Here is a 70,698-nt window from a genome sequence, read left to right on the forward strand (position 1 = left end):
GGAGAAATATTGGTATGAATTTATATTCTTGAAGAGAAAACTATTGGATCGACTTTCCACCAATTGTATAGAATTTATTAGGACAACTGATTAGCAGATCGATCTGTAATTTCGACATGATTCAAATTAAGGGCAGCAATTTAGAATGAAAACTAAGTTACCTTTATTATATGAATATTAGCAAATTAAGAATCTTTGGTTTATTTTCATAAACCGTAATAAAGTACTTCGAATTACATAAATAAATTAACATACTTTGAGCCATCTTTTAAATAAATTAAGCCTTTGACAGAGCACCAAATATTTTATGTTTACACACCTTTTCATTATACATTTGTTCTTTACAAAATTGTCTACGTACACACCTTTAAATTGTCCACGCTAAAAAAAGACCTAATAATTACCTCTTTTTTTCTCTCTTTTTTGGTAGCGTGAGTACGTATGAATATTGAGTGTGACCATATGTATTGTTAATCTACTTATGGCTTGATGATGAGACTGTTTTTTATATCGTGCTTATAAAAAGTCGGCTAAGCATGTCTTTTTGGTATTATTTATGTTATATATGTATTGTAATTAAGTTTATTAAGACATTAATTATTACAGACCATATATGAAGAAACTAATATTATTATTATTATTAATATTATTATTTTTCCATTCAAATATAGGAAAAGGTTTACAAGAAATCGTACAACTATAAAGGGATGGGCACACCAACAACAGAGTTCAAATGAAAAAGGCAGTATGGAAACAAGCACAAACACAAACAGTAAACAATGATTTCATCTATGATTCCAGATAAATTATAGACGAGTCAAGCCTTTCCAAGGGCTGCACAAGGCGGTAACAAATAGCAAAAGGACTCGGTGAAGAGCCTTAACCAGTAAAAGCAACAACCACCATGAAGTGGTTGTTGTGGGAGAGATCGATACTGCCGAAAATCGGAAAGGATCCATTGGAGAAGAACGAAAACCTTAAAAATTTCTACAACTGAATCAAACCACATAAAACCAGAGAGACGGTAACCTACAAGCAAAAAACAAGAGAAAATACACAAAAACAATAGAGAAACGGCCACTCTACAAAAACAACAGCACTGACACCAAAGTGGCGATCGAGGGAGATCTGGTAGCGACAGGAAGCTGGGAAGCTGGAGAAGCCAGTGTATGGGTGCGTTGGATGGCGGGGTTCACAAATGAAAGTAGACTAGTTTTGAAAAAAACTCAATCTAAAATCCAAACATAAACTAGGGGAGGCGGAGGCTGAGTGGTAGAGGTTGGGCGGTGCAACATGTCTAGAGTGGTGGAGAGAATGGATGATGGTTGGCAAGGGGGCTAAAGGTGGGCGGTACCAGGGTGGCAGAAAAGAGAGAGAGAAAAAAAAAAAGAAAAAAAAAAAGAAAAAAAGAAAGAAAGAAAGGAATGAGAGGGAAGGAGGATGAAGGCCATACTTCCTCCTCAAGAGGCACTCACAAGGCGGTGGTAAAACACCACGAAGGGTGTCGGGGGAGAAAACTACTAGGGTTTTGGTGAGAGCTTCTCTCGGGAGAAAAGAAGCAGAAGTGTAATTTATTTTCTAGTTGAACGAACTAATGTTATTGAATGTTATTTGAAGGTCCCTAAAATGACTTTTTCTTGGGGACAATATTTTAAGGAACGAAAAGGACAATGTTGGACATCGATCAACTACATAATTTAAGTTAAAAGTGTTAAAAGTATGAAATTAAATCATTAAAAAACTTTTTTATCTATTAAAAAAAAAAAACAAACAAAAAACATAAAAACAAAAAAACACTTTTGGTTTTTTTAACTTTTAAGCTAAAAGATAACAAGTGAAGATTAATATGACTCATGATCGAATAACTCAACAGGTAACGTTCAAAACTAATTTATGAATTTTGATATTCCAAGAGCATAATAATATTGAAATATTGGCAACGAAAGAGGAAAGTTAGTAACAAGAAAATGACAAAGCATCAATAATTAAAGATAGAAAATTAGAAAGAAAAAAAAATAAAGAAGAAAAAAATCAGTAATAAGAACATAATAAAGCATCCATAGATGGGGGCCAAGGGTTGGCAACGGTTGCTGTTTTATATTTCTTTTTAGCCAGGCCACCTGTAATTTGAGACCTAATTTATGCATAATAGTTGTGCAGCTGTTGTACACCTTTATAGATAGAGTAATGATTCATTACCACATTTTTATACAGAATAATGTTTTTTGCACAACTGTAACAATATTTTTTTAAGATTAATCATTGAATATTTATGGCTCATAAGTAAGAAAACAAATTCAATGGATAATTATAAAAATAAAAATAAAAAATTAGTTAAAATTGTGCAAAAATTATATAAAAGTTGTGCAAGAAACACTACTCTTTTATACAACTTTTCACAACCTTACTTATGTGGCAAGGTGGTCCCCACTTTATTTTATTTTTAAAACTCAAAAAGTAGTAGAGGACCACCTTGCCAATGTGGCAAGGTGGTGAAAAGTTGTATAAAAAGTTGATAATGAATTATTACACTTTAGATATGGGGTGAGACTAATGTGGTGAGTCCCACCACATGGGTTCTACCCCATGTCTTTAGAAATCTGCATAACAATTGCACAACTATTGTGCAGAAGTCTTTTTCCCAGTAATTTTTGGGAAGTGATCCTTACACTCACAGTACACAACAATGGCACAACACCAAGGCATAATGGAGTGGGGTCCATGTGTGGGCTCCACTCCATTGTGTCTTGTTGTTGTGTCATTGTTGTGTAGTATGAGTGTTTTAATCATTTCTCGTAATTTTTTCTTGTCAATAAACTCTTTTGAGGGAGGGGGGCCTAACCCCCACGGCCCCATAGTATCGTCCTTGGCCCCACTTTCTAACAAGAAGATATATCATGCATAATGTTGATTTCAAACTACTAACAAACTTTATAAAATCTGAATCCAAACATTCAATAAAAATTAAGAAAATACATATATATTTTGCATCGTTTAATAGTGACGCAAAATGCCCGAAAAACGACCTAACATGATGGTGTTATATAATTATCAGAATAAATGTTATTCTTCACACCAATTTACATCATACATTTCAACTTAACTAACGTAACGTAATTTAAGTAGCTTCTTATATCAACAACTTAAAAGAAAACAAACAAAAGGAAAGCCACATCAACCTGTGAGAAATGAGTATAATAAATAGGTGTAAAAAATAGCATTAATTTATATGTCAAGCTTCATATTGGTTCTTTATCAAGAAAGTTTAAGCTTTATAAATAATTTTAAAGAATTTAATTTGTAATTTTGACCCATCTATTTTAAATAATAACACAAATGTGAATAATGTTTTAACATGGTTATAACATTTTAACTTCTAGATGTTAAGGCCATTGAAGTTAATCCTCTTGTTTGGTGGGGATGGGGTGCACAAATCTCCCACCCAAGGTTAACTAAATACTTCTTGACTTAAATGTGTTACAGTTGAGTGATTGAAATAATTTTCAATATTGGTCCAATAAAACATCACAATTCTAAAAAATGATATTGACCAAAAGAATCAGTAAATCACAAAAAGGAAAAAAGAAAATCAAAATGTAAGCTGGAAATTGGACAAAATATCGATCTAATGTGTTCTGGTGGAATCATCTAGCTTGTTCAGGAGCAGGAGCAGGAGCTGTCCAATATTTCTTCACTGCAACTAAAAGCTTCTCTCTCTGATGAGGCCCATCTTCGTGGTCAACAATTTGACTCTCCCAGTCCATTCTATCAATAATATTCTTGATCTTTATCACTATATCAACATCATCCCTAAAGATTACACTTCCTTCTGGTCTCAAAATTCTGTCCATCTCCAGTAGAATGTCTTCCATTTCACATCTAAAACATAAAAATACAAGTCAGACAACATGTTCCAAACTTGTTTCAGTTCAATGATTCAAATTTTGGCTTAATTATTTACCTGTTCTCGTAGAGACTAAACACAGAATCAGCGTGAATGAGGTCATAGGTTCTTGGATAAGTAGACATGGCTTCACACCTGCAACCAAAAACAACTTGTGAGCCAACGAAGCCTGGAAAAATGAATCAATTATATTACCCAAATGAAAACAGAACAGAAGTATACCAATTCTGGTATGTTCCGATCAATCCCCGTTCATATATAACTCCAAGGGTGTTAACCTTTGCCTCAACGGGAACCGCATTCATCACCCAAAGAGGGTAATCAATGAGAGCGGCGGCGAAGCCACCCAAGTGAGCATTCATGTCCAAAACGTTGCGGTACCTCCCAGATTGTCCTAACTGATTGTTCACAACCTTATAATACGACACCCTCTTCTTCCATAGCTCTACATCTTGCTGGAATACTTCAGCTGTAACGCCTTCCACCGTTCCCCTTCTAATCCTCGGCGGTATTGCATGCAACCTCTCCGGCCACTTTGCCAGCTCCCCGCCCGCCATTTCTTGATTGTTGGAAACTTCAGGCAGGGGTGTCAAACATGTCTCCATTTCTGAATACCTGAAAATTGTCAAAATAATTAACTGACTAAAACTTTTGAGATAAACGATGATGAAACAGAGAGCTACGAGTGTACAAACCAGGCCTTGTCAGGATCTTGAGCAGGGCAGAAAGGCGGAGTCTGGGCGAGTTTGCGGTTGACTTTGCAGTTCAAGTGATTGGTGGGTTTTTGCCAGATGGCAATATCATCCCTCTCGACCAACTTTTTCCAGCAAAGGCTTTTAGCGACACTCTCAATGGTTGTCTGTTCAGCATTCAGATCCTCCCTTGTTCTTTCCCAGCCTTTCCAATATTTCTTCCAGTGGATTGGCGGGCCGGACAAAATCCAGTACCCACCGGGCCGTAGAACACGATCCACTTCAATCAAATAAAGCCCACCTATAACAAAACAAATAAGAATGAAATATATATATATATATATATATATATATATATATATATATATATATATATATATATATATATATATATATATAGTAGGGCCGTAGGGGTATATTTATTTAAAATGGAAATCATATTTTTTATTAATGGGATTTATATATATGTACCATATTGGGCCCATGGAATGAGGCAGCGAGAGCAATGGGCCATGTCGAAAGATCTGGACGGGTAAGGAAGTCGCTTGGAGGCAATGATTCCAATCAAAGCAGGAACTCCTCGCTCCAGAGCAAATTGCACTTGTGCTTCGTGGGTGTCCCTTGGTGCGAATGACATTGTTACTATGTTACGCGACAGAAGATACGCTCCCCAACTTGCAACCTACACCGTCGGATCTAGTTAGACAATATCAGATGAACGGATACAAGAAAATGGGCAATTAAAAAAGAACAGGCTGTGATCAGCTGTACTTTAAAAATAGAAAAATAAATGGAACAGGCTGTTGGTACATGGTACGAGATAATATCTTAGTCAGATCCTGACGACCCCATTAAATGTAATCTTTAATTAATTCATTCAAGCAACCCAATTAATTAATATTAATTTGGAACTTTAATTTTATTGCCATACTTCATCATAAAGTTGACCAATCATCAAAAAGTTTCTATAATATTAAATGTCTCCTAAATTCCAATGAACAAGACAACTGATGTGCGAATTCCCATAGATCAAGAGTTCATTTGAAATTTCCTTTTTGCCGGCCATCTATTTCGTTGACACAAAATTTTGTGGAACAATTTACAAAGACCAAAAACGTTACGCATTCTGATCAATTAATTCCGCGTGCCAAACACATTGATTTTCTATGACTCGCTTAATTGACATCAAAATCAAAGCAATCTTGTAAACCATGGGAAGCTATTCCTATTTATTTATATTTGTTTAATTTTTTTTTTTTATTATATAGTTTTTTGTACTTAACCCAATGTCCAGATTATAGGCTTTTCTATGAATACAAAACTATATTCAAATAAAGGAAAAGAAACAAAGAACGAGGATTAATAAATATGAAAAACAAAGAAAAAAGAAGAAGCTTAATTACCCCACAGCCGGTATCAATGGCGGTCCGAATAGAGCCGTCTTGGAGATTAATCAACCTCCCAATATCATCAATGTACGCATCAGCACCATTAGGGAACATGGTGCCGCCTCCCGGAAACTTAAACTTGTCCCCTTCATATCTGATCCAATTCTGGACCGCCTTCTCCACGGTCAACTCCTTGTGCGGCACGTTCGAGTACCACGCGAGATCCCTGCTCGCCGGCCACGGGAAGGGGTTCTTGTAGCCAAACGGGGCCGGCACGCGACACTTCAAGAGCTCACTCTTCTCCGGGCAGTGTCTCTCCCGGTAAATCAACCTGTCTCTACTAAATCTAAGCGATCTGTTCGCGTCCTCGCATGGCGTGTACTCGCTGTACCTCACGTTGCATGGAGGGTATGTTTTACGGGAGGTGGGGCCGCCTGCCTCGTCCAGGTTGTGGTGCGCGTTGAAGTCAAGCTTTGTGTCGTTGTTCGTGGGGATAATGCATGGGTTCGACGGTAAACTGTTGGCGGCGTTGATTGTGTTCTTGATGGGGACGGTGGAGCCGCCGCCTTGCCAGGCGCCGAGGAAGTAGGAGAGGATGCATAGGAAGACTACGAGAGAGTAGAGGTTGGTGCTTTTCCAGGAGAAGGAGGTGGCGCCGCAGGTGGGCTTAGAGGCTTTGGAGGTGGCCATGGAGGCTAGGAAATGAATGACTGTGTGTCCCTTTCTTTCTTTCTAATGATCCATGTATTTATGGTGAGATTTTTGCCTTACGGGGGAGGTGAGATGGGAGGGGTTGACAGAAATAGTTTTGAATCAAGTTGATCATGTGGGTGTGGTGGGTTTTTGCAATTTAGATGGGTATGGTAGCTACCGGGAAGGAGACGTCGATGTGGGTAAGAGATCGAGAGAAATAGGTTAATTAATTAATATTTACAAATGGAATATTACGTAGAGCCAATGACACTAATTAAATGACATGATTTTGAGTCTTTGACATATATATATATATATATATAAAAAAAAAAATTTAAGACAAAAAATAGGAACGATTTGGGATATATTACAAGATGTTTATCTTATTTACTAAATTGGGATACAATGTTATTAAATTGTTGTTAATGACGTAGGATCTGTGGGCCTGGGGTTGATTATATGGTCCTAGCCTGTCCAGTACGTATATTCCCAGTTAAGTACAAATGTTGTACCAACAAATTGAGGTACATTAATTCATTTTTTATTTTTTTTTACGTCGATTTGAACCAATAGGATTGGAGAGGGCTTCTAATTATTTACACGAATCACGAATTTGACACGAATTCAATACGAAATTAATAAGATAAAGTTGAGGAGTCTGACCCGTTTAATTAAATGCATAGATTAGGTCATGATTGACATATATAATCTTATACTCATGCATTCACACGACCCAAACTAATTAGATACACGACATTCAGTTTTCGATCTCCAAAATTATTTTTCTATATAGCTTTACTCCTGTATATAATTTTATACATATGTCTCAATACCTGACATGCGAACATAAATTGGCACCCCTTAAAAGAATATTTAATGATATTTAATGATATTGAAACCCCAAATTTTTCGTATTAATTAAGAGCCACAACTTGAAAGACTCATAAACAAACTGTCAAACACTAGCGTTGGGTTTGCATTTGCTGAAACTTCCGGTCATAGAGTCAACTCTCTGTAACATTATTATATATAAATCTATATTGATTATGATTATCATCACTATAATTATTATATATATATATATATACTGCGCGCTGTTATCATTTTATAATCGAGTCTACGATGAAAGTACCGATCGATCTAGTGGTGGCCGGTGGCATCTCGGGGAGTTGCTGGCTGGGTGAATAACTATCTGAAGTCGACACATATATAATAGTGTTAACTGTCGAATAATATATAACTCACTCCTCCAGCGCCGAGGAGTAATCAAGACCAATACACAGACAATTTATTGTTGTAGTTATGTACGTAAACGAAGATTTATTTATTTATTTTAACAAAATTAATTCCCATTCACAACCCTAACAAAAGACCTGGGGTAAAAAAAATAGGGACAACAATTTCCCTACTTAATTATAATATTAAAAATATTGGGTGGTATTTCTTCCGGTCATATTGAATCTATAACGTGAGTTAAAACCGCTCTCGCCAAACCATATGAAGCTGAATTTGACTCCTTTATGAAGGATTGAGCGAGTTGATCTCATTAAATATTTGCTGATCGAACAACAATCCTTCTTCCTCTTGTTGCCAATACGTATGTAACGTTGCCTATGCTTCTGCCATAAAATGATCCATATTAATGATTTGGGTAGTGCTATATATGCGTTGTCAATATATTCTGAGGGGTTACTAGTTTAAATCTCTCCTCCTCATTTTATGTGGACATGTAAAAAAAAAAAATCCTGAACAATATATAATTCTTAACCCTATTCGCCCATTCTTTTTTGTCTACGAAGATTAGTTGAAGTTATTGAACAATATTAGTAGATTTTGACTGGCTTAAAAAGAAAAAAGAGAAGAGAGTTGAATTAGATTCATAAATATAAACCCTAAAAGAGTAAAAAAGAGTTGGACTCAATTGTTGAATATTTTTCTGTGATCTTTTCTCGAAAAAGAAGCGTTTTTCATTTTTTTTAATCTCTCTGGAGATTTAATTAATTTGAAATAATAATTAATTTATAATAGCTTGGTCATGGGTCATGAGTGTACTTGTAACGTACGTGTTAACCACTCTTTTTTCTTTTCCATGATCTGGTATCGAACAAATCACGTAGAAGGGAAGAGCATGGCATATTAATCAACAAATCAAGGACTAGTGACTAAATATCTGTCCACATAAGCCTCCGTTCTCAGTTGACCTCACGTACAGCTTCAGTACGTGCCACACTAGGTGTCAGAATCCATCCATTATGGACGGTAAGCCTAAACCCTAAAAAAAAATAAAAAATAAAAAATAAAAAATCCTAAAAAGCTACGAATTAAAGCACATTTATTTATTCACGTACGTCATTAAAAGAAGAAATACAAAACGTCAACGTACGCGAGGATGAAGGATCGTTTACGATGATAACGGCGAAATTATGTGGACTAATTAAGAGAGGTTGTGCTAATTCCTCGAGCTGTTCACTCGGTGACTTCGGTTAATGTGCTGACTATTTTCTTATGGTAGAGTATCAGTTTGAAGACGCATGATATTAATTTAATGGAAGAATGCACCTTCTTTTTAAGTAAACGGCACTAGAAGATATAGAGTAACATGCTAATAAAATAAAGGGGAAATTTCACTTAAGTTCATTGGATTAATTTTTATTATTTTGCAATCCCTCTTTTCAAAGTTTATAAACATACTCTCAATTTAGTTCACGTTTGATTCACGGAATTGATCACTAGAAGAAGAATAGCTATTCTTAAAAGAATAAACTTCATTTTCCAAAAAAAAAAAAAAAAAAAAACCACTCATATTATTTTATATTTTCTCTCAAACTTTTTTTTTTTAAAAAAAAAAAAAAAAAAACAAAATTGCATGAATAGTATATCTGACAAGCCAACCACAGATACAAACGGGGGTTGTGCAACCACCCCCAGTGCATTTGGGGGTAACCTAGGCCACCCCTGATTCTAATCGGGAGTTCTCTGACCACCACCGATGGGCTTTGGGGGTTGCCGCGGCTACCCCCAAGCATCGTCGGGGGTGGTCGACCACCCACCATTATTTACTTTTTTTATTATTATTATTTGCGTTTTTGAAAAAAAAGAAATAATATCAAGTTTTTTTTAGTAATTTTGATTCGATTCCAATTGAAATATATGTATTGTCACCAAACTAAGGAGTAGCCGAGTATGAATAATTATTTCATTCCACTCTTTTTTATTCTCAATAACAAGTACTCCATTTTTCAGTGGAATATTGATTCTGCAAACCAACCGAAGCCTTAGTGTTTCAAACTTTAAAAAAATTGCAATCTCACTCATCTATTAAGATTTAATAGAAAATCCTAATGGATATGTGAAATTAAAAAAATAAATAAATAAAATAAAATTGAAAGATAGATATACTTTCTTTCTTTCTTTTTTCTAACAAAATACTGAGTATTTTATTGATCAAAGATCACGAGCATAAAACTCTTACTTTACAAAAGCATAAAGCTCTGCAAAATCATAGCCACATGCTATGAAGTTACATAGTCATATATAGATACAAACAAAATTCTTACAATAAAGTACTATCTATGACTTTCATCTTTCGCTAACCCATGTACAAAAATAGTTAAAGAGCATATCTGTTCCGAGCAGACTAGATCTAAGCCAATAGTAGCCAAATATCCTAAAATTTTTATTTAAACTGATTATAAGATATAACCCATTATACTGAACTATCTAGGCCGTGAGAGATAACCCCTCACACCTGACTAACCTTCATCCCATAGAACGCCCATGAGGAAATATCAAAAGAGAAGAAAACTCTTATTCAAAGCAAAAACTTAACCAAAAAACAGCAGCAGCAACCAGGAAAAATATGAACGGCACCACACGGATGGATGCATAGCAGAAAGGCCAAAATTGTTTATCTGGTCGAAGAACACCTACAAACAAAAGAAAAAACCAAAATGGGATGGAGAGAGTAGGAGTAAGGACTAGAAAGGGAATGGGAGTAAAGCAGGGAGCAGATCTGCTCCCTCTTCCTCTCAAATCTATTTTTTGAGGGGTGAAGTCTATTATAAAGAGTGATTTGTAATGAAATATAATGCGAAAAAAAAAAAAAATGTTGGACATGATCTAAATGCTTACTGACATTGACACATCAACTTATATATATATATATATATATATATATATATATAAAATTGAGAGTTTTTTAAGCTTATGAGGTAATTGCAAATGTGATGGAAGCTTAGAAAAGTTAAGTGACGTTCCTCCTACATTTTAATTATACTTTCTTTTTTTTTTTTTGAATGGAGAAACTGATCTCATTAAATGTCAAAAGATGTCTCAGAGACTACAATACTTTGGATAGGAGGAGGACACTCCCCCATCCAAACATGATTAACTTGAGAACCAACTGCATATTTTGCCATTTCATGTGCAGCACGATTAGCCTCACGCCTAACAAAATTTACTTCCAACGGTTTGATGAACTGGAAACAGGATCGTTTATCTTCTATAATCTGGCCATAACTCGTCCAGCAAGGGCCATCCTTCCTCAGTGCATTCACCACCACCTGGGAGTCACCTTCAAACACCACATGGGTATACCTCTACTACCAGCAAAACAGAAGGGCATGCTAAGCCCCTAGAGCTTTAGCCAACATTGGATCAGTGACAAAAGGGACACCACCTGGGAGTCACCTTCAAACACCACATGGGTATACCTCTGCTACCAGCAAAAGAGAAGGGCATGCCAAGCCCCTAGAGCTTTAGCCAACATTGGATCAGTGACAAAAGGGACACACACTGTTGAAGCAGCTTCCATTACACCGGTACCATCACGCACCACCAGCCCTATGCCAACCCTCTTGTTTGATATCTCTAGAGCTGCATCCCAATTAATTTTCTTCCAACCCAACGGAGACCTTTCCCATCGAGGCTGTGAGTGAGGCAGTCCACTCTCAGGAGACCGAAAATGAACCTCAGTGAAAGTTGACATTATGTCCCGGGCATGAGAAATCATAGAGGCGGGATCCAAGAAGGATCGATTGAAGATGAAAGAGTTTCGTCTTAGCCAAATTAGTCAGGCCAAGATCAGTGTTTCCAGAATCTCCTCACCATTGAGTCTTACACGCAGTTGTTGCAGAAATCCCCTCCCATTAATTTCCTCCAGAGATAATTTCTACACCCTTCTACATCCTTCTTGCCAAACTGCCATAGAGGAGCTACACTGCCAAAGGATGTGGAAAATATACTCTTGCTCCCTCGAACAAATAGGACAAAAAGGGTTTGCAGTAACAGGCTTTCGAAACAACACTTCTCTGGTTGGTAGGAGATCATGGGCCACTCTCCAAAGAAAATTCTTAAGGGTCCTTAGTGCTTTCAAACTCCACAACCAAAAATCAGAATTCTCCTGCTAAGAGGAGCTTTCCCCTACTGCTTGGTTCTAATGCTGCAACTCTAAATGATAAGCGCTTCTCACAAAAAAGAGTCCACTCTTCGCGCCCCCCCATATTAATCGATCTGGTTGGTTCAGAGGACTCAGAGCAATACCTCCAATTAAATCAACTTCCTCATTTGTGAATAGAGCTTTGAGAAGAGGGTAATTCCATCCCCCCGATTGCCGATCAATAAGAGAACAAACCCTAGTGTCAAGATCTAGCCCCTTTGCTAGATTATAAATAAGCCTTTTGCCCAAATTTGGGAGCCACTGGTCACCCCAGATTTTGGTGCTAGTTCCATTGCCAATCCTCCATTGCAAACCCTTTTCCAAAATACCCTTTGAAGCAAAAATACTTCTCCAAGCATATAATGGATTATGCCCCCAAAGAAGCCTGCATAAAGGAAGAGGTTGGATAATATTTCTCGCACATAATCCTTGACAGCAAAGAATCTGGCTGCTAAATGAGTCTCCAGCCTTGCTTTGCAAGCAGACCAAGATTGAAGGTCTCCAAGTCTCTAAAGCCCATCCCCTCTTTCTTCTTTGCTACCCCCAGACTTGTCCAACTTTTCCAACATGTGCCTCTCTCATCTTGCTTTCGTCCCCACCAAAAATGGTTCATCATGGAATTGAGGGACCGGCAAAGAGCTTTTGGAAGTTTGAAAATGCTCATGCTATACGTAGGTATAACTTGAACAACCGCCTTTATGAGGATCTCTCTTCCTGCTTGAGAAAGAAATTTCTCCTTCCACCCTTCAAGCCTTTTATGTACTCTACCCTTTATATCAACAAAGGAGCGGGTCTTCGATCTCCCAATCAAAGCCGAGAGTCCCAAGTATTTATCAAGATTGGAGGAAGCTTGAAGTCCTGCAGAGGTAGTAATGAATTCTTTGAAATCAGCACCCGTATTCTTACTGTAAAAGATGGAAGTTTTATGACTATTGAGCTTTTGTCCCGATACTTTCTCATACTTCGTCAACACACTCAGGATGTTGTCCCACTCTACTGAGTTCACCCTATAGAAGAGAAGGCTGTCATCAGCGAAGAGGAGGTGACTCAGTTTATAACCCCTAGCTGCAATGGGGACTCCCGATATTAGCCATTCATCTTCAGCTTTTCCCAATAAGGCGGATAGACCTTCAGCACATAGAAGAAAGAGGTAGGAGGAGAGATGATCCCCTTGCCTAATTCCCCTTGTAGGAGTGATCCGCCATGGGGGGTACCATTAATAAGTACCGAGTAGGAGACTGATTTTACACATTGCATGATACGATTAATCCAGGGGCCTACAAACCCCAGTTTATGCATAACTGCCTCAAGATAATCTCACTCCACCCGGTCATAGGCCTTGCTGATGTCAAGCTTTATGGCCATGTAACCTTTTTTCCCTTTCATTCGAGTGTGCATGGTATGAAGCGCCTCATATGTCACTCAAATGTTGTTTGAAATTAAATGACCGGGGACAAAAGCACTCTGGCGAGAGGAAATCACTGATGGAAGCACCTGTTTGAATCTGTTTACTAACACTTTTGCCATAATCTTATAAAGAACATTATAGAGGCTAATTGGCCTGAAGTCAGTAATAGATAAAGCAGGAGAGATTTTGGGAATTAGAGTAAGAAAAGTAGTATTGACAGAAGGCGGAAGAATACCATTATTCAGAAATTCCAGGGCAGCTGTTCTAATCGAGTCTCCAACCGTCTGCCAATGTTTCTGGAAGAAAGAAACACCAAATCCATCTGGGCCCGGGGCCTTCAACGGGCTCATTTAAGCTAGAGCATGGTCTATTTCTTCAGGAAGAAATAGCTTCAGCAGAAGTGCATTCATTTCAGGAGAAACTTTTGGACTAACAGTAGAGAGACATTCATCCAGCCCGACCACCCCTTATGTGGAAAAAAGCTACTGATAGTAGTTTGAAAAGGCCCTCTCCAACCCTTTCTGATCCGCCCACTTCCGACCCTCCAGATCAATAATATTGTCAATGGAATTTTGTCTTCGTCACTGATTTGCCCAAGCATGGAAGAACTAGGTATTATGATCTCCACTTTTGTACCAATTCCGTTTCGCTCTCTACTTCCACCATACATCTTCCATCTCTAGTAGCCCGTCAATCTTCTGCTGCAGAACTTTTATCTCCCTCAAGTTAGAAGGGGTCTCATTAAGTTGCAATATCTTCAACTGCTTTGAGAGCGACCAGATAGTGCGACTTATGTTACCATATCTAAAAGAGCTTTAGCCGATTAAAGCTCTCTGACAAAGCATCAACTTTTGTGTTGTTTCTTCCATGGCACCCTCAGCATCCACCGTAACTTCCCAAGCATCTTTAACAATTTGTAGGCTCTCATCATCCAGGTTCCAGTAGGCTTCAAATTTGAAAGGTCTTGGTCCTCTCCTCTTCCGAAGATTTGAGGCAAAACTAATCCATAGAGGTTTGTGATCCGAGCTGCATGTCACAAGAACCTCTACAAAGACATCGATAAACCTGCTGGTCCAATCCGAGGTAGCCAAAGCACGATCTAATCTTGCCTTTATGAACTCCTCCGAATCCCGTTTGTTACTCCAAGTAAATTTGGGGCCCCTGTAACCAAGATCACCCAAATTGCATTGGTGAAGCATGTCACGAAATTTTTCCGAGTGGCCGTTGCTTCATGTGGTTACTCCCACCTTCTCGCTAGGCTCTGCAATGTCATTAAAGTCTCCCGCACACAGCCAGTTTTGAGGGAACATAAAGCTTAAATGGTGCAAAATTTGCCAAGAAGCCTCTCTTTTGTGCCTTTTTGGATGACCATAGAAACCGGTGAAAAACCATGGCGCAACTGCTCCAGCTCCTGAAATTTTTGCAGAGATATGTCTTTGCGAATAGTTGAGGATTTCCACCTCATTAGCTTCCTTCCACAACAAAGCCAAACCTCCACTTTTACCAACCGGCTCCACAGTGAAGCAACCTTCAAAACCCGTCTTCTTCTGATCTTTTGTAAATACTCATTACGTTTTTTTGTCTCCATAAGGAAGACAAAATTGGGTCTCTTTTCCTTTATCATAAGACAAAGGTCCCGAACAGTGCAAGGGATCCCAAGCCCTCGACAGTTCCAGCATAGGGCACTCATTGGGATTGGCGAGGCTGCTCCACAACCTTCACCAATGAAATATCAACCTCAAGGGAACCCAGATCATACCTCGGTTCCTTGTGGGGTTGATAATCAGGTTGGTCACTGCCAATACCAAGTGAGAAAGCCCGCTTCTCGGGGAGTCTTCGATCCTCTGCATCCTCTTTTTTGTTGGGAGTCTCATCGCTGCGAATTCTCCTCCTCCACTATTTTGAGCCTTGTTCGGAACTCCTTTCTTCCAACGCAGTGATATTGAGCTCTTTTCCTTCATACCTCTCCTTGACTGCCTCCGCCCTTGACTTTTCTCTGTCTCCTTCGTCAACAAAGTTGCTAATCAGAAAAGAGAGAGGTTCTGGTCTATGTCTGATTTCAACTAGACCCTGTCTTGACATAAGAGAAGAGAAATTTGAGGTGATCGGCATGTGGTACAAATTTGGTGGAACTGGCTCTTCCACTGACTTTCCCAATTTGGGCCTAGAGGATTGGCCCACTTTTGAGAATTGGTTGAAGTCCATATTACGAGGCTGACTTGGCTTTGATTTGAAAATCAAACCTGGCGTTAAGGGACCCCCAGCCGTTTCCTCTTTTTAGCGCTCCTCTCCCGCTTTAAAATCCTCAAACTTTCCTTTTCCACCCTTTCCATAACGGCCACCCTATTTAGCTGTGGGATTTTTAATTTTGGAAACATACCCTCTCTTCTTGCTATTAGTCCGGGATACTCGGCTAGGGTTTCCCCTTTTTGAGCCCCTTTCCCGATTTGGAGAAGATTTCCTTACAGGGTCATCCACCATCGAAGGTTCCTCTCTTGCCGCCGGAGTAACATATTTGACAGAACCCTCCGCCTCCTTTTCTTCTTCTGACACCAGCATGTTCCTAGTCGTTTCTTCCGCTCTCAACGATGCTCCCCAGGCCTTAAATCCATCCAGATGGGTTTTCTGATTGGAACATTTTTCTAGACATCTTTTAGTATCATGGAGTATTCAGCCACATCTGTAACAGAATTCTAGGAGCTTTTCATACTTTAGTGAAACCCAACAAGTAGATCCCGTTAAAAGAAGTTCACGTCCCCTATCAAGTGGAGTAAACAAGTTGATGGCCACCCGTACTCGGAGAAAGCTCCCCCATCCAACATCGTCATCTGCCACTGCCACTTGCTCTACACGGCCCATGGTTCCTCCAATCTTCAATCCAATTCCACGGTTCATGCAGTACAAAGGCATATCATGAATCTGAATCTAGATAGGGGAGTATGAGAAATCCATCTGTGAGGGTGGGGGTTTTTGCATCAAACTCATTGAGCACCAAAATAGTGCGATCATAGGACCATGGCCGTCCTTCCAAGACTCTCACTTTATCATTGATGAATGTAAATTCAAACAACCACATATTAGGTTGGAGTTATTTGAAAAATATCTTACCCTCTGCCTTCCATATTCTCGTCAAGATAGAGTCTCTTTGTTGAACTTTTTTGCCACACCCATCTTTCCTACCAAGCACAATTCCCCTTTGGACCGCAAATCTTCTGTTTCCTCATCATTGATGTGGACAACCTGTTGTTCAAGCGTAGTCAACGGAAAGGCTTGACTTGAATCTCCAAACTTCGCTGCCATAATCGCCTCGTCTGAGAAATCGAGAGGGCTAGGAGAGAAGATGGAACCCGAAAACTCCTACACCACAAACGGGACAAGACTACTTCGGCATCCCCCGTTCTCAATGTTGGGAGAGAAAGCGAGGGAGTGGAGTTCCATTTTAATTATACTTGTATGTTAGTCTTTAAATCATTATACATTTATGCTTATAGTTATACATATAAGTATAATTATGATACATATTAGGAAAAACTTCACTTAACATCCCTAAACTTTTATCATTTTCGCAATCTTCCCCTTCAAAGTTCAAAAACTCTTAATTTAGTATATTAAACTTTCAATTTTTTACAATCTCACTCATCCGTTAAGATTTTCTGTTAAATCCTAACGGAGGACGTGAAAATTACCAAAATACTCCTCTATATATATATATATATATATATATATATATATATATATATTTTCTTCAAAAATTTAATTGTAATTTGAGTTTAATTTTGTAATTTTATAAAGTTTACAGAGGTATAAGGGCCAGTTTGCCCTTTGACAATATAATTTAACCCAAAACCTTAACGGGAGGGGTGATATTGTAAAAAATTAGAAGTTGGATACACTAGGCTCATTTTGTTTCGACGTAGAATATTTTATGGAAAATGTTTTATGTATTTTCCGGTGTTTGATGCGACCGAAAATATTTTTAGTTTGACCAAAAAAGTTTATTTAGTTTTGGAAAATAATTTACATTTTAAAATTTTATAAATCATTTTTCAAGTTTGAGTTTCTTCTTTTCAACCCGACCACTACTAAGCCACCACAAAGCTAACACTAGTCCACTATCGAACCACCACCAAGCTAACCCGGACTATCATCGAGTCATCCACAAACTACCACTGAACCATCCTCGGACCACCACCAAGCCACCCTTGGAACACTACCGAGCTACCATTGGACCACCACTAAGGTAACATCGGGCTATCACCGGACCATTACCGGACCACCGATGTGCCTCCGCAATACCACTACTGAAACTCAAATTATTAGGTTATTTTTTGTTTAAATGTTTTTACATTAATATATATATATATATATATATTTGAATAAATATTGAGTTTTATATGTTCATATGATTGAATGAAAACATAAAAAAAAATATTTGTGCTTTTCCATATGTGCTAAACACCGAAAAATATTTTGAGCAAAAAATATTTTCTTGAAAAATAATTTCTCTCAAAACATTTTTCGACGAAAATTTTTTTTAGGTCAAAACAAACGGAACATAAATTAAGAGTTTTTGAATTTTAGAAGGGAAATTGTAAAAGCAATGAAAGTTCAAATGATAGATTAAGTGAAGTTTCCCCTACATATGACCTTATTTGGTAACCACCCTCCCCAACCTTTTTTTTTTTTTTTTTAATTTACTTTTTATATCACATCAACAATTTTTTATTATTATTCAAATAAATAAATAAAGCCTACAACAATACAATTTTTTTTTTTTTTTTTTTAAACTTTATATCACATAAATCATTTCTTACTATTATTAAAAAAAAAACATTCACCTCAACAAGCTTTATCTAACACACATTTAACATATAGTATTTACACATGAGTACATTTACCTATACTCGTATAATATTTACATATAAGCAAATAATATTTGCTCATATTTTGTACACACATTTACATTTGGTGTGGGACCCATGCATGTATAATCCATCTCATATGCATGGGTTTCGCACCGAATATAAATGTGTATACAAAGCGTGTACAAATAACACATCTCTTATATACATAATATATGTTATTCACTATATTTATGCATTATACATTATAATAGATTATTTACATAAATAATATAAATATACTTGATTATAATATTTTGAAAATGTTGGAAAACTAGAAGAGGCATTTTGTTCCTACAAGTTTACTTTTTTGAGAAATGCTATTATTTTTTTGCTACGAGAAATGTTATTTTGCATGATTTCAGCATTCTTCTAGCATTTAAAGCTAACGTGACATGTTTAATTTACCCTTAATTTTTTTTTTTTTTATTAAAATTACCCGCTCTTGTCTTACTTCATACAATTTAGGAGAAAAGCTACCTTATGAGCACTCGTCCTAAATTGCTACCAGCTAGCTCTTGTCTTGTTTCATACAATTATGTCTATTGCATTTCACCCAATTGGAGGAATCTTGTCGTTTTCTTTGTTGGCTCCACTACCTGAAACTCTAAAAGGATCCACTCAAGAAAATTAACGACAAAATTAGGAAAATAATAATAATAAAAAAAAAGATTGATAAAAAGAAGAAGAAAATCAAATGAGGGGCCTCATGAATCATGATGCACTCCACGTTCTTGGTCGGGTGCATATCTTAGTGAGTCCTTTTACACATGCACTCTTCATCCCGCTTATCACCCCTTTATAATAAAAAAATTGATTTTTATTAAAAAGTTATCTCTGATGTGACATCAAAGACAACTTTTTTATAAAAATCAATTTTTTTTAAGGAAAATGACGAAATGACCTTGTACAGGAGTATTTATAATGAAAATTTAGGGAATAAATATAGATTGTACAGGAGTCGAGAAATGGCCTTGTAGTAGTGTATATATATGAATTGAAATAAAGAAAGAAAAATTCTATCATCCACTTCTTTTTGTCTAAATTCGGTTAGTTAATGTTGTTAAAATTATTGAGACAAGAGTTATAATATAGTTTATGCAAATTAATTTTTTTGTTATTAATGTAGAAATATATGAGATGTATAACGTTCAGACTTTCTTTATATAATAGCAACAATTTAGTCCTTAAAATTTTATTTTGTAGATGTAAGTTATAGACCGAACCATATAAATTTTTGTATCTATTTATTTAATCCGCATTTTATTTTATTTTCTTATACTATCAATTTTTTTCTTTCAAAATGCCATCTCTTAAAACATTAATTTTATTATATTAATAAAAAATGAAAACATTAAAAAAAGATAGGGTAGATGGGGTGGACGTGGATCCAAAGAGAATATAGTGAAGTATTTATATTTGGGCCTTAAACAGCCCAGTTGGATCCATTTTAGTTCCATTCCATGTCTCGGCCTGAACGAAACCAATACTCTCATATCAATTTCATTTTGAGGTGTGTTTTGTGTTATTTATTTATTTATTTTTTGTATGTCTGATTTGTAAATTTATTATTGAACCTAAAATACTAAATGTGATTTATAAATTCAATGATGAATTTGTACATATCTGATAATAGGAAAACAAACACCGAGATGTGCAAGAACATTCTTAGTAGATTTATCAAAAAATTGTTAGTTTTAGGTGAGTTAATTTGTTGAAGAATCCGTTTGGATTTGCGATTTCAAAAAGTGATTTAAAATAACGATTTTAAAATGTGGGATTTGAAAAAAATGATTTTTGAAAACGCAGTTAAGCATTTGGCAAAATCGCAGTTTGACCTTTAAAATCGCGAATTTACCTTTAAAATTATGCGTTTTTCAAAAAAGCACTATCTTATCTGCGATTTGAAAAAGCAGATTTTCTGCGTTTTCAATTCGCAATTTTTAAAAACACAGTTCCCAAATGATTTATGTTTTGCGATTTGGTTTAAAATCCCACTTATTGTCTACGAAATCGCAACCCCAAACGCACTCGAAATAATCTAAAATGAGTCTCAGCATTAAAAAATTTTGATGGGTAAACAGTAGTCACCAACAATAGTCAATAATATTCACTCCTAAAAATAATAAAAAAATTATTAATTTTTGTTTTTAAAAAATTTCTCTTTAATACATTAAATGCAACTTTTATTTTGAAAAAAATTATTTAAATAAAATAATAATATTGAATAGCTAAAATTGTGAGGTGTTGAGAGTGTAAGTGACTAAAATAGAGAAAATGATTTTAAATAATTTTTAATGTCGCATTTCTCTTTTGTTTTGTCAACACGGTATTCGCGTGGTACAACTTATAAGGCCACCCAACAAGCATACCGCCGAACAAGACATTTTAGCCGTCAAGTTGTAGTCTTGTGTAGGGTTTTGCAGGCGAAGCAGAAGAGAGAGGGAAAAGTTTCTTCCGCAATCAACAATGGCCGACGAAGATTACAATGAGTTGGACATGGGGTTCTCTCTCTCTCTCTCTCTCTCTCTCTCTCTCTCTCTCTCTCTCTCTCTATACGTATATTCGTATTGTTTTGTAAAGAGTGAGGGTTTTTTTTTTTTTTTGCATTTGATTCGTATTTCTTTAAGCGTCGTTTGGTTTCTGACCAAAGATGGGATAGAAAGGGGAACCGAAATCTCAATTCTTCGTTTTCTTATTGTTTTGCATTCGAGAAAACAAATGCCTCCACTAAAACAGAACCTAAAACAATTATTTTCAAAATTAATATACAATAAATATCTCATGGTTTGAGTTTTCTCAGCAACCAAACAGTGTGTAACTGGATAATCTTTGGGTTCTCTGAACTCTCTCTCTCTCTCTCTCTCTCTCTCTCTCTAATTTTTTGTGGGTTTTCTGTGGGAATTCCTGATTTTCCCCTTTTTACTTTCTCGCTTTATTATTATTACTGATTGAATTGGAGAGAGAGAGCTCTAATTCATGGTGTAATACATGCTGGTTGAATGATAGTTTCATTATGAGTCTTGCTCGGCTGTATCCAAAGTGTTTTGACGGAAACTGTCTAATCAGGGAAGCATAAAATATTAGATTTCTATTTTGAATAGAGACATGCGAAACTGGTAGCTAAGTTTCATGGGGAGTTTTTAGGTACAGTTCAATTCATGATCGTTTGTGATTATTTAGATAGTTTTTAGCTGAAGTACGGCTTGGGGTTCAGTTTAGCGAAAAGGCGGGCTACAAATAGCTGCAATTTCCAAAAATTCATCGAAGGGTTGTTTGACTGTTATATTTGATGATGTCTTCAACGCATGTGGTCGTTATTTGAAGGCAATCTAAGAGAAGTTCTACTCACTTCGCAGCAAATGAATCCCCATATGTTCTATAGTTTTTAGGTTTCGACTCTTGCTAAAAATTTCAAGTCCTTCATAGCTGTTGGATGAGGCTTAAATGGATGTGATGTTGTTGATGGCTTGTTTCTATTATCATTGAAGTAATGCATGATATGAAATGAACATCAAAATACTGACATTACCTTCGAGAAGTACTGCCTGTATTAAAGTTTTCTTTTATCAAGTTTCTTTTTCTCCTGATGCGGACCAACTTCATTGATTTTTTCTCTTTCATACGAAACTAATTAAGAAGCTTTTAGTTTCATAGAAAGAGAGTGAGTGAGAGTGGGAGAGAACAATTGAAAAAAATAAAAATAAAGAAGTATGCCCTGTATTCGGGAAATGGCTGTTAGTTTAAAGTATCTGTGCTTCCTAGTACATGTTTGCCTCTCAATGAAGCTAATCCATTTGCTATTTCACCTGCATCTTGCTTGCTAAGAGTTGCCTTTGTTCATCTAAGATGTAAGAAATCTTTAGGTTCAGATATAGACCATAAGGTATTGATGATGAATGTTACAGTGGTTCGTAAATTCAAAGGATCTCTGCGTTATTTTAATGCTAGATGTTAAGAGTAACTATCTTAAGCTCAGATAATGGAAGCAGCACAAATGCTTGAAAATGATTGTATAATTTTCTGTAGAGAAGCTTGACCTATGAAGCAGCTTTCTTTGTAAGTCAACAGTCAATCCAGCAAACAAAGGTCGTTGGCTAAACGGTGCCACCGTTGCAGCAGTTTTTATTTGTTTTTTTCTTTTTCGGTCTGCCATGGTTGCAGCTGTAGTTACTGCGTCTGGGGTCCAGATAATAGCCTTTAGCCCATTAGCCATTTGCATCGGACTTAACCTGCTTCCTTCTAGCCATCTCATATAGAGATTGGTTCTCCTCCAAAATCAGATTACGTATGCATTGTTGATGATATTCTCTATTTATTACGTTTTCAAGCCTTTGAACCTTAATCTTGGTTGCCAGTTCCCCATTTGGAAGTAGAAAACAATAGCATCTTGCTAAACATTCAAAAATTTGATAAATTTTTGCAGTTTCTTTTTTAAATAGGAACATGCACTGTCCATTGATATAGACATCAGCCATGGGACAAAGACGTCAGTCAAGATCAGAACGCATCATACACAGCATTCTCCTCCTACCATCATAACCAAAAGCTTTCAATGGTTTTACACCGGATTTCATGCATTTCTGCAAAGTCAGGCTTCTCCTCAGCCATGTCATGCCTTTTGGGCTTGCATTGGAGTTTCCTAGGCCTAGTCATATCCTTTGATAGTGGGGATATGATGGTGACCAAAGCATCCCAATAATTGGTTTTATATACCAAAAGTTTAAAAAGCTAGAAATTGGAACCTGTTGTACTACATCAACTTGTAGTTCCAATATAGGTCATAAATTGTAAGAACATGACTGTCTAATAAAAAATTGTGATGGGTTTGGATTGCAGCATTTAAGATATGGATGATCACTCAAATGTCTTTGTCCCTAGAATACTAAATAGGTTCATTGAAATCATTATTACTTGAATTATGTTTGTGCACATTTATATGCTTGTGCATAGGGAGCTTGAGTCTTTGATTCTGGAACTGTATATTTTCAATAAGCTTCTTAAAATGTGCCTTACGAAATGTTTGGCTGCAGATATGAGGATGAACCAGTGGAGCCTGAGATTGAAGTAAGGAGTCATTTTTGCTTCCTGGAAGAATCTGATGAACTGAATATTTTTGGTTTTTTTCCCCCTTTAAAACAGTTGATTAACATATTGGCTGAATGATGAACAGGAAGGTGCTGAGGAAGATGTAGAGAACGAGAACAATGAAGACGTTACTGGAGAACCTGTTGAAGCTGAGGAGAAAGAACAGCAGCAACCAGTAGAACGTCCTCGTAAGACCTCAAAATATATGACAAAGTATGAGCGTGCCAGAATCTTGGGTACCCGCGCTGTCCAGATCAGGTTTTCTTTTCATAGCCTATCAGTCTAAAAGTTTGCTGTCAACTTTGGTTGATTCCATAACATGATATCATTTTCCTTCTTGGTGAGCAGCATGAATGCGCCTGTGATGGTTGAGTTGGAGGGTGAAACTGACCCACTTGAGGTGAGATGATTTAACAGCGCTATCTGATGGCACTTTCCTAAAAAAGCTATGTTGGATGAAATTTTAAAAGCAGATCCTTCATCTCGTTCTTTCTTCTTAGATTCATGCAACCAGACCTTTATTAGGCTGGATAACTCTTGCTGAACCGATGGTTTGGTGCATTCAGACATTGAACCTCATCTCTTTTCCCTGTTAAGGCTTGATATGCATAAAGTTGACATTGTTGCTTTTATTGGCTAACTGTTGGTTTTTTATTTTTATTTTTATTTTGGTGAAGAAAAAGTACAAGAAGTTCTCTTTTTGATATGAAACAAAATAGCATATCTATATTAAAATTTGCAGTTAGCAAAATTATCTACTAGTATTCCACTATTCTTATTCGACAAGGCAATGTCTAGAATAGGTCCAAGAAGTCTTCTTTTTGATTTGAAACAAACTAGTGGTATCTATATTGGACTTTGCATTTAACTAAATTATCTAATAGTTTTCCACCATTCATATTTGATAAACTAATGTGTGTCCGTAATAGGTCCACTTCTATAGGATGATGAAAGTGGAGTTTCCCATTGTATGGTGTGTGATGACAACATAACAGGAAAAGTCTAATAAGTTTGTAGATAAGAATGGTGAAATCTTCCATGCCATAATTCTTTTATCTGATTTATTGTGTTTCTCTGTGGTATTGAAAGCAGTTAGTGATATCTCATTTATCCAACCTTTTCAGATTGCAATGAAGGAGCTTCGGGAGCGGAAGATACCCTTCACCATTCGCCGCTACCTGCCTGATGGAAGGTGAGGTTCTCAATTCAAAGTTTTCATTTTTTTTACCCTGATTTATTGGAAATTTGGTTTCTAGCTAAAGCTTACGGTTGTAAGTGAAGAATATATATATATATTTGACAATGGTAGCCCTATCTATGGTTATCCTTGGGTTTTGCCTTTAACATTGAGCATTGGTCTGATACAAGCTTTTTTTTTTGTTCTTTTCTTTATTGTTTCCATGAAATTTTCCAGTTATGAGGACTGGGGAGTCGATGAATTGATTGTAGAAGACTCATGGAAGAGGCAAGTGGGGGGCGATTGATCTCCTTTTGTATTAATATTATTAATGGACTGTGGAAGTTCTGTATGATGTGAACTAAAACCTTGTAGCTCCCTCCTTTAGTCCAAAAAAAAAACAAAATAAAAGGAGAATCGAGACTTCATAACTTCTTGATTGTAATCCTATATATGCGCGTAATTGTGAACGCACATATAATGGAGCTGTAATTAATGTTATGTTATTGACTTTTTTGTTGTTGTTGTTGTTGTTGTGTGTGTGTGTGTGTGAGAGAGATATGGATGCACTTCCTGCCGGCAATTAACATATTATGTGCTGTATATATGTGAACTTGCGAAAATCTAAGGAAAAGTTTTTAGGCACATTGTGAAATATCTCTCTATTACTGGAAATAATGGCTAATGAATTGAAAAAATTGACATACCGAGGGGCTTCTCGATTTAGAACTTTTGATTTGAAAACCCATCTCGATTTTCTCTCTAAATTCTAAAAAGATACTTAGAATTATTGCTAGTGAGCAGTACATTATTTATATTCACAATCAGTTCTTCAGGCCTCTACATATTTTCTTGGTTGGTGTGAAAATGAATTTATGGAGAGAGAGACAGAGAGAGAGAAGCATTAGGTTGGTCAGGTGGGTCTTTATTTATTTATTTATTTTTTTCTGAATTGAAGACAGTCGCATTTGAAGTAATTGTATATTCCTATTAAATTTGCAATAATCTTACTAAATCTTGGCCTGAAAATCAAAATCCTTGTTTACATTCTCTTGAACGAGTATACCACCAAGTAATTTTTGCACTTGACAAAATGAGGCTATACACTTGAATGAATGAATCAAAGAAAATCCTGGAAACAAATGCTCTGATCCTATGGGTGCTGGTTTTTTTGATCTATGAGGAAGCATAAATAAATAAGAAAATATTCTCTCATAATTCCTTCTCTATCCAATTCTTGGTCGTTCTTAATACAAATTCTTAAATATATTCTCATGTGTAAATTTATTAACCTCCATGTTAGTGTCTGCAAGATAGTAGTTAAGAGCCAGTCAATATATAATTCTGAGGAGAGTAGGGATGAAAATTCCTCGACAACAGCTGGTATGTTCATAATATATATATATATATATATTTTTTTTTTTCTGGTATGAATGAATTATGTTACCACTTTTGCTGATTAAAGTGCTCTTGAAATGGGAAAAGCAGAGCATTTTTTGGGATGGGAAACACGGATTCTAGTCAGACTGATGAAGCCCCGCCAATGGTCGGGGACTGGTACTTTCGAATTTTTGGTGAAGTTCTTCCTGATCAACACCCACCCGCGGCTAGGGACTTGTACAATCAACTTTTGGTTGAAGATCTTGGTGAACTTAATAATATGCTTCAGGTTCTTTCCTTAATAAAATTGCCTTTAATAGTGCAATTTTAAACCAAATTCCATAAAATATATAGTTTGAACAATAGTGCAATTTTAAACTAAATTTCAAAAAATATATAGTTTAAGAGTGCGTTTTTAAAAGGTTGCGATTTAAAAACCATAGAAAAAATATGCGTTTTTAAATTATATGTAAGAGAATGCGTTTTTAGAAACGTACAATTTTAAAGGTTAAATTACGATTTTATTAAACGCTTAACTGTGTTTTTAATAATCGCACATTTTGAAATCGTAAACCCATATGAACCTCTCTCTCTTTAAATCAGACAAAATTGTTCTTGAATTTTAAAGTTAAAACAAACTCTTCTTATACTTGTTTGATTATGTTCAAGGGAGGTGCTCATCAATCATATCCAACTTTTAATCACATTGAGCAAAGTTTCCATCCACGATTAGCTGGGATTGAAGATCTAGTTAGATCGTTGCACAGTATGAACCTTGGAACTGCAGCTGGTAAAAATTCGCATCACTCTCTCTCTCACTTTCTCTCTTCTTATTTTTGATTTATTTTTTTATTTTTTTTATTTTGGGTGGGTGGGGGGTGGGGGGGGGGGGGTAGAACTTCAGGTGACTTTGGTAAATTTTCTTGCTATATAAATTAGGTGAAAACTTGTTTTTCAACCTACAACATTTAAAGGATGATTGACTTTAGAAGAAGAAGAAATATCACACCACTACATAACAAGCAAAAGGCAGTATTCTTGGCATTGTAATAGGCCTTTATGGGTGTCTATATCTATTATCTGTGCACCTCCATAAAGGAATTAGAGAAACCTCCTTCGTCATTGCCAATTGCCTAGCTTCTAGAGAAATATGAATAAATGGATGGTGGAAATATGTGGCTTGGAGAACCAACGAGCGTTCTCTCATACTATTGAGTCATTTTTGTCGAAGCATATTCAATTATCCGTTTATAGAGTTCTCTCATATTTATAGATGGGCATTACGATTCTAAGTGTTTCACATGACTTAAGTATAATCTTAATCATGTGTATATAAGCTCTAGGACACCATCTCCCTGCAAGCCGGTTTATTGTACTTAAGCCATATGGGACACTTACGATTGTAACAATGAAGTTGCTTAAAAGTCCCACATAACTTAAGTACAATCTTAATCATATGTATATAAGCTCTTGACCGTTAGTTGGCCATCATCCCCTTGCAAGTCATTTATAATTTTGTGTCCATGACATTTGAGTTGGTTTTTTTTTGCCCTCTCTTTTGTAATGCCAAATTGATTCCAGTTTTCTCTAGCCCTAGATCAACCCTTTTTATACTTCTGAAGCTTAGTATGCTATGCAGTTCCCTGTTAATTTTTCAGGATTGTTACATTTATATATATATATATATATATATATATTCCATATAGCTTATGTCTACATTGCTTATATTGAAACTAATCCTATTTCTGGATAAATTTCAGGGAACAGGAATTTCAGTCATGGAACAACTTCTTCTGCAGTATATTATATATAATTTTTACAACTTTTGTGTCACGATGTTATGATTCATATATGATACTTGGTTTTCTCTAAAAAGATGAAACTTGTTTTCTTTGCTCTAATGCAGGTTGAAAATCAAGGCAGTATTAATCTGGATCAGATGAGTTATGAGGTAGGTTCACCGGTGGAGACCGCAGTCTTTTGTAAGGTGGTCTGAGTCAGGGCGGACCTACGTCGATTATTGGGGGGTCTTTAACTCTTTGGCAACCCCAAATTTTTTTACAATCCCTATAAAAATACTATTTCTTATAGCATGGCCCTTCAATGTTAAGTTGTTAACATTTCAAGCCCAAGATGATTCCAGCTTTGTACTAGTATTCTTATATTATGTCTTTCTTTCATTATTTCTTTTTTTTTTTTTTGTTTTTTTGGGTAAATTTTAAGAGTAATGATTCACTACCACTTAAATATACAATTTTTCATCATCTTGCATATGTGGTAAGGTGGTCCCTTACCTTAATTTATTTTTAAAAAATAAAAAAAAATTCAAAAAGTAGTGGGGGACCACTTTGCCACATAGGCAAGGTAATGAAAAGTTGTATCTTTAGGTGGCAGTGAATCATTATTCAAATTTTAAACGTGTATAGCCTCTCCAACACGTGTTTTGGAGCAAAACAAGGAAACAAAATTATAGCTTTTAAAAAAGGGAAAATTACACTATTGGTCACTACAGTTAACCTAAATTATAAATCACTCATCTGGTATCAAGATTAATTCAGAAATCTCTGTGAGTGGCTTAAATTACAAATTTCTCTCTGGAGTCAACCGTTAAAAATTTGACATATTCTGTTAGGCGCCATATTCAGTGCCAATAAGATAGTAACATGTGTCGATCTTAATATAAAAATAAAAATCTATTAAGAATATAAATAAATACAACTTAAAAAATTATATATTTTTTTTTTTAAAAAAAAAAAAAAAATTGAAAAGAAAAAAATAGGGGTGGCGTGGCCTAGCCAATGAAAGTGGCCCGCAGCTGCCCAAAAGGATCTTCAGGCCACCCAAGATTGGAGAGAATGGTAGAACAATTTGTGTTATCTTTGTTGATGTAGGTTTGTGGCAGGAACTGCAAAGCTTGCAAGAGAATACTGGGAGGGAAAGCAAGGGACTGCCTGAATGGCTCCTTTCCAGGTTGCCATCTCACGAGTACAAACCAGTGTCGTCAAAGGGAAAAGAAAAGTCTGCAGACGAAAATAAAGAGTATGATTTATATCATCTAATAAGCTTTCAAATTTTTTTTTTTTTTTCTTTTGTTTTCTGCAAATTTGTTGATATTTTGGTAATAATATATGCTTCTGAGATATGTCCATGTGTAGGTGTGTGATATGTAAAAGAGATTTCAAAAAGGGGGTTATGCTCATCACTTTGCCCTGCTTACACCAATATCATGACCATTGCATTAAGCGATGGTTAAGAGAAGTCAAGGTAATTAACTTATTTTCTTTTGTCATTAATATATATATATATATATATATATATATATATATATATATATATATATATATATATATATATATATATATATGAAAGTTTTACTCTCTCTCTCTCTCTCTATGTGTGTGTGTCTCTCTCTCTCTCAGGTTTGCTGCATCTGCCTACGGGTGGTGGAGTTGTCTTGATCAAGGGAGGCGCAGGGATTACAGTTACCGGTCGAAATAATGTTTGTGTGGATAGTAATTTTTATTTTTATTTTTTTCAATTTTAAATTGAGCATGGAGGCTATATATAGTAATTAGTACTGATTTCTTCAAACAGAACATGAAATTTTTTCCAGGAAAATATCATTCATAGAATAAAATATGTAAGGTTTCTTGAATTATTATTATTTTTTTGGATGAATAGAATGGACACAGCGGAAGCAAATATTGGATGAATGGCGAATCAGGATGTTTTATAATTATTTGTTCGAATTTAAGAAAATTCAGGCAGATAATTGTGAGCGATCACTTATGAGACTCACTTAACCGAATAAGTGGTTGGGCAGTCCAATTTTTATTTGGTCAAGTAAATCTCATAAGTGGTCTTTCGCAATCATCCGCCTAAATTCTCTCAAATAATTATAGAGATTCCTAATCCATGAATGGCTGTCCTTGAAGTCTAATTTAATCCATTTTGTTTTCGCATACGTAGAGAGGGGAAGAGCAGGGTGATTCACTATAAATTGAGGCTTACGAAAAAAAAAAAAAAAAAAAAAAAGAATGTGACCCTTTTAATTTTAATATAATAGTAATTTTATATATTAAATATAAAATATTAAGATATTCGCAATTATTAAAAGTACAATTGTAAATATTACAAATATTTGTATTTTAAAAAAAAAAATAAAATAAGAAACCACAAGTCAATTTGTGAAATATCCTTCACCACATTGAAACATTCTAGAAGTTGAGGCTTGACCTCAGTCTGAAAAGAGTGTATTGGGAAATGAGATGTATGTTCACAATTTTTCGTCCCGGTGGTTGCTGGTTGGGTATGATTAATTATGGGGCTAACCAGTTAGTGGCCTGTCCACTCAAAGTCAATGAAATTTGTCAATTCATTTCTTCATAATGGACTGACATCTCATTTGATGAGTTAGGCCTATCAAATCTCAATCCCCCCACCCTTTTTTGACCTGAAATCCCACTCAAACCACCCATCAATTCACTTTGCAATTTTCACTTTTTTTTTTTTTTTTTTTTTTTTTTTTTTTTTTTTTTAACAAAGGGAAAACTTCTCATTAATAAAAGACCATTACAATTTAGAGACTCTTAAAGTCTCTAAAAGAAGTTGAGGCTATAAACAAAGGCATAGACTCAACCCATACATGAGAGAAACATCTTAAAGAAGCTCTTCTAGCTAGAAGATGAGCCACTTCATTAGCCTCCTTTAAGCAGTAATTCCATTTGCAAGTTGATAGTGAAGCTACCTTAAGTTTGAGAGCATCCGGAAAATGTCCAATTTTGTCCAAAGAATGACCCGAGGAAGAAACGGTTTTGATGATCTGCAATGAATCTCCTTCACATTCAAAGCTGTCCACACTTAGATCACAACAAAAATTCAGAGCTGCCAAGGCAGCCATGGCTTCAGCACACACTAGATCCACCACTGCCTTACAAAAACAGCATTTAGCAGCCAAAACAATTCCCTCCCCATTTCTAATCACACACCCCATACCAACCAAATCAGAATTAACATTTAAAGAAGCATCCCAGTTGATTTTAAGAGAACTAGTAGCTGGCGGTTTCCATAGCTTGCCAAGATCAGGCCGAACCGGACAGGAAACCAGCCCCATAGAATCCTTTGAATTGAACCTTTTGAAGTCATCAAACAAAGAAGAGGCCTAAGAGAAAACCTTCAGGGGAGAAGATAATTGCCCTTCAAATATTAGCCTATTTCTCCGCAACTAGATTCTATTCTATGGAAAATAAGCACAGATAAACTCATTGCTATTTTTACTTGTTGTAAGATCACTGGCTGCCGACACTTTATAGCTCATTTTTTTTCTTAAATATAAATATAAAAAAAAAAAAAAAAAAAAAAAAAAAAAAAACGAGCACATCAGATTCCCTACACTTAGTTTTCATCACTCTCTCTCCTCTCTCCTCTTACGTCCTTTTCTTTCTTCCACTCACCCTCTCCCTCTTCCCCTCACGCATACGAGACTGAGAGAGAAAGAGAGAGAAGATGCAGATGGACTAGAAAAGAAACGAGTATTTCTGGAAATAAAGAAAAAATGAAGAAGAAGAAGAAGGAGATAGAGAGTAGAAAAGAAAGGGATGTTTTTAGAAATAATGGAAAGAAGAAGAAGACGCATATGGAGATTAATTTAGAGAAAATCGTTGATTGGTTGCTATAGTGCTCTAATGCTTTTGATAAGAATAACTTTTCACTGTACGGAAGTGGGGGAGGGGGGCGGTGATGCTTCCTGTAGCTTAGACCATGGCAATTTGCTTGTAAGCAGTCGCGGACCCATGCTTGTAAAAATGGAGGGGCTAAATCAAAAAAAAAAAAAAATTGAGAGGGCAAAACTAAAAAAATTAAAAAATTAGGAAAAAATTTTGGAGCTTGGGGGGGAGGGGCCAGAGCCCCCCTTAGCCCCAATGTAGGACTGCCCCTGCTTGTAAGTATTATGATTTGATAATTCATCCTATGTGTTAGAATATATTCAAAATATATTCTTAATATAATATTATTGGTTTATATTTTGTAGATTAGGTCAATTTGTGTTTTTTAGTATAAGTCGATTTAGATTTACTTGTATAAGTCAATTTATTCAACTATAAATAGGGATCTATGTATTGTATGCAATCAAGTTATTGAGCACAATGTAACCCTTTGAACTTTACTCTGTGGACATAGGTCATAGACCGAATTACGTAAATTCTGTCTCTTTTCTCTCTTGCTTCTACTTTTATTATACTTTAGATTTATACACAAATCTTAACATGGTATCAGAGCCATCTTTCTTTGGCCTAAATAATTCAGTTATGCCTACATCGGCCGCCAAGAGTTTCTGCCTTTAAACCTACGCACCTCCAAAATCGTTCAATAACCTTGGTAGCTGCACCAATCAATAGATTTGAAGTAGACGGTTCCATCGCCGCCGAGATCACCGCCATAGTCATCGTCACGCGCTTCCATGCGCCGCTCAAAAATTTTGCATATTCAACCACGCGCCACTACGGTCATCCGACCACCTTGATAGTCACGCCATCAAACAAATCTGTTGTCGATCGTCCTAGATCTGCCCAGAACACCGCTGTCCGAGCACCAACATGCTGTCACAAGCCAAGCCAAAATTTCAGTGTCTGAACCCGATGCTCCACCCGACACCGTCGCCCACCATGGGCCGTCAATGTCAGCTATTTGACAAAGAAAACCGCATATCCATAATCAGAGGTTGTCGATCTATCCGTTCATGGCCAGTTCATGCCTAATGGACAAACCACACACTCCCACGCGCCACCACAAGATTCTGCCGCTACTCCCCACGCGTTGCCTTGTTAGAGCATAACACTAGATCCCACCTTGTGAATCCACCTACACTTGCGTTACACTGGATCAGAGCCTAAGTGTTCACTTGTATGCGCCACACTGGATCGCAACCTTGAGGTCCTACTCTTTTTTTGATGCACTCACCCACACCAGATCAGAACCCAAATCAGCCAAGCTTACAAGAGTTATAGTGCACCTACATGCACTAGATCCGAACCCATCCAATGCGTTTCAAAATTTTAAAAAAATAAAAAAAAAAATAAAAAATAAAAAATAAAAAAAAAGGAAAAAAAAAAAGGCTAATCATATCATGCGCGCCTTGGGCGAGTCGGGTTCAGTGCTCCAACTTGACAACAACCCAAGTGGAGCTCATCTTTTCTTTTTTTTCTTGGCCCGCAGTCAGCCCTTAGTTTGTTTTTGGCCCACAGTACCAATTAATAATCGCCCAATTGGGCTCATCTTTTTTTTCTTTTTTTTTTTTCTTCTTTTTCTTGGCCCGCAGTTGGCCCTAGTCAGTTCTAGGCCCATTGCACCTACAAATAACAGCACAAGTGGGTCATCATTTTTTTTTTGTTCATGGCCCACAATCGGCCCCTTTTCAGTTTTTCGCCCGTTGTCGGCCCCTTTTCATAAAAAAGAAAAAGAAAAGAAGAAGTGGATAATTCATTTTTCAATTTTAGGCTCAAGTCAGCAGTCATCAGTCTTCACCACCAGCTGTCACTTGTTGCTCGCCAACCTCTTGTCTCCTCCGGCAGCATCTGTCAGTCTTCACTACCGACCTTCGTTTTCTATTTTCAAACTCAAGTTTCCAGAATTTTTCACCTTAAGTTTAAGGAGTGATGTTAGAATATATTCTTAATATAATATTATTGATTTATATTTCCTAGTCTAGATCGATTTGTGTTTTCTAATATAAGTTGATTTAGGTTCATTTGTATAGGTCGACTTATTTAACTCTAAGAGTAATGATTCATTGCCACATTTTAATACAACTTTTCACCATCTTGCTTATATGGCAAGATGGTCCTCCACTTTATTTTATTTTTAAAACTTAAAAAGTAGTAGGGGACCATCTTGCCACATAGGCAAGGTGGTGAAAAATTGTATTAAAAGGTGGCAATGAATCATTACTCTACCTGTAAATAGGGACATATGTATTGTAAACAATGAAATTGTTCAGTACAATGCAGCCCTTTGGACTTTATCCTATGAACGTAGGTTATAGACCGAAGCACATAAATTTTCTACCTCTTTTCTTTCTTCTACTATTAGTCCGCTTTTATTCTACCTTAGCTATATACACAAATCTAAACACCATAGTTGCTGATAGCAACTATGGATTCCGTTTAAGTTTTTTTTTACCTTTAATAGTAAATAAATATTAAATTTTAATTCAAAGCTTCCTTTTTTTTTTGAGAGATGATACATGTACTATAAGTGCACTATACATGCATAACATCAAAATACATTGGAGTGAGACTCATACATGTCGGTTCTCCTCGTGTGCCTTAATATTGTGCACTTATAATATACTTGTAATTTGAGCATTTGCCTTTTCCTTTTAGCAAGTACTGATCATGGTGTTTTAGAAAAAGTTGTCTCTTTTTATTTTTTAATAATTTTATAGCATTGCGAGTTTTGATTAATTGGTAGACAGCATGTGTAAAAATTCTTGATAAAGTACAGAGTTGGTGGGATTTGTTTGGTAGCTCATCAGCTTCTAAATTGCATGTGAGGCATGATTCTCATAAATCTCGTAACATATTTGTGTTTTTGGATGTTTCAACTTTCACATTAAATAATCTGAAGAAAATAAGAGATTGGGAGGAGTCAGGACTAATCCCCATTTTGTAGATTATTTTGACAGTATAGAGGTAGTCAAAGCCGTTTTATTTTCCTGTTTAGCAGTGTTTTACTGAATCAATGATTATGGATTTTGGATGTAACTTTTTTTTTTAAAAAAAAAAAAATATAATATCGATCTTTATCGAATAAACTTCGATCGCTATTTTAAAGTTGATATATTTACAATTTAGAATTTTCTAGCGTCTACTGGATGCTGAAAAATGTATAATTAGCCAATATATTTACCATTTATTGGTGGGTTGTAAATGCCAAAAATTAAGGAATTAACGGCGTTCATAAACACAGACAAATTTAGACGTTGTCAGCGTTTATAATTGATATATTTAGAAGCCTATAGAGTTTATACAATGTCGATATCTTTAGACGATGCCAAAGTTTCTAAAATGTTGTCATATTTAGGATTTTTAGGTGTTTAAAAACATTGATAAATTTCAAATTTGTCAGAGTTTTGTGAATGCTAATAAATGTGAAAAATATAAAGTAACTCATACGTGTGTGTGATCAATAATATACTAAAATATAAATACGAAATGTAAAGAAGACAGATATTTTGGTAACGAAGTGGAAACTCTTTATAACAAAGAGAAAAACCACTCCAGGATGGCCAAACCAAAGAAATCTACTAATAGAAGAAATAACTAGCTACAAAGCAGTCGTACTTACATACCTCTCATACAGTAGTTGTACCTTAAATTCTAACACATACCTATATGTGAATGTCTTCCAACCAGACTACCTATCTGAAAGGTTCTTCAATGGACTCCTTTAACTTAGGGCTTTGCCCTAAGTTAGATTTCAGTTAATCAAATCACACACAAAGAAAAACTCTAAGAGAGCTAGCTGATTTTACAATCTCTGCGTAAACAACATTTCTTAGCACACTAGAGTTTTTATGATACCCCTTACAAAAACACTGCCTAGAGGCCTCATTATATAGGCTTCTGAAATCCTAAATCAACACTAACACATATTTCCCTAGGCGGCGTTCGGATTGGGTAAGTGGGCGTCCAAACGTCAAACATCAACCGGCTTCCAAATAAGCATTTCTTCATAAATCTTCAGAAGGCGCGTCTAGACGGCATAACCCTAGCGTCCGGACGGTTACATGTTGTCTTCACCGTTCGCAGCCCTTGGTTTGCTATTCGAACACTGCATTGAACGTGAGCTCTTGGATCTAGGTGTCCGCTAGGCTGTCTGGGCATCTGTGTGAACAAATGTTCCCTGTGGTTGGTGTCTGCTGAGGTGTTCGGATACTTTTTCGAACACTAATGGGCATCCAGACGCTTTATCAGGCGGTCCGAACGGTCACAATGAAAACAACCTTGTTGAGCTGTAAGTGTGTCAGAATCTTCATTGACTTTTGAAAATTGCCTTCTTGGTGATTTGTGACACAAAACTTGTCAAATTATGCCATTTTTATGTTGGAGAAAATATTCTGAATAACTCTAAAAAATTCTCTGAATTACAGTGTTCCTGTTTCAGTAGTACCCTGATATGGTAGTGATATTTGTCAACAGAATATAGCCAATAAACTAACAAAATGAACACCACTATTTTACAGTCGTTTTTTAAGTATTCACCGGCGGCTGAATTAAACGTCAACAAAGTATATTTACCACCATTTTACAAGTGCTAGTAAATTAAAAAAATATGAGCCGATAAATATTGTTAATATTTCTCGGTGATGTACTTATGCATCAGTCTTTTGTTTTTCCCGACACCTTGTTTGCAGACGACCTTATGCACCGGCAAATAAGCGCCTGAACGCGATTGAGATTTTCTCTATTTTAACGAGTTAGGCTAGCAAAACGGCTTCTTTTTTCTTTTTTCTTTTTTTTTTTGTGTCAATAATTGGTAGTTGAAGAGGGTTGAGCGTGATAGTTGACAATTTGTAGAAACCATGTATAAATATATGAAAGGTAAGAGTTAGGCGTAATTAACCCTTTTTATTTCCATAGCTCTTTATTTTCAAGGAGAAATTAGACTACAATTATTGACCCTAAAGCTCGGGTGAGATAAGTGGAATATCAAGGCAGCAGAAGGGCCATGGTTAGGCTTACTGTAGGCCAAAGGCCTAATTTTTATTTTTTTATTTTTTTATTATTGGGATTTCCAACCCACCCTATCTTTTCCTGAATAAATAAAATTGACTAATAACAAGTAATTAAAGCATAATTTATTTTCTTAATCCTGATGAAACTAGACTTTGAGATTGATTACCACGTGCTAGCTTCAACTGCTCAAGCCACAAGGAAGATTGAGACTTTGCTCATTTTGTTTAATGTCAATGCAATTTGCACCGTTTAAACAAGTAAAAGTCAATTTGATTGGTTGAATTTCATTTTCAACTCGTATGCATTTCTGATATTTTTTTAAAATTAGTTAGAGTATTCATAATGGGTTATGTATAACCCACTCTATATCTATAATAGATAACATAACTGAAAAAACCCTCCTCCATCTTATTCTCTACTCCATATCCAAAATACATTTAACGGACATTTGTGAACAGTGCAATTGTTCACACATGTATGAATATTCTATTATTAAAAGTCTGCACTTTTCTCTCTCATTCTCTTCTTTCTCCTTCTTTTTATTCCTTTTCATTTCCCTACCGACGCCAGACGCCAGCCTCTACCTTTCCATCATTTTCATTGAACGGTTGAAGCATCTTCTTCCGGATCGGTCAAACGAAGGGTAGCGTGAAAATGGGGATTTTGAGAGATTGGAGCGGAGAGATCGGCGCCCTGAATCGGTCACGGGGCGGTCGTGTAAGAGGCTGGCGGGGATAGAAGGAAGCAGTTTTGGGCTGGGGAGTCCAGGTCGGATTAGGTAGAAGACTCAGTACGTTCCGAGACGAAGACGAGGGTTTCGTTGTCGTCGTCGAGGAACTGGGCGTTGAAGTTGATGGAGATGCCATCAATGAGACGGTGGTCAGAGCTTAGAGTGGCTGTGGGGTCGGTGGAAACCATGGGCCGTCGACGAAGATGATTCACCGTGGGTTGATTTTGATTTTGATTTTCCGGTGGGTTGATTTTGATTTTGATTTTGATTCACCGGTTGGTTGATTATGGTGCGGTGAATTACGGTGTCTATTGTTTGATGTTTTCGGGTTTTAAAGCTTGAAATGGTGAGAAAGTGCAGATTGTTTGTTTGATGAAATACCTGTAAGGGGTAGGTACGAGGTTTTAACAAAAAAAAAAATAATAATAAAAAAAAAATATTATTTTGATAAAATAGATAGAAATTTAAATAATCGGATGGAAAGTAATTTTAAAGGTGGTTATCTAAACTAACAAAAAGTAGATTTTAATTATGTAAATTAGATTGAAATTTAGATCAACCGATGTGGATGCTCTTAGCGGTATCAACGAATCAAGATTAGGCAATGTGGAAGATATTCCATCAGAGACGGTGGGAAAGTGGATGAGAATCCTACATGTGCTACGCTAGCTCTCAGACATAATCCTAGAAAGAATCAAATCCAACAAAATTAAGTGTGCCAATTTTATTTTTTTTATTTTTATTATTTTTATTATTATTATTATTATTATTATTATTATTATTATTATTATATATTTTAACTTTATTCAAAATTACGAATATCCGAAAAAAAGTATAAAAATTATGTTTGAAAAAATGAATTAAATTGAATGTATTTTAAATAAATATATTTTAAAAAAGAAAAAAATTGTAAAAAAAATTGGAAAAATAAAAATAAAAGTTAAATTTTTTAATTGGGTTGAAAAGAAACTAAGGAGCGTGATTTCTAAAAAAGAAAAGAAGAGGGTTGAGTTGAGAAAGGTTCGTAAACATCATCTAAGATTCCGAAGAATTAATGTTCCACAAGATTGGAGAGTTTTTGGTCAGGATATGTTAGACATTCATTCTTTAACTAGATTTTATTCATCTCCATACAATCAAATTTTAAATCTATTATTGAATTTGTTGGATTTAATGTAGGTCCCATAAATCCAATGATAAATTTGAAAATGAAATGGGTAGGGGATAGATTTATATCATTTCTCTTCTTTGGTCTCTCTCCAATGAAACTTTTTGAAAGCAAAATTATAAAATTGGTTTCCGCCAAAAAGAAATTTCGTATAAAGTGGGTTGTGAGAAATTTTTACAAACTAATTTTTCAAAGTAACATGTGTCTTTTAAGTATGTGAGAAGTACACACTTTCTTATTAATGCTATTAAAAAATATGTGTTTCTCACATACTAATGCTCCATTTGTTTTGACGTAAAATATTTTTTTGAAAACGTGTTTCCTATTTTTCGGTGTTTGGTACGACCAAAAATCGTAGTCAAACCGAAAATATTTTTTGTTTACCATGAAAATCTTCTTTAATTTTCGTAAAATAGTTTTCCTTTTTTAAAACCATGAACCATTTCTGCGTTTGAGCTTTTCCTTCTCGCACGCACTCTCGCTTGTGGATCTTCGACTGCCAGAATCCGTTACCGAGCTTTGCCAGAATCCACAACTGGCCATTGGAGTTCGCTGAAATCTACAACCGAACTTCACCAATTGCTGCCGGAAGCTAATAGAGTTCTTCAGGACCACCACTGCCAGCCATCGAAGGTCTTGAAATCCACCACCGCCCGCCACCGAAAATTGCTAGAGGTCACTGGAATCCACCATCGGAGTTCGCTAGAGGTTGTCGAAAGTCATCGGCCGTTTTTATACGCCGACAGAGGTCATCGTTCATTGCCAGCCTTGGCTAATTTTTCGTACAAGCCAAATGTCAAAAAATGTTTTAAGCTAAAATCATTGTTTTGAAAATTAATTTTTTTGAAAATATTTTATATCGAAACAAACAAAACTTAAAAAACACACGTTTTTTTAAAAAGTTGATTTATAAAAACTTTCTTACAAATCAATTTGTAAAAAATTTATGTCCGTTACAAAATTACCGATAGCTAATTTTGTTCTTATTGGTATTTGGTATATAGCTAAATATGCGACAAAATGAATGAATGAAAGAATATTGGTCCATTTGGACATACATCAAACCACGTGGAAATTATTTTGGTGAATTCAGAATGTGATGTGAATGCAATTTGAAGGGCAATGCCGATGCTGAGAGCAGTTTGGATTTTATGATCAGCAATAACAACCACGAGACAACAACTAATTATAAAATCAAACAAGTTGGTTATTAGGTCTAATCAACTTTGTTGGTTTATGGTTCAAATTAATCTGTCTCTTTGACTCTTTGACACGTGTTTCAGGTGTCCATGAACACAAACGTGGGTCCGTAGGCGTGCTGACTCAGTGACACATTCACAGACTTGCTACAAATGATTCATGTTTCCCGTCAAGAAAAATGATAAAATTACGATCCTTGCACAACTATTTCACAACCCTAAAACACATTAAGTGGGATTCACATGCATGAGTCCCACCTCATATATTTTAGTTGTGAGATAGTTGTGCAATATGGATTGTGCATGAATTACTTTCCTAATTTTTTTTAGCTATATATTAATATCAACTGCGTATGGCTTTATTTATTTATTATTATAAATAATACTTACATGCGGGCAGCAGGAGAATTAAGGTGATTTACATTGATTAAGCATGAAAATTTTCATCATGCCTAACATATATATACCTAATCACTTCAAAAAATTCTTAAAGTGATTCAACCACCATCCTAATCTTTACTAACTTGAAAACACATGCACTTGAAATAATTGTCGCAGAGCACGAGAGACCAACTAGTCATTAGTCATTAGGGCATGTAATCTATCCTTTGCTAATATTGAGCTGTTTCCTAATTGACTTCTCTACTAATATGCTTTGCAAGCAAAGATCATAATTCCATCCAATTTTATTTAGATTTATTTTTAAGAAGCTCTTACAAAATTACAATTATACCCCAAAAATATTGCCTAAAAAACAAAATTAAACTACAATATATATATATATATATATATATATATATATATATATATATATATATATATACATCTTTTAACAATTTTTTTTATTTGGAGTATAATTTTAATTCTATGAGAGTTTTGGGGGGTAAAAAAAGATGAAATTTGTACGAAATTGGATGGAATAATCTATTTGATACTGACGAAAAACATAAGGAGCAAAAAGATAACTTGAAAAGACCATAAGCAATTTGATAATAACCAAAACCACAAGGACTAATGAAGTAGGATAAATATGGCTTTTAAATGCATGGTTAGGGTTTACATCGCTTGATTAGGGTTCTACGTGTAAGACTAAAACTTCTAGTGTGATATATGTCTAACACTAGAGAGGATGATTGCAATGATGTGAATATTAAGATGTCCAAGACTGAGGATGAGCATCCGATCGAGGTAAGTACATGCTTACAACAGTTAAACTCTTTTAATATACAAATGCGATATATGTATTCTTTATAAATTGTTAGATATTCCATACATGATGTTACTTGAAATGAATCTTGTTATGAGCCCAATATTTCTATCAAACAATTATAATTGCAAATGAGGAATAATTTATAATAATTGAATATATATAATGTGGATCGTTATGTACGGATGACAGACACATATGTATATTGGCTTGACCAAATGGTCTTGAGATTTATGTTTATTATATGGCCTTGAATCCAATAATTTTATAGATGATCAGTACAACTATGTTTGATTGGTGTTCATTATAGATGGCATTTTTATTAGTGTGGGCTACCCAGGGTCGAACCTGGTCGAGCTATTAGTTAATGACGGTATGCGTGCTTGATTGAGTACCGGTGTCGTACTACAGGTCTTCGAGACAGAGCAAACCCTATCAAGAATGGGTAGGGCACGAATAAACCATATATAGTATATTATGTATAAGATTTCAACTAACATGATTTATGCATTAAAAAATATGTTAATTGTTCCTGAAATTATCCTTACTTTGTTTTAAATAAATGCATTTTCCTCATTGGCATAATAGCATAGGCAACACTTGTCAATTTTGGAAAACCCATGACATTCTTAATTTCCAAAGTTTAAGTAATACAATTTGATAGCTGAGACTTCTCGCATAACAAGTTCCGTAATAATTTACTTATTAAGTCATGGACTTACACAGTTACTTTTTCATATGTGAAGTGCTTCCATGTTTTGAAGATTAGCAAGTTTAATGGAGTGGGGATTAGGGCATTTTGCTGGGCTAAAGATGTTGAGTGAACGGCTTATCTAGTTAGATTTATGTAGATTAGTTAGATGATGTTAATTATTATAGTTATGTTTCTTTTGTAGCTCTGTGTTTCTATTTGATGATAGTGAATAAATTATCGAATTTATTTTAGTTTGACTCAAATTATTATTATTCAATTTTTTCCAATATTTTTTTTTCCAGATAATTAGTGTTTAAGATATTAAATACAAGTTAATTAGTGTAGATGCATTACAAGTAACACTCCACTTTGAGTTAATTACCATAATTAATTACTTTTGAGAGCGTTACAATATGATATTAGAGCATTCAGCTATTGTGTTAATCATTCAATACCAGAAATGATTTTTTACTAAGGAAATGCTTTAGTCATATGATTTTTATGTTTTCAGTAACGTGTTAATCATGAAAGAAATTATTTTTAGCAAAGCAACTTTTAGGATTTTAGTAAGATGATATTTATTTATGAAAAAAAAAAATTTTGAAAAATGGTATTCTTTTATGTTTTCAAAAAAATGTTGAAGTGTTTACAAATTATTGTTTTTAAATCGCACATTTTTAAATCATTGAAAATTGCAAACCCAAACAGATCCTCACCCTTCCACCTATAAATGTGTAAATTATATGAGAATATAAATGTTATTATGCTATGTTTTATGATTATGTTCTATGAGAACTTCAAACTATGGTATATTCATATTCAATTAAAAATAAATTAAATTAAAATTTTCACTGCTCTCGCAATATTGTGGTCTAATTATTGATGAGGCTTATTTCTCACGTAGCATGACAAATGTGTATTAGAGATCAGTGTCACAGCTTGTTGTTCAACTATCAACAAGGATTAAAGCAGCCAAAATTAGGCACGTAAAAGGAATACTGAATTATCATTGTTAGATTATTACGGTCAAATCACATTAGTTTCTTGTTTTATTTCTACCTTTTCCTGTTTTTTATTCATTTATTTTATATTTTATCAATCACAATCACAATCAAAAAAACATGAAAATGGAATTCAGTGCAAACCCAGTCCCATTTAAATGAATAGATAGTGATCCATGGTTTTATTTTTTTTTTATCTATTTTTTTTTTTAACTTCACAAAACCCCCTAACTTCCACTCAATTTGGAACTATCTCCAAAGTTTAAAAACTCTTAATTTCACTTCTCAATATTTAATAAAAAATCTTAACGAATGCCTGAGAATGATTACAATACTCTCACTTTTTTTTTTTTTTTTTTAAAAAAAAAAAATAAATAAAAAAGTAGGCTGATTCGTGGGTGACCCACTGTTGTGGATCACTGGACCCGCAGCAGCTGGGTCACAAGGTGACCTAGTATCTGCTGTGGCTTAGCAGATCCAAAGCTATGGGTCAACTTTTTTTTAAAAAAAAAAATTAATTTAAAATTAAGGATAAATTTAGAATTTTATAAAGTTTCAGGGGGTATAAAGGTCATTTTATTTTTTCTGCCACATAAAAACGCTAACAGGGAGAAGACATTGAGTTAAATTAAAAATTTGAAGGGTGAAATTGAGAGTTTTTAAACTTTAAAGGGGTAGTTTCAAAATTGAGTGAAAGTTAAGGAAAGTTTTGAAAATTTTATTTATTTATTTTTTGAAGCATAATAATGCTCCGAAGCTACGAATTTGTTCCATTCTTCTCTGAATCATTGCTTAGCCCTCTTTTTCCCATACGCCCCTAAAACGTGTCAAAATAAAATATGATAATTGCCACAAAAACAGATTCCATGCACACTCACATACACTTTCTTGTTCAGAAGCTTTACTTTATGCCATTTTTTTGTTCTTAATCTCTCTCTCTGCCTAAGAACTCTGCCTCCTTTACATGAAAAATGGCAGCACCATCACCTCTTTCTCACCCTGTGCCTCATCTAATTCATAACCTCCTTCTCTACCTGTAAACCCCTTATCGTAATAAACTTGGGTTCGTTTTTTTTTTTTTTTTTTTGGGGGGGGGGGGGGGGGGGCGGGGGTGGAGGTGTGGGGGGTGGGATCTTTGTTCTTGTTTATGGGGGCTGGTTTCTCTGGGTTTGCGGCAGGGAGTAATGGAGGCTGTCCTCCAACGAAACCCAGTCTTGGTGACGTGCCGGAGAATTGTATCTCATCCATTCTCATGTACTTGGATCCACCGGAGATCTGTAAATTGGCACGATTGAACCGGGCTTTCCGTGGCGCTTCTTGGGCTGATTTTTTGTGGGAGTCGAAGTTGCCTTCAAATTACAAGTTTCTCGTCACTAAAATTCTTCATGAAGACCCCCAGAAGTTGGTTAAGAAAGAGATTTATGCAAGATTGTGCCGACCCAATCGCTTTGATAATGCCACCAAGGTACACCTCTCTCTCTCTCTCTCTCTCTCTCCGGTCACTGATGACTGATTAGCAACAAAATGAACCAACTTGATCAGTGTAGATGGTTGTTTTAAAAAAGAATAACTTAAGAAAAATCTTTTTTGCTTAGGAAGTGTGGTTGGACAAAAGAAGCGGTAAGCTTTGTATCTCAATTTCGTCCAAGGCATTGAGGATAACGGGGATAGATGATCGAAGATACTGGAATTTCATTCCAACTGGGGAGTCCAGGTGATCACAGATTCTATTTTATGTTACTGTTTTTATTGGATATATATATATATATATATATATATATATATATATCAATGGCTCTTCTTGCTCATTGGAAGACCAATTTCGTAGTTATTCAAGTTTTTAATTCTTCCCGGATCTGGGTTTGTTTCTAAAGACTGATTTTATTTTTATTTTGGCTTTCAAGATGATCTAGAAACCATGATCATAACTTCTCTTTAGAAGTTTTAATTAGTAAATTTCTCTCAACAAAATCCCCTTTCTATTGGCATAAAATTTATTTAAAAAACAAAAAATAAAAATAAATTGCAGATAGTTATTATAAATACTTTTTGTTTTAGGCAAAAGTAACCAAAAAGTACTGCATGCCAAGCAGAAAGTTAATAAAAACATTGACAATGAAAAAGTCCTTGCTTTATTTTATATATATATTTTTATACAACAATAATTTTGCTTTATCCCTTTCAAAATTCTATTATAGTCAAATGGAATTCTTTTTTCTTTGTATATCCTAAGATCGGGAGATTAAAAAAAAAAAAAAAAAAAACATAATTTTTCAAATTCTAATAATATTTTAATTGAATTTACCTTTGCCTTCCACATGACAATATATAATATGTCACAGACTCACAAGCATGAGAAAGAGTGCAAGCATTTGCACTCTAGAATAACGACCCACAAATTAACACTTGTTCATATTTCAAATTAAGTAGTTTTCAATTCTATTTATTTATTCGATAACTTGCCTTTTGGCCAAAGTATTCTTTTCCCTCTAATCCATTTTCTTGTTAGATTTGCCTTGTCTTGAGAATGACATAAAATTAATATTAAAAAATATATTTTATTGCAAAATGTTCAACCTTTTTGTGGGATTAATTAATCGTCCAACAGGTTGAAGCATTTCAAGCTATGAATATATAATTTCCTCTGTTTTATACATTCATTTATCTCAACCCAATAAAAAAAATATTTAAGGAGTGTTTGGATGCCGTGTCAAACTGCATTTTTTAATTTAAAACGCGAAACATTGTATAATAAATAGAGTTTGTTGTCACTTTCTCTTGCAATCTTATCTTAACATGTTGCCCAAACTGTGTACTAACTTTTCTTCATTAACTAATCTAGGGATAGCTAATGACTCTTTCTTTCAAAAGAAAAATATGACTCCCACTAAATTTAATAATTGTAAACTTGACATCATAAATTCATAAAAATGGTTAACACAAATTTCATTAGAACACATTTCCTACAAGGAAATTTAAATTGACCCGCATGTTACATGTTGGAACAAGTGTCTCATATTCTCTCAGGTATAAAGAGTAATGCGATATGCTAGTATAGATGCCAGTTGTCGGGGTAAGTTATGGGGGTAGGGGGCAACGTTCTCTTAGTACAGTACATGGTATTTTGGAATTTTTTAAAATACGTCCATACAATTAGGATTTTCTTATAAGTATGATATGCTGTAATTTTAAACATATATTGAAATATATCCGAACACCTGTGAACGTAAACACATTGTCGAACCACGTAAATTTGTGTCTTGATTTTGCCTTGTTCTCTCTTTTTGATTCCATAGCAACGTCAGATATATTATATTAAACGATCAGTTTTTATTAAACTAAAACTTTTGGATGATTAAATTATCATTTTCTTTGATGCGTAGATTCCACACAATTGCATACCTTCAACAAATTTGGTGGGTTGAAATAGTTGGAGAGATAGAGTTGGAGTTTCCCCAGGGGAAGTATGGGCTATTCTTCAGGCTTCAGCTTGGCAAAGCCTCCAATAGATTTGGTCGGAGGGTCTGTAACGTTGATCAAGTACATGGTTGGGACCTTAAACCTGTCCGGTTCCAGCTATCAGCATCCAACGGTCAGCGTTCGATTTCAGAATGTTATTTGCATGGAGCAGGCAACTGGGTTGATTATCATGTGGGTGACTTCGTTGTCGACGACCCTAACACGCCCACCAAGGTCAACTTTTCGATGATCCAGATTGATTGCACACACACCAAAGGTGGTCTTTGTGTAGACTCCGTGATGATACGTCCAAGTGAGATTAGAGAAAGATTAAAGCAGTTTTAGGCTTTAATTTCAGCTAATTTTAATGGCACCTGCTGCTGACACGTTGCACAGATCGAGTTTGGGCAGCACTAACAGAAATCCGTAAAGTAGTAGATTTGTTCTTTTTTTTTTTTTTTTTTTTTTCAAATGTTATTCTTTGGTGGTCTTTGTTACTCATTTAGCAACAATATTGTTAAAGCCTGTCTCGTTGTAAAGGAAAATTGGGGCAGTGTGAATTGTTTACTGGTCTGTTTGATTGTTTACAACAAGATTTAGTGTGAATTGTCTACTAGCTAAAAATTCTAATAGAGAATTTGGGGCATTATTATCATCTACCCCGTGAGCTATTTTTCGTTTTTTATTTAACGAAAAACCCTAACCGCAGGGCTAAGTGAAAGAGGCTAATAGTTTAGGAGGGCAATTGCAACTTTTTAAAGTTCGAAGAATATTTGCAATTGATTAGAAAAAAGTTTAAATATGGTAAGTGTAATTTGGCCTTTTATCTTTCTTGTTTTGGCGTGGATTATGGAAATGGTTAATTTCAAGCGAGCTACACTTTGGGGTGGTCATGGATTGAGATTAATTTTCAGCAATTTGGAGTCCAAATTGCTAGCAATTTATGTAATGATTATGAGAGAGCTCCTATAAGACTCTCTTACTTAAATAAATTTTGAGTTGTCCAATCACTTACCTGGACATGTGGGTTTTATATGAGCTCTCTCACAATTGCTAGTAATTTAGAAAGCAAATTACCAGAGATTTTAATCTGATGGTTAGTGGTTACCACCCTTGTAGTGATCGAAAAACACCCATGTTGCCCATATCATTACAAAGTAATGCTACACACATTCTTATTCTCAAAACTTTTGACGTAATTTTTAAAATCAGCATTAAATTAAGATTTAATTATTATTAAATTTTAATCTAATAACGATTTTAAAAGTCACCTTAACATGAATAGGAGAGTATGAAAGTAAGAGTGTCGAGCTTGTCTTCTTCACCGATATCAGTAACTTTTCTCCGGCCAAAACTCGATATGACTACTTAGGAACATTCAATCTCTGTGTGTCTATTTACCAAAATAAAAAATTAATAATAAATTTGTGCGGCAGGTGTGAGACTTCCATGGACCTTTGGGTGTTTAAGTATTTCCATCCATTAACCTCACAAGTTTTGCCGAATTTTTTACTCCATTTTTTGTCACTTTTTTGTCCAAGAAATTAACAGAATATATGCACAAAGTCACGTCGTTAAAAACATTTTATATTTTTTATTATCTCCAAAAAAAAAAAGAAAAAAAAAGAGTGATGTTACTACCAAAAGTTAAGCCTCCAGTTGAATGAATGAATTATGATGATTTTACATAGATACTATGTATCACATTAGTGTTCACATAAATGATCGATTAATCATTTTAAAATATAGCATAAATGTGAATAGCACTTTCCTTCGACCGAAACAAATTGTATAACCTATCGAGTTAGGACTTGTTTGTTGACGACACTTTAGTAAGTCATTTATTCGAGCTTTAGTAAGTCATTTATTCGAGCTGCATCAGAACGTGTTATTGATGCCTTTGCTGAAGAGGCTCTAAGTAGCTCCTCTGGAGGACTTACGTCAATATAGCTTGCTGACACTTAGGGCTGTAAATGAACCGAGTCGAGCCGAGTTCGAGCTTTTTTGGACCTGCTCGAATTTTTTTTAGCCTGTTTGAACTCGACTCGTGAGCTCGAAAAATTTTGAAAATTCTGTTCGAAGCTCGGCTCGTTAAGGATTTTTGAAGTTCGAACTCGGCTCAAACTCGTTACATATTTTTGAAATGAACGAGCTCGAGCTCGGGTTTTTTTTGGGTACTTTCAAGCCATTATAACAAGCATTTCAAGTTTTTAACATTCAATTTTAAAGCAATTTAAAACATGTAAATTTAAACCGAAACATTGGAAGTTTTACATTGATTCAAACATTCATAATGTTAACAAGCTATCAAACTTACAACTTAATATTTAAACTTAAAACTTACAAATTACAAATTACAATAACTTCCAAATAACAAATTACATTAATTTACAAATTACAACTTACAAAATACAAATTAAAAATTACAAACTACAAACAACAAATTAAAACTTACAAGTTACAACTCACTTCATAAAGCCAACATTCAACAAGAAATTCCTACAACTTAATATTTAAACTTAAAACTTACAATTTACAACTTAAAACTTACAAATTACAAATTACAAATTTACAACAACTTCCAAATAACAAATTACATTAATTTACAAATTACAACTTACAAAATACAAATTAAAAATTACAAACTACAACAACAAATTAAAACTTACAAGTTACAACTCACTTCAATGACTTCATAAAGCCAACATTCAACAACAAATTCTAGATTACACATTCTCAAGAGTTCCAACATTAAAAAAAAGGCAATATACAAGAATTCTCAAGAATTCCAAGTATTGCAATTTTCCAACACATCCAAGTATCCATCAATGATCTATCCAAGCTTTAAGCTAACAAGATTTTCAAGATTTTCAAATTTCCAAAACATCCAAATATACAAACATAGAAAACAACATGAACTAGAAATCTAAGTTATCTAAGTTCTAATTTCTAACAATAAACTAGCAAGTCTAGCATTCACAAAAACAAATCCAGTAGCATTTCCATGTGGATGGATAGTCTCCATCTCAAGAATTCCAACAAAAACTAGTCAATAGTTAACCTACCAAGGCTGCCAGCTTGCAAAGCTTCAAGCTAACAATATAACATCTTAACATACACAAAATAACATAAACTAGTAAACTACACAGTCTACACTACATAACACAAGCATTAAAAAAAATTAAGTCCAATTGTCAAGCTTACAAAATAAACAAGTTCAAATACATGGCACTATGGCAGTGCAGCAAATCCCCCAGGAGGCAAGGATTAACTTCTTCACCTGTTTATTACACATTTACAAGAGAAAAAGAAAAAATTAGTAAGAAATTAATAATTATAATAATAATAAAAAAAAAAGCATGTAAACAGAACATAATCAATGTATAACCAGTGTATAAATGAGTCTAAAATTACCATTAAATAAAGTATAATCAACTTACCATGAGCTTACAAAATACTAACAAAAACTTCCCCCAAATACAACACTTCCAGAATAGTTCCAATCCACTTCCATACCAAGTATCTGCTTAAACCAAACAAAAAAATAGATGAGTTATTTTTTTCAAGGCAAAGTATAGAATAGCAAAATAAAATATATATATATATATATATATATATATATATATATATTAGAATTTGGTTTCATTAACTATAACAAATAAAATGCTCCACAATCCAGCATTAAGGTAAGTCAATTTCCACCAAAGAAGGTTCATCCAACTACAAAAAAACAAAGAACATTGGTTACTAACTTACTATTTATTTAAGGGAAAAAATAAACTCATTTAACAACACACAAAATACTAACAAAAACTTCCTCCAAATACAACACTTCCAGAATAGTTCCAATCCACTTCCATACCAAGTATCTGCTTAAACCAAACAAAAAAGTATATGAGTTATTTTTTTAAGGCAAAGTACAGAATAGCAAAATAAATAAATAAAAAATATATTAGAATTTGATTTCATTAACTATAACAAAGAAAATACTCCACAATCCAGCACTAAGGTAAGTCAATTTCCACCAAAGAAGGTTCATCCAACTACAAAAAAAAAAAAAAAAACAAAGAACATTGGTTACTAACTTACTATTTATTTAAGGGAAAAAATAAACTCTTTTAGCAACACACAAAATACTGACAAAAACTTCTCCAAATACAACACTTCCAGAATAGTTCCAATCCACTTTCATACCAAGTATCTGCTTAAACCAAACAAAAAAGTAGATGAGTTATTTTTTTCAAGGCAAAGTACAGAATAACAAAATAAATAAATAAAAAATATATTAGAATTTGATCTCATTAACTATAACAAAAGAAATACTCCACAATCCAGCACTAAGGCAAGTCAATCTCCACCAAAGAAGGTTCATCCAACTACAAAAAAACAAAGAACATTGGTTACTAACTTACTATTTATTTAAGGGAAAAAATAAACTCATTTAGCAACACACCTACAAATTATAATACTCACATTAGAAGATTTAATAAGTCCATGTAGTGCTCGAACCCAATCAGCTCCACACAGCAGAATCTCAACAGTTTTAGTAGATAAAGATGCATGATAGGGATCAATGATCATTCCACCAGCATTAAAATGTTGATTCCGAACTCACTGTAGTGATAGGAATTGAAAGGATGTCCCGTGCCATCTTAGATAAAATGCGGTACTTAAGTTGATTGGATTTCCACCACTCCAAAGCATCAAACTTCAAATCAGCACCCTCATCACAGATATAAACATCTTCTTCCAAATATATTTCCAGATCCGACTTCACAGGTTGAAAGGTATCAACACTTTTTACAAAAGAGTTAAACATAGCCATTCCACTTTTAGTGCTCCTTTGAACACCACTAAATGAACCATTACTTGAAGATGAAGCAGAATTAGAATTACTTTGATGCCCACGGTTTGGGGCAACAGATAAGTTGTGGGCATCAACATACTCACCATACAACTCATTTAAGATACTATGTACCTTTTCAACATTTCTAGTGGCTTCGGGCTCTTCATAAATTTCAGGAAAACAAAATTGTACAAGTTTCAACTTAAACTTTGGATCCAAAACAGCACTAATAGCCATGAGCAGATTGCATTCCCCCCAGTATTTATCAAATTTCAAATACATTTTTTCTGCCATTGTTCTTACATAAACATTGGCATCCTTAGATTTTTTACCCAACACATCTCTTATTCTCCAAACCTCAGGAAGAAATAAATTAGAAGTTGGGTAATTATTCCCTGATACTATCTTTGTCACCTCATTAAAAACCTCTAAAACATGACAAACATTCTCAACTTTAATCCAATCATCAACACTTGGCACCCAACGAAAGCTTTGATCCCTATCTTCATACCTTGGGAACACCTCCCTAAACTCTAATGCAGTAGACAATATCATATAAGTGTTATTCACCTAGTAGAAACATTTAAAATCAGTTTCTTATAGGACAATTGTAACTGCTTTGCAATTTCAGAAAATTGCTTCAACCTACCCTCCGATGCAACTATATACTTTATACCATCCCTAACACAATCCACAATATCTCCAATTTGGCTAATACCATCTTGCACCAACAGATTAGTAATATGAGCACAGCAACGTACATGAAAGAGTTGTCCCTTAACAGCTAATGTCTTTTTCAAAGAAAAATCATCTTTTAAAATTCGAATGGCCACATCATTGTTTCTTGCATTGTCTACTGTTATTGTAGATACCTTATTCTCAATTTCCCACTCAATGAAACTCTTTTGAAGTGCATCAGCAATTATAACACCACTATGAGGGGGTGAGACATTAAAAAAGTTCAAAACACGTTTTTGTAAATGCCACCAAGAATCAACAAAATGACATGTAACTACCATATAAGACACTCTCTGACCTGAGGTCCACATATCAGTAATTATGTTTACTTTGTTAACATTTCTCAACAAATTTTTCAGCTTCTTTTTCTCTATTTCATAGGTAGATATACAATCACTTTTAGCAGTTGCACGTGATATCTTTTGCCAATAAGGAGTGTTAGCCCTCATAAACTTGTTAAACAAAACATGTTCCACTACCATAAAAGGATACTCATGGTAAAGTATCATATGAGAAGCAAGCTCTCGTACCTTCTTATGATCATAAGTAAAACATGATGCGGAGCCCACACTGCTACAATCAGAGTCAAATGTAATCACCTTCTGCTTCTTGCTAGCTGCTATGCGTGGAATGCAGCTATTCAAGTGCCTATGAAATTGAGTTGTGGCGCCCGAAGCAGGAATGCCAATGATAGATTTACAGTGAATGCACTGAGCTTTCTTCATACCAAATTGTAGTAATTCCTTAAAGTCATTCCAAATTGGAGAGGTCCTCTTCCTTGGCTTCCTTTCATAAGCATGCTTTTGAGGATCATTACCCTCATGAACCTCCTCAGCCGCATAAGCACTTTTCCCACTGGGGATATGCTGGACAGCATCTCCATCAGGTGATTCAAGACTTGTAAGTCCATCATCATCATCTGATGCAATATTCATCAGATTTAGGTTCACATCAAGTGAACCTTCGTCTACATTAACTATCAACTCGTCCATGGACAGAGAGTGGTAGCAAACTACATAACAATAATAAACACAGACTACAGTTACACAAAGATATACAGAGTATTAAATAAAACAGAATGAATAATAAATCAAACCTAAAAATTTAAATAGCATCATGTTCATACTACAAATTAAAACCTAAATGATAATCATGAAACATCAAAATGTATCATTTTTCCCGAATTTCTCAGAAACCAAACAGAGACAGAGAGCTGAAAAAATATAATATATTATAAAGAGCATTAAATAAAACAAAATGAATAATAAATCAAACCTAAAAAATTATATAGCATCATGTTCATACATTAATACCTAAATGATAAACATGAAACATCAGAATGTATCGTTTTTCTAGAATTTCTCAGAACCCAAACATAGACAGAGAGCTTAAAAAAAAATCATAGTATATTATACAGAGCATTAAATAAAACAGAATGAATAATAAATCAAACATAAATTGTCATAAAACCCTAAAATCAATTTATGATCGAACATCAAACAATTGAAACAAATCAATTAATCAAACAAGGAAAAAGCTCTTTGTTTTCTGAAAAATGGATAAATGAGAAAAAAAGATTTTTTTTTTTTGCCTTTCTCAGTTATCTTAGACCCAAGACTTAGGGCAAGAGATATGGCAAGAAAGAGTGAGAGAAGATGAATAAAATCAGAAGATAGGCTAAAAGGATGAAGGAGAAAAAGAGATTCACCAAAAAAATCGGAAGGCCTTTGAGATTTTTGGACAAAGCACTCAAATCTTAGAGTTATTTCTACAGGAGCGGAACCGAACCGACTAAACAAAGAACAAAGAGTAAATAACAAAAAAATATATATATTTATACAACCCATAAGCCGATGAAGCTGAAGCATGCGAATCGTGGTATGGGTTGTCGTCCTCATGCTCAAGATTTGACTGAAAATCGTAGATGTGAAGCCTCAAGATCTACTGGTACAGAGAGAGGATGAGAGAGGCTGAGAGAGGGGTTGAGAGAATCTAGAGGAAAAGCTGCTGGCGGTGAGGGTTAGAGTCTTAGAGACGTTTGTGAATTGTGAGAGAGATGAGATCAAATCTCATTGAATGCAGCAGGTGAGTGGTTGAGAGCATTTACTCTCCTTGAGTCTGTCGAGGTGAGAAACGAAGAGTCGAGAAGAAACTAAGAAAGTGAGCGGCGGAAATGACAAAAATGAGAGAAACTCAAAAAAGAAAGAAACCCTAAAGGCCTAAACTTAAAACAATATATCTCTCCCTCCATCTCTTTTTGGCTGTTGGATCTTCATCATTGATGAAGATCCAACGGCCAAAACAAAGGCAACAAAATTGATAAAAAAAAAAAAAAAAAAAGAAAAAAAAGAAAAAAGGGAGGAAGAGGCTGCTTGCCTATTTGGTAATTACTAATTCCTAAAATCCAAATGGAATCAGACCTAACTACTAGTTAGTTTTTTAAAATATTATTATATTTTAATATTTAACTTTGACATATACATATATATATATTAATTACTTATTATTATTATTATTATTATATATGAACGAGCCTATCGAGCCTAGTCGAGTTTCTACGAGCTTTGTTCATGATCATACCCCGAGCCGAGCCTAGTCGAGTATTGACATGTTCAGCTCATTTATTAAACGAGTTTAAAAAAATGTTCAAGCTCTGTTCGTTTAATAAATGAACCAATCCCGAGCCGAGCTTTGTCGAACCGAGTCCGAGTATGCCAACGAGTAGCTCTGCTCGCTTATAGTCCTACTGACACTGTTACTGATAAGGCTCACTAGATTGCTTCTGAAACAGCCACATCATGACATCCTTGTTGACTTATTTGCTGACACAAGTTCAAAATCTTCACACTCTAACTCCGAATCACTTCCACGAAAACTCCCAAGTGTTAATAACATACAACACTTGTTTTGATCAATGAATGAATTGGCCAACATTAAAACCTAACATGAACTTTCTTTTTTCTGTTTCCCTTCAGAACTATAAAGTTCATGAAAATCAAACACAACACAAAACAAAAATCAAACCAGATGGGCTATCACAATACATACTTGTATTTGAGGCAGAAGGGGTGCCACAAAAAGAAAAAGGCAAATTGGGTTTTATTTTTGAGGCCTTCAGTTTGTCGCTGCAATGCTCTACAACCACCGCTCCACTTTCAATGATATCAAATTGGTGCTTTACAACCACCCTAGGATTGGGGAGAAGAAGATGATGCAGGGGTGCATGCATGACCAATAGTTACAGAGACAACCGTGACAGCACCACCACAAGATCCCTCATCTCAAACCCTTCCTCTCTCGTCGCCACCAACAACATCACCACCACATATTTGGGTGAGATGTATTTTTCATATACTTTTCACATACTATTTTTTGAAAAATATTCAAAATTGTAAATACCGAGAGAATTAATTTTTTGAAATTATGTTTTGATAGTTTAAAAAATGAGACAAATTTTTTTTTTTAAAAAAAAAATTAAATAAAATCTTAGTAGAATTTAAATTTTAAAAAATAATTATCACCCAAATATGCTTTTACAATAGTTGCCCAAACATTGAGAAGGGAAAGACAATCTGTTTGAGCTTCTTTTTTTTTTTTTTTTTTTTTTTTTTTTTTTTTTTAGCTTTTGTTAGTTAAATTTAGACCACCAATAATTTTTACATAAGCTGTTGGAGCTCTTGGTTAAAAGAAATATCAATAAAGAAGAACTTTCCAAAGACCTTTTGATTATTTTCACTCTGTTTTTTTCTTTTCTTTTTCTTTTTTTCAAAAGAAATATATATATATATAGGGTCGTGTTGGACATTTGGATAAAAGGCAAAGTTAGACGACTTTTTTGGGAAAGATTTTTTATTTTTAACAAAATAAAAATAAAATAAAAGCATTAACAATCAATTTTAAATTTAAAACATTCGAATTTTACTTTTATATAACATAAAAAAAAAAAAAACAAAAAAAAAAACAAAAAAAAACAAAAAAAAAAAAAAAAAAAAAAAAAAAAAAAAAAAAAAAAAAAAAAAAAAACAAAAAAAAAACAACACAAAAAAAAACCCCAAAAAAAAAAAAAAAAAAAAAAAAACATCTTCTAACAATTTTTATCCTACCAACAACTAAAAAAATTACATTAATTTAAGTAAGTTTTTTTTTTCCCCGGATAACTCCAAAATTTCCTTATTTATCTTCAAGGTATAAATTCTTATCCAGTGTAGAAATAATTATGAGATGTACCCTTTTATTTTTGTTTTCCCCTGGTGGCTTGGACTCTCCATGCCCTTCCCGAAGCTAAACCTCCTCCGTGTTGGCTTCCTTAGCATCTCTCTGCGTGGCTTTAGATCCGTCTCTTCTCTGCGAAAAAAAAGGTAAATTCCTCTCTTCCTCTTTCATTTCCACTGTATACTCTCTCTCTCTCTCTGTTGTGTGCTCGCGTTAAGTTTTTTTTTTTTTTTTTTTTAATTTAATTGTGACATTGATGAATTTTCTGATAAAAGGGGGTTAAAAGTTTTCGGACAATTGTTATGTGTATTTCTCTCGTAATTTCGTTGAATTTCTCATTAAAATGATATGATTTTTACTAGGTTTTCGTTGTGAATCATGTTTTAACTTGTAACGAAGCCTACTTATCAAAAGTTGTAACGAAGTCTTGAATCATCGTTAGTTTGCTAATTAATGACCGAAAAAAGGTTTTACTTTTCTCTCTCTCTCTCTCTCGCTCTCTCTGTTTTTAAAGAGTCCCGATTTTTGTTAATATGCTTCTTCTTATTGTGTTTTTCCAAAACTAATCAGGTTTCCAGTTGCTAGAAGGCTTCAATAATTGTTAATATGCCAAAAATGAATAATGGACGTGACTTCATACAATGGCTTGAACCTGACATGTCGATAAAGATTCTCACCCATTTGGATGACCCATCTGACATTGTCCGTGCTAGTTCTGTTTCGAGTGCTTGGCACCGATTTGGTAAGCTTATTGGGTTAAATAACCAGATTCAATTGGGTTTAATGTTGTGTTGCTAGAAGTTTTATGCTCTTGTCACGGATTTGGTTGATTCTTATATTTGGTACCAACTCCTATGTCTCTTTTTCCATTGGAATTATCAGCTTAAAATTTAGGTTCTCAATGCTGTTTTAGCCAAAACAATTGAGTGCCCTGTTCCAGCTAACTAGTTTATATGTAGTTACAGATATTAGTATACCAAATTCGAGGGTATTGGACGATGTAGGGTGCCTTTCATACTTATGTATCCCAAATGTCAATTTTCCTCCCGAAACATCTATTACGCTTAGTTATCTAAATAAGGAACCACATAATTTAGGTCTTTGTAGTAAGTAGAGGTTTCTGAGTAGGGAAGCCTTGGCTCCAGTAAGTGACCAATGTAAATAGGTTATAATGATGTGAATGACATTTGTGTGTTTCAGTGATATTATTGCTAGAATTCTCCTCTATATGGTAAAAGCATATACATGTGTTAGATATAGCGTACCGCATTCCATTTATGCCGTCTTAAATGGTCCTACAAATAGGAGTGAGTGGCATAGCACCTACATGGGTCTATTTCTCATGGCAGTTGTCCAGTTTCTTGTTAAAAATAACTGATTACAATCATTACAATCATCTTTATCTTTTTTCTTCTTATTGTTATAATCATGACAAAGGAAAAAATTACAATGCAGTTTAATTGCCTGTTCACAACCTTGACTCCGCTAAAGAACTTATGAATCAATAAGAATGACATCTTGAGTGTTATTTGAGTGATAAAGAAAAGTAGCAGCATCCTTATAGAAGTTTATTAAAGGTGTGGAAAAGATGCTTCTAAGGCCCAAACTTTAATTTGGCATATGTTAGATAATTTGAATCCTGCTTAGGAACATCCATAATTTAGTTTAAAATCTAGTTGGGTCTTACTTTGTATTTTAGATTTTGATTGGTATTGAGTTTTATTTGTGGGTTTCACTAGTTATTTGGTTTGGAATTAGTAGTTTAAACCCAAGGAATCCAAGTCCATCAGTGTTCAACATTAGATGTGTAACACCTCCTTCTTGTAGGAAGACGATATTACGCATCGCTCGAACCAAAAACATAAGGATACAAGAATTCCATAATTGAAAATAAAAGCAAACAATATGTCTCATAAAAATTAAAACTTAAACCATCATATCATTGTTCTTACAACTCAATCCATTAAAACTTAAACCCTAAACCTTAGTCTTAATGTAAGAAAGTACTAAAACAAAACAAACTAATGTGCTACATCCACTTATCTAATATGCTTCTAGGTGAAGGCTTCCGTCCCTAGTTTTCTTGGCCAGTAGAACCATCCACGACATCATATGGGTTGTTTTAAAACATAAAAACAAATGGCGAGTCGAATACTCAGTAAGTCTATACAATACAATAAATGAAATTGGAAACAACTTTCATTTCAGAAACATGAAAAAATGCATGTAAAACATTCACATATCATAAACATTATTTTTTTCCCTTTAGTCTCTTGAATGGCCGACACAAAATACACTCTGTGTGTAAGGGTTGGCTCACATTGATCCCAACTCTGCTCCCGTGTCCACAAGTGGAGCCACATTTAGGATATGGACATCACTCGATGAACGATAGTGTACTCGAGTGAGCCATTCCCGGAGGATCATACAAGATGGCTGCCCCCGCCTGTTAGCTCCGGTACCATTGCACATCATTTCATATGGCAAAGAAAGAAAAACAATTCAAAACCTTTTCTTGCATTTATACAATCGATTTTCTTTTTCTTTCATACCCATCAAATATCATAACATAGCAGAAGCATGCGCATAAAATCATTTACATTTAAAACCTTTTTCAAACATATAGTTTTGGATACATAAAATGGCTACCAAGTAAAGGCTAACATTATATGATATACCTTGAAAACAATTTTAATAAAACATGGCATTGACATTTTGAAGAAAGCGGAGGTACGATCATATCTATTTACCTCATTCCTTAGCTTCAAGAATTCAACGCATCCCACTTAGCGACCTTATCAAACATTCACGAACAATTACTATGTGTTAATGCTTTTGTATATCACTTATTCTTTTCATTGTTTGATCTTCCTAAACATTGTTTCCCACACTAAGTGGCAGATCTGATCTCTCCTCTTTAAGGCACTTATTTTCATATTTTAAGTTCGATTCTTTTCGTGAATGATCACATTATGCATGTATGTTCAATTTATTCCACATGGATCATGCAATGTTGAGCTTATTCTCGTGCTCTTTATAGTGTAGGTCTCAATACCATGTACATATAGTCTTTATAGGGTTTTTAAGTCACCTTAAGGTCCCCTAAACAGGTCTGATCTCGGGCCAAAAAGATAGGCTCAAGGTTCAACAAATGTGTTTGTGTGTTGGCTGTAATTCCAGCACCATGTCAGCGAAGATTACTCTGCTATAAGCCCTACAAGTGGCCAATGATTGTGTGGTTTGGACCTTTAGAAAGACAACTCGAAGAGTGGACATCGTGTATTTACTTTTTTTCTATGATTATTGGAAGAATATGACTGAAAGTTCCAGCAATTATTTTTCATCAGAAAGTTCCAGCAACTGTTGCTTTATGGGTTGTGTGAGGCAACCATATCCAAGGTGTGATGCCGAAGAATCCTATGTGTGATGCTTAGGTTTGTTTTTCTCATCTATGTTTTCCTTGGGAAATTCCCAGTAATTTCCAGCAAACTCTAAAAATTTAGATCTATTCTTTTCCCTAAAATCCTAATCTTCAAAACCTTAAACCACCCAACCCTCATAAGATTCCAAACAGAAAATACTGTTCACGGATGCTGTTCACACAATGTTCATTCTACTTCATCAAGTTATCTTTTCATCATAAACTTGATTTAATTAATAAGTATGCCTTTGATTTATGTTAGGTAATGTTTTCTTGATTGATACTAATGTGGGTTAATCCTCATGCAGTGATTGAACATGGCCTTTGTAAGCAGCTCTGCTTGAAATGGTTTCCTGAAATATCTAGTGCTACACACATTATTGAAGTCAAGACCATGATAGAACCTGTGAAACTCAGCATTGATGATTCTACAGAATGGGAACGCCTTAAGAGGGATCATAGAGTATATGCCTTCTTAGCCCGAGGTCTGACCCCTTACATAAGAAATGATTGCATATCAGACCCCATTAGTGCATCAAGCACTGATAATTACCCTGACGAAAGCATACAGAATACCTTGGATGCAAGGGATAGAGTGGGGCACAGAGCTTTATATTGGTCTAGTAAAGGGGAAAGTGATCCCAGTGTTCCTGAGGCATTAATCTATAAGTTGGTTGCCAAATTCTGTGTTGTTACCGAAATCCATGTTCAACCATTCCAAGGTTAATTCTAATAGCCTGTGGATTTGTGTTGTAACTTCAATATGATTTGGGCTCGTGAACATTTTTCTAATTAACTGACAAAGACAATTTTGTTCATATCAGCATATTTTCAGTATGGCCTCCCTATATATTCACCTGAGGCTGTTCGATTTAGAATGGGCTATCCCAGAAGTCCATTGAACTTGCATGCTGACATCAGACATGCTTTGTTAGCTGCTCACAGTTGGATGGATGATGAGTTTGTTTGGACATATACTTCACCAGAATTTCCAATGGCTCAGGTGAGTAGCGTTGTTTAACATTTTAGCTTTCTTATTGTTCAGGAGGTGGATGGGGATTCAATGGCACTATATTTTGGTTACTAACTAAACAAAATTTAACCGAGTTTCTCTCCTTTTAGAGAGAGATGCTCCCTTCTCTCTAGAGTTTTCCACCTCCTTGTAAGGCCTTCCATTGCCCCAGGCGATCATTCTAGGCCTTCCATCCATCCTTCCTCTCCCCTTTTTTCTCTGTGCTTTCTCCCTCTTCCTTTTCTTTTTTCAGTTTTTCATTTTCAGTTTTGTTGCTCTTCTTCCCAAAAACTCTGCATCTACTCCTCCACCACCATAGTTTCATCGCACCACTAACTCTGACCTCCACTCTCAACCCCCACTCAGTTTCCCCCCGGTGGTTTGCTCTCATGTCAAATTTGGAGTCCAGATCTTGGTTTTTACAAGCCAGATCTGTATTCCTTTGTCTACCCTCACTGCTAATGCGCCACACCACTGTAACCCTCGGCCTCCGCTCTCTAACGCATCCCTCCGTGCGTTTGTGTGACCCTCATGTGCCTATGTGCGGCCCTCACACGACCATGCGTGGCCCCCACACTCCATCCCGCAGTAGATCTCTGTCGGTGCAGCTGTTTTTTGGTCTTTTGTCTGAAGAGCTACTTTTGGTATTTCGGTTTTCTCATACCCGGATTTGAGCTTCAACAAAACCCGATTCGGTTGGGCTTAAGACTCACTGTCCCAGAAGGAGATCTCATTACTGTTGTAATTATTCTTCTTAGTCTTTCCAGTTTCCTTAGAAGTTGGTCAAGAGCTAAGTCATATTGAGCTCTCTTACTCCCGATGATTTTGTCCATCATATTGGATTGCGGCCATAGCTGCCTGCATTCCCACTCAACTTCCACCTTGTTTCCCTCCGGTGCAGTAAGATGTTAGCTGTCTATCTAGTTTGGATTTTTTCTGTTGTTCTGCTTGTATTTGGTATGGTTTTTTTTTTTTTTTTTTTTTTTTTTTTCTTTTGGTTATTGTTTGTAGTTCAATTCTGATGTACTTATATGTATTAACAAATAAATAAATAAACAAAATTTACTAAGCTTTAGATAAATAAGAATCACTTTTTGTAAGCAATGTCTTGCTCGTAACATATATATACTCCATCCTGGAGATCCCAAACATGTCTATTTTAATACAAGTACAGCTATAGAACGCTTGACCTGCAATCTCCAGTCTCGTTTTTCTCTTGTATTTCGTATTTTAGCTTTTTAATCCTGGAATTGGCTCAATATGCTTTATGAAATGAATATTTTATCATCACTCTAGAACATAGTGGTAATATCTGTAAGGAAGCACATAGTTTTGAGTTTCAAAGGGCTCCGTGTTATCTTGCAAGTTGCAATTGCATTGGCAGATTATCTGTAATAGGTTTACTCAACCATGTGATGAAACAGGAGAATTTCTTGCATAAGTTCAAGTTACCAGAACCTGTTATTTGCATTGGAGGGATTCTGCAGGTCGAGCTACTGGGTCGAGTTCAGAGACAAGAAATGGATGGATTATATTATATATGGTCGGTTTCTCAGTTCTCACTCGTTTCCTTCCCCCCCCCCCCCCCCCCCCCCCATCCTCCCCGCCCCAATGGCGCCGTGACTGTAAGATTGTCAGACGCATGTCTCAAGTTCCATTCAAGAGCCAAATAATACTCAAGCCTGGAAATAATTAATGAAAAAAAAAAAAAAAAACACTTCTCTTTTAGTTTAAATAATTATTGTTTTTTGGCCTCCTCTGGAAGTTGGATTGTATATTCATCCTATTTGTTTCTTACGTTGTTCTCTGGAACATTCTTGCGTGGTGCAGTGTCTCCCATGTTCAAGTTGTGGGACAACCACTCCTACCGCCATTTGATATTGAAGTACTTGGTACCTCGGGAATATGTTCCTTAAAATACAACCCCGAGACGCAGAGTTGCATGTCTTCAACCCAATCAACTGAGGGAGAGGCAAGTACTCCTTCCCGCTTGCGTACATTCACTGAAAGACTGTTGCAGCTGCTAGGGAACGGGGCAGCTGACGATGAGTCGGACGGGGAGGAGCCATCAGCCTAAGTTGTAATAACGACTTAATTCTCCATTTGTTTTCTATTGTTTATATAAATCCAGCTGTGTCTGGACTCTGGACAGTACTATCATATACTTGGATGGTGTTGATCAGTGGAAACGATTGTATTGATGCAAATTAGTGTCTTTAGAATTGGAGTCATTCATCAAGGTGTGTATAGGGCGGTCTTTGACCCATTCGCCCAATGGTTGAAATAAGGTCATGAGAAATGGTATGCCTTGTACAATTTTGATTCGTTTTTCCTCGATCAATTTTGAGGGAAGTGTCGCAAAAACCGTGTTGATCAGCAAATTGGGCCATATTTCGGAATTTCTACGTTAAGTGTTGTAATATATAAAGCGTCGGAGAGCCCAAATCACTCTGTTTGATTAAAGTAAAGCATCTGAGAGACCAAAAAATAGCACGTCAACTAACCGGACCTAAACGCCTCATACTAAAAATGATCTAGAAGCCATTTATTCTCTTGTTTAAGCTTGAGAGCGTACAGCATATTGACCCATCTAGCGAATAGTATTCTCGTAGATTCCATAAACCTATGGAAGGATAAGTATCTCCGTTCATACAAAATAATCTCTTATAACACATTCCTTAATTTGATTAGGGATTTTCATAATCTGACCAAATAATAGATAATTTATACAAAATATATATATATTATATATATATATATATAGATCAATGGAAATTTGACTATAGACAATCAAGGACAAGGGTGTCAGGAACGGGAAGGGGTATTGAAGCAGAGATACAAATGAAGCCAAGCGCTGGCTGCTAATGCGGCTACTAAGCTGCTATTTCTTTCACTTGTACAATGTGTAAAAAAAACTCGGGAATGAAACATGTAAATATCATAATTAAAATAGGAAACCGCTCTTAAAAAGTTACTGTCCAATAGATTACACTTGCGCAAGACTTGGGAGACACAAGAAAGCCATCGAAACAGAAGTCTAAATACCTACTGAGTACAAGTGCGACAAGTCGCAACAAATTTCGTGAATAGGGAAAAAGGCAAAAAGGAAAAAGGAGAAAGAAACCCAGCTATTTCGAATATCCTGTACAGAGATGTATGATGGACACTTACCCAACAGATTCTCTAATATAATTGATTGAAACCAATTTATGTTAGTCACGCCTTCCAGCCATAACTGATATTATCATCGAAGTCGCCATTTAAAAACCCGTTTTCCGTGAAGTCATGGCTTATATCCGGAACTACTATATCATCCTGCAAATGAAGATTCTGTGGCATATCTGGAGATCTCTGGTTGAATCCATTATTGCCACCAGCAGCAGAATCACTGTTTGAAGCAGCTTTAAAACTGTTACTCCGGCTTGGAGCAGGCCCATTACTTCCTGATGCATTGGCCATGGCTGCAGCTGCTGCCGTAGTGTCACCTCCAAATCCCAATCCATTCCTTGCCACACTCCCACCATTTGCATGGGATTGCTGTTGTACTCCTGAACTGCTAGACATATGCAGCAGTTGCTGGATCATCTGATGTTGTAAGACCTGGTTGCCATGGGGGGTCTGTGGATGGTTTTGTTGGAGTAGGTTATTACTGCTTAGTGAGCGCTGCTGCAGTTGCTGTGGCTGCTGGGGAGGTACATGGGGACTAGAAAAGGCACTTGCAGGTAAATTCTGCATGGATCCTGATATTAAAGCAGCTGTCCCTTGGAGGTTCGAAGATGGACTCTGACTAGAATTATTGAAGGAAGACGAAGCCTCCTGTTGAAATGAGTGAGAATTTGAATTCATAGGGCTCTGCCTATTCTGGTAACTGGTCAATGCCAGAGCAGCTTGTGCCGAACCACTTAAAGCTCCTCGACCAACCATATTATGATTGTTGCTTATTTGGTTATTTAGTCCGGGATGCAATGCCATTAGTTTATTGAGGGTGTTCCGGTCAGTTGGAAGACCCTGAACATTTGCTAGTTGCTCCATCTCTTGCATCTTTTGCATCTGGAGCTTGGCTACAGAGGCATGTCGAGGATAATTTTTCAAGCCCTCTGCAAATAAACGTCGCAATAAGGTCCAAGCAAGCCATGGTTACAAACAAAGTTAAAATAACTATTTTATACAGATACATAATAAATAAGGCAACTGCAACAACTAAGCACAGAAGACCTCCGGAAAACAATTTATAAATGACGAAAAGAAGACAGTTTCCATATATATAGCATTTTCGTCAGCAGCTAGTGCAAGACGGAATGTCCGCCAAGACCTGTCTAAATTTTACAAGAATGAAATGAGCACAACTACCTACTTTCACAGAAGGGAAATGAAAATAAAAGGAAAAGAGGCAGGAAAGGAAATGGGGTATAGTTAAGAGGATAAAATCTCAACACAAGTTACTTTAAAATTTCCATAACTAAGATAAAAATCAAACTCGAGAATTGCACTGGCTTAGCTCCTAAAAAGTTTTAGCATCATTATTCCATGCCGAGTGTATAAATATGAATAAACTCAAATCAAACTTCTGGCTCAGTAAACAGATAAAAATTTGCATAGAATATCAACCTTTGGTTGATGAGCTAAGTGCAACTCTATACTCGAGTCAAAGGAGGAGAAGTCCCAAAAAGATAACTGGCAAGGCAATTCTAAGTTACAAAAGATATGTGATAACAAATGCCAAAAAAGAAACTACCGATCGGCCCGCCTCTGTTATCCCGGCAGAAATCTATCAGATCTTTCATGCTATTGACAACTTCAGAGATCTGTAAAGAGTTGGAATTGACAAATATAGTAAAACTTAAGATAAAGTATAACATATCATTTTTTTTTATACCTAAGTTTCATGTCAGAAATAGATAAACACATACCTGCAAACACCTAACATATCTTTTGGAAAAACCCAAGTCATTCAATGACTGTAACTCCAAACTCTTTGCAAGTTGGCGCCCAGCTGTCAGCACCCTGAGGAAAAGCAATTGACATGACATCAGAGCTACCTCATGGCATTCAAGTTAGAATCAATCCTGTTCAGACCCAGACATAAGTAGCAGAACATTCTCTTTTTCTCACAAGTACAGTCTAGGCTCAGCTCATAGCAGGATCAAGTATATTACTATAATTAAATTGCACTCCATAGCAAGCAATCTATTCCGCATGCCCTTAACCCCCAAAGCTCAGTGAAAAGTTAAAGACCAAAAATCTTTTCAAAAAAACCCTTTGAGAGTTTAATTTACTTGCTGGTGCCAGTATCCTTGCAGGACCGTATCATCCTTGTGGAGCATAGACATTACCGATACTCCCACTCATCCCATCACAAGTTTGAAGCGCCTCAATGAGCAGCACATGCTTCAAACTTGGTTGCATTTTCATCACATGTCAAGAGGATGAGAGCAAGGGCAAATATCTCCAAATGTTCCACTAGTACCTACTTTTCCTACCTTACTACAACCACCAAGCCTAAAATGGGGAGCTAGGACTCCTACATTACTAATGCACTAATCAAGCAAACCCTCCATTTCAAGAAACAAGCTTCAGCTAAAAAGGACTGAAGAAACAATATCAAACCACAGAGAGAATTTCTTATAGATTGATCTACTCACATATTGCTGTTTGTTTGCAGATCCTGCTGAGAAACCCCATCAGATCCACTTTCAGCAATTGTGCTCTGGCATTTCTGTGCAACCTGAACCAACTGGTTCACCTGCAATAGAAGGGTAATGAGTAGGTTATAGATGTTTATACTTAACATCCTCAAGCAATCTGAGTAACATAAACAAATCTAGATAAAGAACCAGATTATATAAAATCATACGCAAACTAGAACACTTAAAGCAGGGAACTGAATGTGAATCTAAAAATCACTATATTAAGAAACAATCAAACTAGAAATTGACACCTATGGTACCAATTAATGATTTCAGGGCTGAGCCTCTCATGCATAAACTAAATTTTAAGACAAATTCAACCTTTAAGCAGGCTGGAGCATATGAATGGCAACTAACATTTAATAGGAAGATGTTTGGGGATTATAATGAACAGAGAAGCACAACATGACCAACACTCATATTTTTTCACTATTCGCATTGGACATTAGTAGACCTCTTTTTTGGAGCAAGCTTTCCTGCTAACCCCATCTTTGGAAACAACTGAAACCTCTTCTTAACGATGAAAGGAAGCCCACAGCTATTTCTCACGCATTCTTTCAATCAATGGTACATGTTTGACAATTCCTAAGAAGTTAATGTCCTTAGTGTTTAGTCCTAATGTCAAACAGTTGAGCTCTGAAACTTTTCTCATTAGGTTCTTTGAACTGTCTCCTATAGCCATTTCCCATGTTTTCTGGAAACAAATATCCCATATCACCTCGTGTGTGTTCCCACAAATTATCAAAAACAGCTCCCACTTTAAAGATCACAATCAACACACTGTAGCAGCGATATCAAGACTATTACTAGTCAATGCATGCACTAGTTGACAAAATCATAATGTCAACCAAAAAGCAAGAGTTAATAAGGTAACAATGTTAGTACCTGAGGTGCAACCAACCTACGAGGAAGAAGCTCTTCATGCCGCCGTGCACAAAATTCCCAAGATAATATCTGCGAAAGCATAAAATTTCCAGCAGTAAATTAGTGGAAGACAGAGACTGACAACACTCAATATGAGATTGGAATCTTTTTTAACCTTCAAATCATGGGTGAATATGATACGAAGTTGACCCTCGCGAACAACACGAAGTTGCTCATAAACACTCTCTTGGACCGCTTTTCCATATTCTAACATCATTATTCCAGAAGGAAATCTATATTCCCGTGGCAAGTCCAAAAACAGAAGCTCATCAATGACTCCACTGCCAAATTTGATCTCATTAAGTCTAGGAAGTACTTCAAAAGTTGCCTCTGTAAAAAGGAGAATTATTACTTAGATTTGATCAGAGATCCTCAAATGGTAACATCCCAACATGCAAACATTTCATGGAACTTTAACATTAAAGGTGAAGATGGATTCAAGACCTAGGCATGTGTGAGACAATTCGATCAGTTGAATTACTGGATTTAATTTTAAATAGGGTCCTTCATAGTTAAGAATCTCCGTTGAGTTTCTTGAAATTTAATTTTAAATAGGCTGAACCCCACCTTGGGCCCTTCATAGTTACCATTGCATGTTATCTTTATGTTATTTTTTTGCATTAGAGTGCTGTCCTTTTTGTCTCCATTGAGTTTCTTGAAATTTAAGGTAAAGGTTTTTCTTTTTTTGTTGTAAGTTCTTGAGTTGTTTGATACAGGCAGCAGTCGCAGTCCATGGATCTTGTAACTAATTGGTTCTAACCAAGTTCTTTCGTAGCAGTTCAGTAGCCAAACTTATATTATACGCTTACTAAGTATGGGGTCCTATCCTAACTAGAATAAGGTGTTGCCAGCAGCCTGTAAGTACCCACTTAACTATTGCAATCAGATGGAGTTCATGCGAAAGCTTTCGCCCAAGTTATTTAAAAGGATCATGTGATGCATTCTAATCCTAGGTGCAGGGCCCTAGAACCTTTCCCTTCTTTTTGTCAGCAGTCTATGAATTTCATTTTAAATTGGAAATTTCCCTCAGACTTCCACAAACTTTTGTAAACATACCGAGGCTTCTCTGAACTTTCATCGAATTAATATGAATTAACTCAATGAGCAACTAAATTTTAACTCAAAAATAATTGTTATAATAAAGATATTTCTTGACCTATTTGAAATGCAAGAATATAATAATATTCATTAAGAATCTCTTTCACTCTCATTAATACATAATATCTACCAGAACTAAATCCAGAAAAGGATTACCAAAAGAAAAAGATATAAAAACACAAGTCCAGAAAAATCAACAAAAGCATGATCACGATAGGAAAGTCTTCCAATTAAAGCATTCTATACCAAAATCCTAATTTTCTTACCAAATCCCCTTCCAGATTTGGAACCACAAATATCACACTGCCATGCATCCTGGCAACAAAACAAGAAACAAAAAGAATAAGAAAAAACTTTTCTATGTGAGAAAAGCAATCACGTAACGAGACAATAAACCCTAAAATCTAAACACATGCCATTAATGAAGTCAGTGAATCTATAATTACGATAGAAACATGGATATAAGGTCCTTGTCAATTACATAAGAATCAACTCATGCAATGAATAGAAAGCAAAAATTTCAATATTCATTATAGGATAAACTTTACATGAGGTCAATGTAGTGTTTATGCTATAGCAATTTTCTCTATGTTTTAAAGATAGAAAGAAAAGATAACTGGGACAGAAAAACTGACCATAGATGCCTGGGGGAAAACACCAAGTGCATGATGCCCAACATTATCATATAATGACAAGCACCATCTTTTCTTTGCACGAGGAGAGTAAAACTCTGCCACAAACTTTCTCCAGTACCCAATACTATTGTCCTGTGAGAAGAGGAAAAAATGAAAAAAGATAATAACAAAAAGCCCTTTGAGCTTCAGAAGCACCTTGATTAACAAATAAAGTCAACATGAAGATTCAGCATGCTCAAAAAAATATTAGGCCATCAAAACACAGAAATCTTGTGTAAATAAGAGGAGAATGTTACCAAAATTCATATCAGCAGAAAAATATGTTTTACCCCATGAAGAACCAATACAAACATGATATGATACAGAAACAGTAATGTATTTCAAAATCTAGGATGCAATATGGCAGGGATATGCTAACTACAAAATATATAACGAATATTTCTAAATATTTTTTTGATAAGTAAGAATATTTCTAAATATTATGCTAGTATTTGTCTAAAAAGATAAATAACAAAAATCAATAAGCATAAAGATGCATAACAATGAAACTAACTATGATCCACGAGCCATATTTGAAATTGATAGAATATAGAATATAGAATCTTGAAGCTTTCTTTCTAAAACACTAAAGAATCATTTTACATTTAAATCTTGAAGCTTTCTTTCTAAAACAATAAAGAATCATTTTACATTTAAAACTTTACTTTTCTTAAGGAAATCCAACTTTCACCTCCATAAATATCTTTTCCATATTCATGCCATGTCCCAGCAGAATCCCATCATATTTGTCAAAAGAATAAAAAAAATCAATTTTCTTATTTACAGATAAATATCTAATACGTATTCCACATCTGAGATGTATTCCACCATATCCAAATACACATTTGGATATAGCTAAGCTAAGCATATATTGGATACGTTTCAGATCATAAGGAGGTTATTTCAATATACCTGTGCTTTCTAGGTCTTACAAGATAAAGACATAAAAGCAAGTACTCACATGCGGCCGTTGCCATTGATGAAATAGGTATTGCATCAGCCGACGAGCACATACACCACTATCATATGGACGCTTCATGGCTGATACTGGCGGCATTGCCTGTTGCTGCAGTTGCTGTCTCAACTGCATCTGCTGCTGCTGCTGCTGCATCTGCTGCTGCTGCTGCTGCTGCATCTGCTGCTGCTGCTGCTGCTGCTGCTGCTGTTGCTGCTGCTGCTGCTGCTGCTGCTGTTGTTGTTGCTGCTGCAACTGGGCTCTCTGCAAATGTGGCATAGACTGCAGAATCTGTTGTTGTTGTTGTTGCCTTAGCCTCTGCTGCTGAAGCAAGGCTTGTAACTGTGGGTTACGGCCTTGGAATTGCATAGGGTCTTGTCTCTGCAACAGCTGTTGAAACACATGCTGCTGCAAGATATCTTCTTGCTTGATATCTAACCGAGGTTTCTTCTGCACCTGGGATAAATTATTTGGATCCTGAATGAAAGCTCCAACTCGTGCACTCATGGAAAGTGACGCTTGGCCAGTTTGTGATGTAGGCAATGATGTAGCGCTTGAAGCCCCCAGTGGCTGGTGCTGATTCTGCTGCACATGTTGCGAATTCTGGTCTTGATGAGAATTTTGCTGCACTATGGAAGACCCGTCCATAACTGATGAGCCTGTAATACTAATATTATTGGATGAGAACGACATAGGCGATGCGGGTAAACGCAAGTAAGACTCCGTATTGATGCTTGCACTTCTTTGCAAATGGGGACCTCCTGAAAGTGCGGAGTTTCCATCTGTGACCATAGAACTCGCCCCAACACTTGGTCCAGAGTTTGCCACACTGTTCAAAGCAGCATTGTTCATATCCCCCGAAACCGGAC

General features: G+C 35.4%; 7 protein-coding genes and 1 long non-coding RNA gene across 9 annotated transcripts in view; 5 read left to right on the forward strand and 3 right to left on the reverse strand.

Annotated features, from left to right (window-relative positions):
- Positions 1-3,488: 3,488 nt before the first annotated feature.
- On the reverse strand, positions 3,489-6,847 carry LOC133861779 (probable methyltransferase PMT15). The gene is made up of 6 exons (XM_062297585.1): positions 6,000-6,847; positions 5,068-5,278; positions 4,600-4,897; positions 4,127-4,519; positions 3,962-4,039; positions 3,489-3,879 (listed from the first exon to the last, which is right to left on the reverse strand). Exons 1-6 carry the CDS (start codon positions 6,672-6,674, stop codon positions 3,645-3,647), a joined length of 1,890 nt encoding a protein of 629 aa, XP_062153569.1. The 5' UTR covers positions 6,675-6,847; the 3' UTR covers positions 3,489-3,644.
- A 13,924-nt stretch (positions 6,848-20,771) lies between these two features.
- LOC133861917 (DNA-directed RNA polymerases II, IV and V subunit 6A) lies at positions 20,772-25,208 on the forward strand. Its single transcript, XM_062297740.1, has 6 exons — positions 20,772-20,927; positions 23,457-23,490; positions 23,597-23,769; positions 23,860-23,911; positions 24,636-24,703; positions 24,926-25,208. The coding sequence occupies exons 1-6, from the start codon at positions 20,893-20,895 to the stop codon at positions 24,993-24,995; spliced, it is 432 nt and encodes a 143-aa protein (XP_062153724.1). The 5' UTR covers positions 20,772-20,892; the 3' UTR covers positions 24,996-25,208.
- A 762-nt stretch (positions 25,209-25,970) lies between these two features.
- On the forward strand, positions 25,971-28,205 carry LOC133860095 (uncharacterized). The gene is made up of 5 exons (XM_062295750.1): positions 25,971-26,071; positions 26,177-26,357; positions 26,738-26,858; positions 27,829-27,866; positions 27,975-28,205. The coding sequence occupies exons 2-5, from the start codon at positions 26,190-26,192 to the stop codon at positions 28,062-28,064; spliced, it is 417 nt and encodes a 138-aa protein (XP_062151734.1). The 5' UTR covers positions 25,971-26,071; positions 26,177-26,189; the 3' UTR covers positions 28,065-28,205.
- A 707-nt stretch (positions 28,206-28,912) lies between these two features.
- LOC133860146 (uncharacterized) lies at positions 28,913-29,843 on the forward strand. The gene is made up of 3 exons (XR_009898873.1): positions 28,913-29,107; positions 29,224-29,332; positions 29,488-29,843. It is a non-coding gene; the product is annotated as an uncharacterized LOC133860146 (long non-coding RNA).
- A 14,085-nt stretch (positions 29,844-43,928) lies between these two features.
- Positions 43,929-46,835, forward strand: LOC133860872 (F-box protein PP2-A13). The gene is made up of 3 exons (XM_062296507.1): positions 43,929-44,268; positions 44,399-44,517; positions 46,187-46,835. The coding sequence occupies exons 1-3, from the start codon at positions 43,951-43,953 to the stop codon at positions 46,605-46,607; spliced, it is 858 nt and encodes a 285-aa protein (XP_062152491.1). The 5' UTR covers positions 43,929-43,950; the 3' UTR covers positions 46,608-46,835.
- A 3,222-nt stretch (positions 46,836-50,057) lies between these two features.
- Positions 50,058-52,794, reverse strand: LOC133860187 (uncharacterized). Its single transcript, XM_062295836.1, has 2 exons — positions 52,377-52,794; positions 50,058-50,131 (listed from the first exon to the last, which is right to left on the reverse strand). The coding sequence occupies exons 1-2, from the start codon at positions 52,779-52,781 to the stop codon at positions 50,066-50,068; spliced, it is 471 nt and encodes a 156-aa protein (XP_062151820.1). The 5' UTR covers positions 52,782-52,794; the 3' UTR covers positions 50,058-50,065.
- Positions 52,795-56,060: 3,266 nt separating this feature from the next.
- Positions 56,061-62,815, forward strand: LOC133861782 (F-box protein At4g00755-like). Of its 2 annotated transcripts, XM_062297587.1 has the most exons (7): positions 56,061-56,204; positions 56,421-56,525; positions 56,629-56,800; positions 59,788-60,201; positions 60,304-60,482; positions 61,916-62,034; positions 62,322-62,815. In XM_062297587.1, the coding sequence occupies exons 3-7, from the start codon at positions 56,665-56,667 to the stop codon at positions 62,566-62,568; spliced, it is 1,095 nt and encodes a 364-aa protein (XP_062153571.1). In that variant the 5' UTR covers positions 56,061-56,204; positions 56,421-56,525; positions 56,629-56,664; the 3' UTR covers positions 62,569-62,815. The 2 variants fall into 2 exon arrangements, with proteins under 2 accessions (XP_062153571.1, XP_062153572.1); XM_062297588.1 differs by lacking the exon at positions 56,421-56,525 and having other exon boundaries at positions 56,071-56,205; positions 56,631-56,800.
- A 599-nt stretch (positions 62,816-63,414) lies between these two features.
- Positions 63,415-70,698, reverse strand: part of LOC133861784 (probable transcriptional regulator SLK2) — an 8,705-nt gene continuing 1,421 nt past the window's right edge. The window contains exons 2-10 of the mRNA XM_062297589.1: positions 69,836-70,698; positions 68,836-68,967; positions 68,467-68,515; positions 67,218-67,432; positions 67,064-67,132; positions 66,134-66,234; positions 65,402-65,495; positions 65,227-65,296; positions 63,415-64,588 (exon numbers count right to left, since the gene is read on the reverse strand). The exon at positions 69,836-70,698 is cut by the window's right edge and continues 507 nt beyond it. Coding sequence (XP_062153573.1) covers positions 63,708-64,588; positions 65,227-65,296; positions 65,402-65,495; positions 66,134-66,234; positions 67,064-67,132; positions 67,218-67,432; positions 68,467-68,515; positions 68,836-68,967; positions 69,836-70,698 — 2,474 coding nt within the window. The 3' untranslated portion in view covers positions 63,415-63,707. The remainder of the gene's footprint in view (positions 64,589-65,226; positions 65,297-65,401; positions 65,496-66,133; positions 66,235-67,063; positions 67,133-67,217; positions 67,433-68,466; positions 68,516-68,835; positions 68,968-69,835) is intronic.

This window comes from Alnus glutinosa, chromosome 2, assembly GCF_958979055.1.
Source record: "Alnus glutinosa chromosome 2, dhAlnGlut1.1, whole genome shotgun sequence".
NCBI classification, from domain to species: domain Eukaryota; kingdom Viridiplantae; phylum Streptophyta; class Magnoliopsida; order Fagales; family Betulaceae; genus Alnus; species Alnus glutinosa.

Coding starts and splice junctions, on each gene's coding strand:
- LOC133860187 (XM_062295836.1), bottom strand. CDS start 52,781: ATGAATATTGCATCAGATGATGATGATGGACTTACAAGTCTTGAATCA. Junction 50,132..52,376: donor TTACTTATGATCATAAGAAG/GTACGAGAGCTT, acceptor TGGTTTAAGCAG/ATACTTGGTATGGAAGTGGA.
- LOC133860095 (XM_062295750.1), top strand. CDS start 26,190: ATGGGAAACACGGATTCTAGTCAGACTGATGAAGCCCCGCCAATGGTC. Junction 26,358..26,737: donor AACTTAATAATATGCTTCAG/GTTCTTTCCTTA, acceptor ATTATGTTCAAG/GGAGGTGCTCATCAATCATA. Junction 27,867..27,974: donor ATGGAACAACTTCTTCTGCA/GTATATTATATA, acceptor GCTCTAATGCAG/GTTGAAAATCAAGGCAGTAT.
- LOC133861779 (XM_062297585.1), bottom strand. CDS start 6,674: ATGGCCACCTCCAAAGCCTCTAAGCCCACCTGCGGCGCCACCTCCTTC. Junction 5,279..5,999: donor CCATTGATACCGGCTGTGGG/GTAATTAAGCTT, acceptor CCGACGGTGTAG/GTTGCAAGTTGGGGAGCGTA. Junction 4,520..4,599: donor CAAGATCCTGACAAGGCCTG/GTTTGTACACTC, acceptor GACAATTTTCAG/GTATTCAGAAATGGAGACAT.
- LOC133861782 (XM_062297587.1), top strand. CDS start 56,665: ATGCCAAAAATGAATAATGGACGTGACTTCATACAATGGCTTGAACCT. Junction 60,483..61,915: donor CAGAATTTCCAATGGCTCAG/GTGAGTAGCGTT, acceptor GTGATGAAACAG/GAGAATTTCTTGCATAAGTT. Junction 62,035..62,321: donor GATGGATTATATTATATATG/GTCGGTTTCTCA, acceptor TGCGTGGTGCAG/TGTCTCCCATGTTCAAGTTG.
- LOC133861917 (XM_062297740.1), top strand. CDS start 20,893: ATGGCCGACGAAGATTACAATGAGTTGGACATGGG. Junction 20,928..23,456: donor TACAATGAGTTGGACATGGG/GTTCTCTCTCTC, acceptor GTTTGGCTGCAG/ATATGAGGATGAACCAGTGG. Junction 23,912..24,635: donor GTGAAACTGACCCACTTGAG/GTGAGATGATTT, acceptor CAACCTTTTCAG/ATTGCAATGAAGGAGCTTCG.
- LOC133860872 (XM_062296507.1), top strand. CDS start 43,951: ATGGGGGCTGGTTTCTCTGGGTTTGCGGCAGGGAGTAATGGAGGCTGT. Junction 44,269..44,398: donor GCTTTGATAATGCCACCAAG/GTACACCTCTCT, acceptor TTTTTTGCTTAG/GAAGTGTGGTTGGACAAAAG. Junction 44,518..46,186: donor ATTCCAACTGGGGAGTCCAG/GTGATCACAGAT, acceptor TTTGATGCGTAG/ATTCCACACAATTGCATACC.